Source organism: Falco biarmicus, chromosome 7 (genome assembly GCF_023638135.1).
Source record: "Falco biarmicus isolate bFalBia1 chromosome 7, bFalBia1.pri, whole genome shotgun sequence".
NCBI lineage: Eukaryota > Metazoa > Chordata > Aves > Falconiformes > Falconidae > Falco > Falco biarmicus.
The window spans coordinates 40,820,946-40,893,034 of NC_079294.1; the positions used below are offsets into that span (position 1 = coordinate 40,820,946).

At 45.4% G+C, this 72,089-nt stretch overlaps 1 long non-coding RNA gene across 2 annotated transcripts; it reads left to right on the top strand.

Annotated features, from left to right (window-relative positions):
• Positions 1 to 6,427: 6,427 nt before the first annotated feature.
• Positions 6,428 to 54,894, top strand: LOC130153251 (uncharacterized). 2 transcript variants are annotated; one of them, XR_008823289.1, is made up of 6 exons: positions 6,428 to 6,651; positions 21,417 to 21,659; positions 27,002 to 27,405; positions 28,676 to 28,790; positions 39,889 to 40,085; positions 54,127 to 54,894. It is a non-coding gene; the product is annotated as an uncharacterized LOC130153251 (long non-coding RNA). The 2 variants fall into 2 exon arrangements; XR_008823290.1 differs by lacking the exon at positions 21,417 to 21,659.
• The last annotated feature ends 17,195 nt before the right edge of the window (positions 54,895 to 72,089 follow it).

Consider the following 72,089-nt stretch of genomic DNA (forward strand, 5'->3'; position numbering starts at 1 on the left):
CGTTATTTTATAATCATAGAATCATTTAGGTTGGAAAAGACCTTTGAGATCGTCAAGCCCATCCGTTAACCCAGCACTGCCAAGTCCACCACTAAACCATGTCACTAAGCACCTCATCTACGTGCTTTTTAAATACCTTCAGGGATGGTGCCTCCACCACCTCCCTGGGCAGCCTGTTCCAATGCTTGACCACCCTTTCAGTGAAGAAATTTTTTCTAATATCCAATCTAAACCTCCCCTGGTGCAACTTGAGGCCTTTTCCTCTTGTCCTATCACTTGTTACGTGGGACAAAAGACCGACACGCACCTCGCCACAACCTCCTTTCAGGCAGCTGCAGAGAGCGCTAAGGTCTCCCCTCAGCCTCCTTTTCTCCAGGCTGAACACCCCCAGTTCCCTCAGCCGCTCCTCGTCAGACTTGTGCTCCAGAACCTTCACCAGCCCCATTGCCCTTCTCTGGACACGCTCGAGCACCTCTGCATCCCTCATGAAATCTCAAATGACAACCGAAGTCACCACAGATTTCCCTGACTCAATCAAAGCCCCAGATAGCACATATAGGTGCTCCTGGGGGTTAGGTCAGGACTGCCTTGTTTGGAGCAGCCTTGCTTGTTTACTTGCTTAATCCTAATGATTTTGTGGTAGAGTGAGTGTTAGCTCCATCTGAAGCCCTGTTCCAGTGTGCTGTCAAACACAGCTCTGACCATCTGACTTAAAAGGACCTGGAAGACAGACTGAAAATGCCCAGGAGGAAACAACTGCTCTCTGGCATTACAGATGCCAAAGTGTTAGCTCTACATGTGATAAAACCTGCTGCTTCCATGCCATAATGTGCTGCTAGTGGAAGTGGGGAGAAGATGCAAATTGGGTCCTCACTGAACATTTAGAAATAAAAATATAACAACTCTGAAACTGGAGGAGACTTTCCAGATTATTCATCCTGTAGTGTTTGGTTCCTAAATACGGAATGCCCGTGCTTTCTGGAGTACTAGGCAGTGGGCCATATTCCTAACTGGTATCAATCAGTAACAGCTCCATTCATTTGGATGGAGCAGATTTAGCCCATCTGGACATTAATTTGTCTTTCTGACAAGGTTTGAACGCTCGTTTTGACATGTTCAGGAGTTAAGACTGCCAGCAGTTGTTTCTTTCCTTGGCAAACCTCTTCAGTGCTAGCAGAAGCACTTTTTTCCCTTTACGGCATGCACAGGCACTGCTGAAGGGCTTACTTGCTGGTTGTAATGATCTCATATATTTTGGAAACTCACCCTTTTACGGGGGTGGTGCCTGGGGTGCAGACAGATGGGCTCTGCCCACCTCTCCTTTGGATGCTTCAGAGATCTCCCAGGTCCTTCCCTACAGTGTCATTTTGAGCCATGTCTCTTTTATTTGTCTTTTTCACTCCTCATTACCTGCTGTTCACCCTGGGGCTCCTCGGGGCTTTCTTGTTATAAATTTCATTTGGAAGTAGAAATTAGAAATAGAAGTCAGTGGTTCTGTGATTACAACAAGGAGGGAATGTGTCCCAAAGGCTAGGTGGATGTGGTTTGACTCAAGCTCTTGATACAGAGTTGGAAATTAAAACCATTCTCCATTGATGTGCCTTGGCAGGAGATGTCTACAAGGAAAAGACTACCTGGCCCTCTTCTCGGAGGTAAGGCTCGTCAGCAAAGCAGCACATGTGCTGATGGTCTGGAAAAAATGAGCAGCGTTTGCTAGCAAGGAGATAGTGTATTTTCATCAAGAAAATTTAAACAGATACAGTCCTGTTCAACAGTGGTATTTTAAAAGGAAGGGAGCAAAGTTTCCTGTGTAATGAGATTGAGGCTGATATTAAAGATAACCTTTAATGTGGCCTGAAAGCAAATCAAATCACTTGCCTCAGTTGTGAGTAAGGCAGCAAAGGGAACATTAAGGCAAAACCAGGTGGGAGAGTGATAATGAGGCTGTGGGTGCAGAAATTACCACATTCATGAGAGGAGCCAATTTCAGACTTGAGTGCACTCAGGCTGGTAGTGAGGGGATAGAAACATGGTAGGAAATCTCCAGACCAGAGCACGGAAAATGCTGCATTGCACACCCAGTAGCAATGGTGGCTCTTGAGTGTCTCAAACTGAGGGAAGTAGGTGATGACTGAAGGTAATAGGAAAGACAGGTCTGTATGCAAGAAGGGGAGCAGGAATGGTTGTAGCCCATCAGTCTGACCCCAATTATATGGATAAAAATGAATGTTCAGGGAGAAAAATAAAGCATGAAGGTAAATAAGAAATTGGAGAGAATGCAGCCTGGGTCTAGCAAAGGTGGATTGTAGTGTATGAATCTGGTATCTTTGATAAAATAATGGATTTTTCTAGATATAGATTAAATCTATGGCATTTCCTAGCTGGATTCGGTGAAGTAATTGATATACTGCCTTGTGAAAAATGACTAGGTGAGCTGACGGGGATAATAATACAAGATTTGGAGGTGAGCGGATATAAAAATGTCTAAAAGAGACAACTAGTGGATTTTGCTAAAATGTGAATTTTGGGGAGCGGAAAGAAATTTCTGGAGAAGTCGCTCAAGAGTTGGCCTTGAAATAAGCTCTAATTAGTTATTAGTGAGGTTGTGACACCTTGGACAGCATGAGCTGAGGAAATGTCCCTGACACAGAGTCCCAGAGTATTTTCTGGGAAGAACTGGGTGTCTTTGGAGAGGGATGGGAGAGTGCTGGGAAGGGACAGCATGGATGCAGAATCGCGGGAGTTCCCACTGTAAGGAACCAGCTCGCTAGTTAGGATAGACAAGGGAAAAGAGATGCCTGTAGGTATTGGTAGTCAACATAGTCATGAAATATTTAGGAAGTCTGGTGTGAAAAACAGGTGGCTGGAGCTCTAGGAATCATAAGGGCAGAGAACAATGAGAAGAGGTGGATTTGCTTGGCTTGGAGCAGAATTCAGACTGGGTGTGTGATGGGAAAAAACCCCAGGGATAGGAAAGGGGTGACAGTGTTAATAAAGGATAAGGGTGTCTACCTGGTCCACAGTAACTTGTCTCTTGCTAGTTCAGATGGGAGACTTGCACCTGGGACAACGCAGAAAGCAGTGCATCAAACCAGCCAGGGAACCTGTGGTCCAGAGAAGACTGAAATGTCCAGATGATACTCAAGTATCAAAAATTGCCGCAGAAAGGAAGGAAATAATTAAGCCTAACCTGCAGCAAGGGAGATCTAGGCTAAATGTTAGTCACAAATTTTAGTGTAAGGATTGCAAAATGGTGTGGTAGAACAGTGGGGAGGCTGTGAGGTGTCCATCACTTGGGGTGCTTGGGACCTGTTTGCACTATAACAGAGAAGGCCTTGAGGTAGTTTGGTGTTGCCAAAGAGGGGCTGGGGAGGCATGTACTCATTCCACAAGCATATCTAGGCTCGAACACCACACCAGCATGAGGGTGGGGATTTTTAAAGCTATTGGACATACGGAACAAGAAGACACAATTAGACCACCAGTAATTTAAGCTACCATTAGGAGGTGCTTTTTAACCTTTGAAGAACCAAAACCTTTGTCTGAGAGAACAGAATACGTGAGCTGGCTTTAGGTGGACCTTTTCCATGGAGTTATGTTGTGTGACTTGCTACAGCAATGGACAATGAATGCGGTGCCTTAACAGGAGATTGAGCCGTTGCCTCCAGCAGCTGTATTGTCAGGGCTGGTTGCAGATGCTAATAAGACTATTTGAATAGTCTTGGGGTTTGTGCCACCTCTTGAAAGGCTTGGGCAGTAAGAAGTCATCCTTGTCATTTGGTAACAGCCCCCTGAGGTCTTTCCCCATGATCCAAGCATGGAAGGCAATGAATTCAGTGGCCAGCCCCAGTTCTGTCGCAGAGACTTCCTTACACCAAGGTGTTTCTTCCAGTAGTTCTGACTTTCCTGAGATGAATAGAATAAACTAAAAGAGGATTTTTAAAGAGCCTTTAAAAAAACCGCAAAAACCTTTGTGGTTTTGGGGGGTTTTGTGTCTTTTGTGGTGTTGGTTTTTTTTTAATTTTTAACTCTTTGATGTAGCAGAAAAGTAATGTATGATCTTGGCATATTGGGGAAAACTGCTCCCATGGTTCTCATGGCCTGTCAGGAAATCTGGATTGATGATTCCTGCCACTGCGGAGAATGCTTCCAGGCTATGAGTGCATATTTTCCTCTCAGATTTAACAGTATTATTTTACACTTACATGACACTTTTCATCCTGAAGGATGCTCAAGCACTTAATCAGCTACATGGAGCACTGCTGAAGAGGCATAAAATAATAGTCACTCTTGAGAGAGCATCTTGTTTGTGTGTTGGTCCCAGAGATCCTGACTGAGATCCCTCTGGTGCAGTGCTCTCTCTGGATGGAGTTTCACCTACTAAGGACTGAACCAAGATGCAGCAAATGCTGTGTTACAATAAAAGGGAAGCTTTACAATATTGCAGGCAACGACTATTGATCATTAGCATTATCAAATAATATTTTCAAAATTATCATGATCGTTATAAATTATCAAAGAAGATTTATGGTGATGATGTTCCCCCTAGCCTGTGAGAGTCTCAGCTTAATGCCTGTGGGCTCTGAGTTCCTCAAAGTATCCTTTTTTCTTAATGCTCACGGGTAAATCCACAGCTAAGCTCACTCTGTAATTTATTGCAGTAGCCTCTTCTCTCCCCTTTGGGTATTGCTGTGCTCAGTTATACCTTTGCCACCAAAGACAGAATTTCTTTAATCTTGCTTCCTTCTTCATTAAATTCACAGCTATGGTAATTTGAAGATATTGTGGAATCTGGCCCTGTTTTCCACTCTGCAGACTGCAAGGCAGCAACATCATTTAAGTACCATATGGTTCTCAACAAAGTCAGGTTTCACATCCAACCTAAACAGTTTAATATTATCAAAAGCCCAAGCTCACTGCAGCAATAACAACCCCTGCTTCCTCTCCCTGCGCTGTATAACAAGAGGAAGAAAGCTCTCAAACTGAGCGAGCTTTTGTGATCTTGAACAGGGGCTGCAGGGCTGAGGAAAAGCCTTTGTAGCACCATCGTTATGTTCATAGGACAACGAGTGTCCACCTGGACCACAAAGGAAGTGCAAGCCCAGGTCTGGTTTCAATTAGGATGCCTTAAAAACACAGACCAGGTTTAGTTCCTATTGTTACCATATATAATTAATTTATTTGATGATTAAGTTTTAATGAGGTAATGCTACATGCCTCCAAGCTGCAGAACAGTCAGTTGTCTCTATTGTTTAATGTATATTTGTCTTTTTCTCTTTTAGGGGCTTGGATTCCAGTCACAACCAAATTTGATGCGTGCAAATATTTTCCGGTAGAGTTAATGTATTCAGCATGAGGAGGGAAGAACAGGCTGGGTGGGGACAGGGGAGCTGGGCTGAGTATTCATTCCTCCAGCCACACTGGTGGTACAGTGATTAGAAAAGACTAAGTCTTCAACTTCCTCACTTAATAGACTAAGAGGTCTCTGTAGATGATGAGTAATGCTGCATGGAGCAGATGCTAAAATGGAACAGGAGCCCTGAGACAGCTTTTGTTGCAGTACCTTGCAGCAATCAGAAATTATTATCCTCGTTGTGCTATGATGCTATCAGCTGGCTGAGGACCTTGCACTGAGTCACAGCAATCAGCATCCCAAATGGTTACAGACATCTGCATTGCATCAGGATAACAGCAATTACATTGCTATGTTTGCATCCCATAGGACCTCCATCGATGGAAATCGGTACCATGAGGGCTCTTGGATCCCCTCAGCTTTCCCTGCAGCCAACTTCAGGGCTTGCCTGGCCATGGGGTTGCTCAGTCCAGGAGCTGAGCATCCAGATCATGTGCCAGCACCTCGGTACAAAATACAGCTGAGTGAAGGGATGGGAGAGACACATGTCTGTCAGGTGCCATGCTCAGGAAGTCTTCTCCATTTACGTGTGGGGAGCATACCTTTCTCCTATACATAGGTGAATAAGAAGAAAGAATAAATGGTGGTTTGATGTTTAAAATAAGCCATCTCAGATTAATTAACATTTTAAAGAGCCACAGGGGCTTCTTAGGAGAAGGGTCAATGGAGCTACCAAATGAGGAAATTTAGACAGAAGTGATGATCTACAAGTGTTTTCTCAGTAACTCACTGGAGGGTGAATATGTTGTTAGAGATGTTAGCAATGGGGTGTCTGTTTGTTATCTGGGACTAAATAAATCATCTCTGCAAGCTGATGCTTCTTGTGAAGTGACAAAAGCACCCAGATGTAGCATTTCCTACCAAGCTGCAACATAGGATTTGCTGGAGAGAGGCTGTGCTTGGGTGAGATACAGGCCCCTAGCAAGAAAAGGATTATCCCTGCAGATTACAAGCAGGTCAATTAACTAAATAGCCCTTCCCTACAAGGGACTAACCCCAATGTAGCAGGACAGCTACTGAGAGAGGTAGGATGCAGGGGATGCTTTTCTTCTGTATTCTGTTTATTGAAGTACGTGTATCGAATACAGGGTTTGTGATCTCAGCATTTGCATGTTGATACAGGGAAATGCTCCCTTAGGAAATGGTAAAGAGTTTCTGCATGGAGAGCTTTCGGTGAAGATGGGAAGTCAAAAAGGATTGCTACAGTCTGTGAAAAGTCATCTCATTCATAAGAAAAGGTAAAACCCAGCCTCTGGGATAGAGAAGGCCATCAGGGAAAAAAATTCTCAATTCTGCTTGCTCAATGTGCATGTTTGTTTAGCTTCTGCCATGGAAAAAGGACTAATGAACGTTACTTTGAATGCAGCTAATTAGGTGTGGTCTTTTGAAAAAATCATATTGTGCCTTGCTGAAATCTTCGTTCTGCCAACAATAAATCTGGTTGGATTCTATCAGGAATGTGTTGCTAACACATGGTTTAGCAGCAATGTTTTTGTTAGTTGTAGCTATTTGGCTGGAAAGCAGAAGGGCCCTTGTATCCTGAAAACAACCACCTTCCTGTAACCCCAGCTGAACAGATCTGCTACTGACGTGTAACAGCACCACTGAAGCCTTAGGAAATGCAGTATCAGATGATTAAAAGGAGCTGCTGGCCACATTGGATCTTGCCTTCCCCTCTGATTTGGCAGCTAGAAAGAGGCAGGCATGGGGAATGATGTTTTTGTGCTTGGGTGTGTTTGTGGTGAAAATGGAAACCTGCGAAGTCCAGTTGAGCTGGAGGATGGTCCTGCTAAATGCTTTGATTCAAAATCAGCAGAGCACATAGCAGGCCATATATCACATCTTCTCAGCTGGGCAAAAAAGTCAATTAAAGTGAATGGGAGCAGCAACCATAATGGGGGGGCTGAAAACTAAATAGAAGTGCTTTACCCAATGTACTTCATGACCATGGGAGCAGCCTGCCAGAGGGCAGAGTGGATGATGTTTGTCACTAGGTGCCCTGTGTGTAGTCTCAGTGGGTGAGGAATGAACATTTTGTGCTTCCCAGCTGTTCCAAGGAGACCCTTGGCATGCTGGAGACTGTGTGCAGAAGTTTAGGAACAGCTGTGAAGGTCGCACTACCAGGGGTCCATGGATTCATGGGACCAGGACACCCTTCCCATGTTTCTGCTAATTTCAATAATGTTTGCACTTTGACATTGCTAATGTGGGTCTTTGTATGTTTGTCCTCCTGTAAAACAAAGGGATTCTTCTGGATTTTTAAGGACATTTTGTTTTTCAGCAGATGTGAGTTACCTGAGCCTGGCTTTGGGAATCTGGTTGGGAACTGGGGCTCCAGATAAACAACCAGCAATAACCGCTGCTGCTCTTCTATGAGTTGTCTGGGATCCTTTGTCTTCGGAGGATCTGGTCCTTTCTTCTTGAGGACATTAGGGCTGGGTAGTTACTAGATGTCTGAGCTGCTCTTGATGTCATACCTCCTCCATCCAAGTCCTGCACCTCTTGTATTTGTAATACTGAGCAAGACAGAGGTTGCAGTTTCTCCAAATGCTTGGAAGTTAGGAAATGACAGATGAGGTTGCCATTATAACCTGCCCACTCATCTGTGGAAATGTACAATTTTGCTAATTTCTGTCATGAGCTGAATAAAGTATTTTGGCCCCCAGCTTATTCACAGACTTGACTAAATCAGCTTCATTCAGATTTTCTCCCTAAAAATGCTGTTGCTAAAGCAAATTACCTTCAGTGGGAACTGCAGCTCCAAAAGTTAAAATACAGAAAATCTGCATGTCTGGAAAGACTTATTTATGGGGAACTGCAGCTTGTCTGCCCCAATAAAAGCTTTTCAACTGCCTGCCATAACCGTAATGAGATTAGAGCTCATGAACATGGTGTCGCCTTGCTAACCCTCTTGACATTCCGCCAGCTCTATCAGTGTTTGCAGTGCAGTGCACCTTTTTCAGTGCTCTGGTTGATGGCAGCAGTGGCAGATGGTATTTGTTTAATTCTGCTTGTTACCAGCATGTGTGTGGGTGGCTCTTTCCTGCCCAGGTGGAGTGAGGCACAGTGGGAGCCAGGACACCCTGCAAGGCTTCAACCATCGGGTATGGTGTGGTGGGAGGTCTGCAGACCCCTGTGTTTTAACTTCTCTTCTGCCTAGCCTTCTCCACTTTAAAATTGTAGTTCAAGCTTTGCTCCGATAAAACAATTAGGCTTAGAAATGCAAAGCTTTTTGGAGAGGCTTTTTGGAAGACAAAGGCTGGTCCAAGAGAGGAATGGGGTGAAGGGGGTGCAGCAGGGGCTCATAGAGGGCAGTGGGGAAGCTCAGGGAGGCAGTAGCTTGCAGAAGTAGATGCCAATGTGGAGGACCTGTTCTCACCTAGATTTTAACCTTCAAATCTGTTATAAAATGCTCAGCCCTGGATTATTTTTATAAGCCTTGACAATCTCAGGCCAATTGGACCACTTTGCTTCACTGTTGCCTGTATCTCACCATTGCGTTGCCATTGTTGTGGTGCAGTGGATCACCATTTGGTGAGCACATCGCACCTATAAATACACAGAGGAGCATGCCAGGAGGAGAGAGGTTGAGTGTTTGTGTACATGTGAGTGTGTGTGGCGCATGAGGGTGGGTGTGAGAGAGAGGGACAGTGCCAGAGGGGGAAATGTGATGCCTGTGCTTAGTCCTTCCTGATTGTATCTAAAATTTCCACTAATGGGAATGTAAGACATTGGTTACATAGTTTGTTTAATCTACACTTCACATTTAACCCCCCTGGAGACAGGGTGAGTTAGTGGTTTGTTTTCCTTGTTTCACCCCACCATGACACTGGAGACCCTCTCAGAGATAGCGGAGAGGCTGCTTTCCTGCCGGAGTGGCTTGCTGGCTTTTCCCAGAGGAGCGGGGCAAGATGTGGCTGGAGACAGCAGTCCTCTTCCATCATCTAACATCCTGTAGCACACGCTTCACCTCCTGCATCAGCCTTCATCCACTACCAGTGATGCCACATGTGCCCAGCTTGGCTGTCTCTGCCCTGGATGCAGGAGAAAGCCAGCAGAGCAGGGGGTCACGTTCCTAAATGATAAATAAGGAGGTGAAGGAACGATATGGGAGGGCATAAAATGCAGCCTAAAGTGCACTAAAAAGCACCCTATGGGAGCTAAAGCTGAACCGGGACTGGCCCTTCTCTGTGCTGGTAACAGAAAAACTGGTGGGGCTGTGGCTTTCCATGTTGCCCCAAAACTATGCAGAAAGCAATTCTGTCCCAGCAGAAAATCTGCTGGGGCTTGTAAAATGAAGAAAAATCCTTTGGGTAAGCACAGCTCAGTTTAAATCTCTGCTTCAGCCATGCCAGCATCTTTCTAAACATGGAGCCAAATGGCTTTTGTACTTTTAGATTTCTCTTTCCCAGTTTGGATTGAGATCACATGTTGCAGTACCCAAAATTAGAGCTAGAATGGGGATCCTTGCATATTCATTTCTTGCTGAAATCGGGTCCCATTGAGGGTCTTTAGCATTTTACTGATAATGCTTCTGTGCCAGCAGAACTAGGCATGGGGCCTAAACATGCCCTTATTAAACTCAGTGGAAGTTTTGATGTGGATTTCAATGGTATCAGCATTTTCTTCCCGATATTTTTTTTTTTCTCTACAACTCAATCCTACAACTGGTTTCTGCTGGCTTTTGCAGATTTCCTTCACAGGACTGGTAGTCCTAGCAGTGGGCAAATAAACAGAAATGGTCCCCAAACTTTGCTGCCAACAAGAGCAGTTAAAGCATCAGTTTAGTGCCTACATCTGGAATTTCTTTTACAGTAAATTGACTGGGATCAGGAAGCGTTAGATACCAGCAAATTCCAGTTTGATTGCTAGCAGGTGCAAATGCAAATGAGGAAAGCATGATACCTGGACTTCGGCTCTGGATTTTGCCTTCTCAAATCTTCCAACAAAAATTCCTCATTAGAGTTTTTTGTCCCATAGAAGAAAATTAAAAAATTGTTGACTTTCAAGTTGATTTCCTTGCTTGCTTTCAAAATGAAAGCATCAGTTGGAAACATGTGTGCATGCGACTCTACTTGGAAGCAGGGCTCTAACCCAGCTCTTTTTTTAATTCCTTGAAGGTGCCGAAAGACCCCCCAAGAGCTTTTGATCTTTGAAGCTGGTTTATTACAACAAAAAAATTATAACAGCGAGGAAAAAAAAAATATTTATTTAAAGAATGGGAAACACTGAACTGAGTGAGATGGATAAATTAAAAGCTGGGAAATTAATCTCCAGCCTAACCTGTGAGTTCTGGCAAGCTGAATGTCCTTGTCCTGCTGGTCACTGTGTGAATCCAAACAAACCCACCCTGGTACAAAGTGTCTTTTTTACCCAGCTTTCCCTAGGTTTGGACCTGGGTAAGCAAGGAGGTTCTGAATGCTTTTGATTGATTCAGTCTCACTGATTAAAAGTATAAGATCTGGTACAAACTACCACACAGTGAAAGCTTGGGAAAGGTATGTGATGGCGATCTGTGAAGTCATGCAGGGTGTGGAGTACAGCTCTCACCTATGCACCATTGCTCCTGAAGGATAGGTCAGCAGGTGTCCAGGAGGACGTCAGGGAGGTGCAAAACCACAAGGAAGTATTTCTTTACAGGATGCATCAGGAGGGGCACTTGCTGCACCCTGAAACTATAGAGGCCAAAGACTGTAAATGGGTTTAAACTGGATAGACACATTTATGGGAGACAGAACCATGTGGCCATCATGGGGTTCAGGTACAAACAGGGGTTTGGGAGATGGCCACCTACTCAGCAGCAGGTAGGTCTATAAGATTCACAGAGACCCTGGGAAAGGACCCTTTGTCCATCCCTCATTTCTTACACGCTTCCCCAACACATCTTCACGTCCCCTGGGATCCCTTATCCTCCCTCCACAGTGACAAACAAGCGTCTCTGTGCATTGGTCCTCCTTCCCTAATCGATATCACCCTTTGAAGTATCGCTGATGACAGAACTGGCTCCTCCTGAACCCTCTCTATGTCAGTGCACAAAAATATCCCTCTTTGGCAAGGGTGGCCCATGGTATTTCATCTTGTTTGGGGAAATAGATGAGAGAGTTTCCTTCTCCTTCATGGGCTGGCTCAGATGCAGAGCCCACAGTATTACCTGGCAGATTATTAAAGCATTAACCATGCTTATTTAATGGTATTAACATGCAGATAAGATGTAATGTATCATGTATTGTATTCCCCTCTCAGTGTGGCTGAGCATGTTTTTTAATGTCAAGGGCAGGTGTTTTTGTGTGATACCTGCTTAGTGGTATTTATTCCAAGGCTGCAGTTAATGTCGTTGTCCTCTGTTTCATCACACTCTGAGATTAAACCGCATGTCTGGTACATCATTTATTCAATTATTAAAACATCTTAATGAAGGTTAACAGCACAGTGCAGCACAGTTGTGCAGAACTGACACACATAAATCTGTCATTGTGTTGGGAAAGGCAACGGAACTGCATCTCCCAAAGTGCAGATGGGACAGATTAAAATTGTATGCAAAATAGTGCCAGAAACACAGCTCTGAACACAATCCTTCTGGGAATCAGAGCTGGAGAAATGGAAAAAGGGCTATAACAGGTCTCCCTGGTTTCAGCTGCCAGGAAGCACTGAGCAGTAACGTGGCATTTTGGGTTTCTCTCTTGCTGATCTTGGGTGAACGCTTCTGTGCTCTCTGAAAGACCAGCTGCAGAGCAGATATTTCTCTGAACACATCTTGTTAGGCTCTCCAGGGCTTTACGGGGACACTGGGGCTCTGCATAGCCACGGCGAACCTTTTGTGGCCAAGCAGACAGTCATCCTGCCTCTGCAGGGCCTCGGGGTTGGTGAGGATGGCATGGGCTGATCCCAGCATGGCCTTTGTGATGGCCCTGGGGCTATTGCTAACCACCAGTAGAGATATCCTGCAGTGCCCCTGGAGGAGCTCAGGGCTGCAGAAATGGTGTCCAAACCTCTTACTCATCTGAAAGAAAGGCTTCCAGCACTGCAGGAAAGACTGGGCAGCAGCCTCGCCCCAGCAGATACTGGCATAGTGTTCAATTTTTTAGCTGTTCTGTTGGCAAGTATGAATTGAAGCCTGGGAAAATGTTAGAGGACTTCATTGTCACTTCACACAGGAATGAGTTACATTTCCAAATGAGTCTGGAGTCAGGGAAATTCTGTAGCTGTCTCTCAGTTATCTACAGCTGACCTGCCACCTAATGCCTTGATCACAGGCTAAAGGGCTTGCTGCTTCAGTTCTGCTTCATCAAAACAAGGCTGATATTTGCATTTTGCAGCAAATATCCATGGCCATCATAAAATGTTTAAATGAAACTTTTTTCCCCTCAGCCTTGGATGAGAGCCATTGGATTCACATGTCGTGCAGGAAGTAAACAGGAGTGCTTCTTGCTCAGCAGTCTGTTGATGTGCTTGCCAATTGCAGCTACATTTATTGCTCAATGGTACAATACTTAATTGAATTGTTACCTTGTTAATTTTTTAATCAACTCATTATGATCTATTAATGACTTTGGAGCAGTAAAGGTTTTCCAGCCCAGGATATGCCAATATCCTGGGGAATTACGGCTGTATGAGCCAGTCTGGATGATCCTCAGTAAATCAAGTAATGCTACTGTACACTGTGGTTTGCATAGAGATGGTTATTTAAGATTATACAGATGTCTTGGACATGGAAGCCAAAGTCAGCAGCAGAGGTATTTCCTGTCTTTTTCCAGAGGTATCCCTGTGCCCTTTGCTCATTATGTTAGATTTAATTATTTCATTCATTTATCTTGAGATGAAATGGTTTGCCCCAAAGCTCAAGTGCTCATAATGTCCACATGCAGTTCAATAGCCATTCATTGATCAGCTTCATAGCCCTGCAAGCATTACCGCTACCTGCTAGTTCAGTGGTAGCCTTGCTGACATCACAGCTCCCCTCCCCAGAGGTAATTAATCACTCACTGGCTCATTCTCTCCAGTTCATTTATACACTGCAGTGGCAGAGCCCAAAAGAGGGTCATGTGAAGGGAAAACACTCCCAAGTATAATGTTGGTATGGTTGTGAGGCCACTGTTGCACTTATTTCTTTGTTGCACCTCTACAGATCACTGGTTTTCCAATGGTGCTGCCCCAGAACAGATTGATGGAGAGGATGACAGAGTCCTCTGCCAGAAATTCACTCATCTTTCACTGTGTTCAGTCAGATTTGGAAAATCATAAAATAGACCTTTCAAGCATATAAAGATTACTAGGGTACAGCATTTACCCACATTTAATGGGGAAGTAACATGAATGTCGAGGCAAAAGAAAGCTCCCCAGTTTAAGTCCCAAAGCCAATGCTCCGTGACACTTCAAAAATATAAACAGAGTAGTGAGAATAAATATAATATATGGGCTTTGCCAATGCAAATGAAAAGCAATTATCCCAAATCACAGTCTTAATTTATAAGCAGTCAGTATAATTTGAGAAACTGAAATCTGATGTTGCTAAATCAAATTCCTGTAATTCCACTGGGCATTAAGCACATAATAAGATTACACTGTGCACTGAGCATGTCCTTGTTAAATCTGCTGGCTACTGCATTTTTATTGCTCTCCTGGGGGTTTATTGAGTTTACATTTCCAGTAAAAGGTAATGTTTTCACAGTGTCTTTGGTACACTGGCCACACAAGTCTGTCTGCAGCAGGCAGAATTGTTAAGCCATATAATTTGCTTACATCCCTTGGTGGCTCAATTGGAAAAAAAAGGCAATTAAAAGACACCATGCAGTTGTATATAACCAAATTAAAAATAATAATAATGAATCTACTGTACTGTAATCAGTAAGGAAAGGAAGCCATGCATAATGCTGAAGTTTAGCCGTAAGACAGCTAAATTGATGAGCTCTCCTGTTTAGATTTGCTTTTGAATGCCTGAATAGTGGTGCTAATGTGATGATATCTGTGATTTATATACAAAAGTGACCTTGAGAGTAGCTGCTCTCCAAACAGTCAGGAAGAATAAGATTTCCTTGCAATAGGCTGTCTGTAGTCTTGGAAAATGGATGAGAAGGCAGGGGATAAAGGAAGAACAACAGGTAACTTGGATATTGGCCAGTGAAAGTCCCTGGGAGCAGTACAGTATTTTCTAGGAAAGACCAGAGATGAAATGTACCATTTTAGGAAGGGGCAGAAAGCCAAGAAGAAACAAACCCTGATTTACACACCTGTGAACACTTAGCATGGGCATCCTTGCAGGACCATTTCAGCATTCATCTACCAATATGCTTTCCTGGTGTTTAATTCCCTCCTGCTCTCTAACCAGGGTTGGTTGAAACTCTTATGTGTAAAATGTCTCCTTGAAAATGCTTATCGCTAATTAGGATAATGCCGGATAAGCTTGATAGACACATTAATTTACATTTTAAATCTTTGCCATTGTGGCTGGGACAATTCCTGTGGCTGTGAACACACAATATAAAACTGTGGGCTTGGATCTGTCCTAAGAAGTAACATGATTTTATTCACTGGAAGCTAATAGCATTGCATAATGATCCTTTAATATTTAAAGCTCAGTGATTTTGTAGGGTCATCCTTTTTTCCTCTGGTAAGTTCACTTTCCAGAACACTTTTACAGCCAAGGTTTCAAGAACATCTCCAAGTCTGCATCTGGACACCTTGCCTTTATAGCTGAATTTTGTTCAGAAAAAAATGGTCCAAGTGAGCATCCATCCTGGGAATCAAGATAATCCTGCTAAGCAGGACTCATGACAGCATCATGAGAACAGTGGACCCTGTGGCCACTTAAAGAACCCAAAAGACCGGGTCTGAATTAGGAAAAGAACCATTCTCTGGCACGTTCTTGCAGTTTCCAGCAGCTGACTTTTGGAAGATTTCTTGCCTTGCTTGCAAAAAAGAAATCTATAGATGTGTTTATATATGATTTCTGATGTGTATAGAAAGAATCCTGGATGGACTTTTTCCTGCATCACTTTTTGTTTTCTACACCCACAGATAAACTGTTACAAAGCCAAGTACATGTGAGGTCAGTCTTGCTTGTGGGGTGTCCTGCAGCTCATGCCAGCTTGTGTGGAAATAGTGTTGGGGTGTCACTTACCATGCACCAAATGCTGCAGCTGTCTATGGGGACTCACTTTGCTCTGGTTTGTAACCTGGAGGGGTTTTATGTGTCTAAATCCATGGGTCCCAGCTAGTCCTGATATCTGAGTGTCAAGGCCAAGGTTTGCTACAAACCTGCCTGGGCAATTCTGGAATTTTCTGTTTGGAATGGTTGCAGACAGCCTGGTTTCTCAGGGGTACATGTACCAAGATTTTGACTGAATTCTTCCATTATTTGAGATTTATTGCTGGCAATGGAGAAGTTCCTTTGGGAAGGACATAACATGAGCTGACAGTAATTCACCAGAAGCTTGGCATGGTTTTACCTGAGGGAACTCTAAACCAGCAAGCCTTCCTATGATGAAATACCATACAGGTCACAGAGCAAGAAGGATTAGAGTTACAAATGTGTTTATCAGTGTCAGGACAATTATGTCTTCTAACTCTGTTAGATGTGCATTGTAAGACGTCTGCTTTGGAAGACTTACTGGGAGAAGTAAGAGCTTGAACCATAAACCTCGTAAGTGTCATGTGTGCCATGCAGGCTGCCCCTGGGGGCAGGCCCATCTAGCATGGGTTTATGAAAGGCAGGTCCTGTTTGATGAACCTGATCTCTTTCTGTGACAAGATGACCCACCCAGTGGATGACAGAAAGGCTGTGGTTGTTGTCTACCTGAACATTAGTAAAGCCTTTGACTCTGTCTTCCACAGAACTCTCCTGGAGAAACTGGATGCTCATGGCTTGGATGGGTGTACTCTACACTGGGTTAAAAGCTGGCTGGGTGGCTGAGGCCAAAGAGTGGTGATGAATGGACTCACCTCCCGCTGGTGGCCAGCCACAAGCGGTGTTCCCCAGGGCTCAGTCCCGGGGCCAGTTCTGTTTAATCTCTTTCTCGACGATCTGGACGAGGGCCTTGAGTGCTCCCTCAGTAAGTTTGCAGGCGACACCAAGCTGGGCAGGAGCGTTCATCTGCTTGAAGATAGAAAGGCTCTGCAGGGGGGTGTGGACAGGCTGGGTTGATGTCCAAAGCCAATTCCATGAGGTTCAACAAGGCTCAGTGCCAGGCCCTGCACTCGGGCCACAGCAGCCCCACGCCACCCTACAGGCCTGGGGCAGAGTGGCTGGGAAGCTGCCTGGAGGAAAAGGACCTGGGGGTGTTGGTCAGCGGCCGGCTGCATATGAGCCAGCAGTGTGGCCAGGTGGCCAGGAAGGCCAAGAGCGCCCTGGCCTGTGTCAGAAATAGTGCGGCCAGCAGGGCTAGGGAATGATGGTCCCCCTGTGCTCGGCACTGCTGAGGCCGCACCTCGAGCAGCGCCATCAGTTTTGGGCCCCTCACTACAAGAAAAATACTGAGGTGCTGGAGCGCGTCCAAAGATGAGCAGCGAAGCTGGTGAAGGTTCTGGAGCACAAGTGTGACGAGGAGCGGCTGAGGGAACTGGGGTGTTGAGCCTGGAGAAAAGGAGGCTGAGGGGAGACCTTATTACTCTCTACAACTACCTGAAGGAGGCCGTAGGCAGGTAGGGGTAGGTCTCTTGTCCCACGTAACAAGCAATAGGTCAAAAGGAAACAGCCTCAAGTTACACCAGGGGAAATTTAAATTGGATATTAGGAAAAAAAAAATAATTGAAAGGGTGGCCAAGCGTTAGAACAGGCTGCCCGGAGAAGTGGTTGAGGCAGCATCCCTGGAGGTATTTAAAAAAAGACGTAGATGCGGTGATTAGTGACATATTTTAGTGATGTATTTGGCAGTGCTGGGTTAACGGATGGACTTGATGATCTCAAAGGTCTTTTGCAACCCAAATTATTCTGTGATTCTATGATTAAGTGTTTATAACATATTGGCATTGCCAGGATGGACTGGAACAGGCTTTTCACTGTCTTTTCCACTACAAAGACTAGGAGGTATCTGAGGAAGCGAGGAAAAACTCAGAGCAAACAAAACGAGGTGCACCTTCCCATGATAGACTGTTGCCTGTGGAACAACCACAGCCCCTTGACAAGCTGTGGATACAGATACTAAAAAATTGCCGTGAGCTCCAAGGAACACTAAACAAGTTCATGCAAGAGAGATCCACACAGGGTTGCTAACTGCGCAGGAACCACATCTGTCTTGGGAAATCCTTGTGCTGAAAACAGCTGGAAGCTGGAGAAATGGCAGTAATCGCTTCCCTGAGCTTAGGCTTTTTGCTAGCTATCCCCTCTTGGGGTAGGCTGATCTGCGTTCTGATGGTTACAGCCACTTTGATGGCTTGTTGTGCTACAACCTTCCTTCCACATTTGGTCTTTGAGGGCAGAAAACAGCCCCTTGTTGTGCCCTCCCTTTTGCCCCCTCCCCCACCCCCCACCCCCCACCCCTGACATGGCACATCTGATGTGTGGGATCAGAAACGTGCAACCCTGTTGCATGACCTTGTGCATGCCACATCTCTCATCAGTAAAGAAGGTAGGAAGTGTGTGCTCAGATAACTGCCAGAAAATTATCCCAGAGGAAAGGTAGTTTTTATTGATGATCCCAGTTTATCACATCACCCATAACTCTTTCTGCTCAGGGGCAGTGTTTTTCCTTTGAAAGAAAGAGCTGTAGCCTTTCATGAGGACAACACTTGTGTCCCTGTTCCATTGAAGAAAGATGAGGATCTTGCATGCCTTTCCATGCTGTAATCAATTTATAGCTTTATGGGATCCAGAGCTCCCTAGGAAAGTGTCATGGATTGTGTCATGGTGCACACTACTTGCATGGAAACCTTTGATTCAGCTGGCAGAGATGAAACCAAGACAAAATGGGTTTAGCCAAAATGCTCTCTAATGAATGCATGTGTGCAGCTGCAAGAAGAGCAATGGTAATTGAGCCAAGAGTGGAAATTATTGGCAGTGGGGTCTGCATTCATGTGTGCTTTGTATTTTACTCCCGATTCATAATGTATTTACCAGCTGTGTGATGTAGCTTGCTATGTCACTGTTACTTCCCACCTAACTGTTGTCCACCCTGCGGCCTTCCCAGGGCTCTCCTGAGACCATGGCTCATGACTTGCTCTTGAAATTGGCCTCCAGCTGCCCCAGAGTCAGGGAGGTGCTCTTGGCCATGCTCCAGGCATAAGTATTTGGGGTGATGTAGTAAAGTAAGAACTTCCCCTGCAAACCTTACCCCAGGTCTTGAGAAGCTAGAAACAGACTGGGAGGTCAGGAACAGCAGCTGAAGCCAGAAAACCAAAGCCATCAAGGGAAAGCTGTTTCAAGCTGCAGTCCAACTTGTACAACCCAGCCACTAACCCCCACCTCAAACTTGACAAAATTGTCCTGACTACATAGATGTTCTCCTCAGTCTATGTTTTCCTCCTCCTTTCATCATCGGTGGGACTGAGAGCTTATTGGCAGAGCTAATGTCCATCATATGCTGGTTTCTTACCTTCACCCTCTCCTGCTGAGGACTGGATGTGGAGTGCAGGCTGTGGTTTCCACTCAGGGCAGCTGGCATGGAAGTAGTTAAAGCTGCTGAGGACACAGCCACTTCTTTGCAGTGTAAGTAATGTTTACAGAAACAACAAGAGCTGACTGGCCTGCAGAGGGACAAGGAAACACTCATTTAAATATATCCCTAGATTAAGCGGTGCTGCTGTCTGCTCTCCGCTTGCTGCGAATAGCTTGACATGACTGCAGGAGCAGACTGAGCTGAAGAAGCAGATCCTTGCAGCTTCCTAGTTTTCATGTGGGTTTTTCCGTTTTTCCTGTATTTCTATGAGCAACTTAATGACTGAGCTAATGTTCAGCTCCTGCCAGACCAGACTGACCATGCTTGGTCCAAGATTTTGGGTCTCTGGCAGGTACACTGGTCAGAAATACCGGCACAAGACAGAGACAGACCAAGAGTCCCAGCAGTGCTGGTAGCTGCTGCTGTCAGCTTGCAGAGTCTCAGTTTGTAGGATGAAAGGGAGAAAGAAGGTTGTCTCTTCTGGCTTATGAAATCACTGGGTTTCTGCTGGGCAAAGGAGATGTCAAAACTCATAGCCTTACTAGCAGTGAGGAGGCCAATGGATTGCAGCAAACTGGAAATTTGAGACAAAGTGTAATGAACTGTTTTTCCAGAAATTTGCTTTGCAGATTGGCTGGAGTCTGCACCCAAAACTCTCCCATCCCAGCATGAGCCACAGATCTCTGCCTGGGCTGCTTTAGCTCAGAGTTCAGAAGTTAAACAGAATTATTTCCTCAGGGAGATGAAATCCCTGTCCTACTTGCCCTGAAGTCAAACTCCTTTTACTGTTACCAGCGAGCCTCTGCAGGAGCTCTGCGCATTCATCCCAGCATTTAGCAGCATCCCTCCCATCCCTGGCCAGGCTCTGCCCCAGCCTCCCAGGGATGGGGACAAGAGCTGGTGCCCAGAGCCAGGCTGGTGCAATCTGCCGCTGGGGACTGCTGAGGAGGTGGGACCCCCACTCCAGATGTGTGGTTTGGGGAGCTTGGGAGCACTCTGGCACTAGCCAAGCACTGCTAGTGGAAAGCATGGCTTTTCCCTTACAGGCAGGACCTCAGCCTATATGTAAGTGAGGCCCTGGAGTAATTCATGAGCTTTGTACCCAGAGGAGCAGGCGCTGCTGAGTGCAGCTCCCAGCACAGTCACAGCTGGACATGGGCTGCGCTTTGCTGGGGACTGGCAGAGAGGAAGGCACGCCGGGTTGTCAGTGTTTTCTGCTTATGACTCTGCTCCTGCAGACTGCGGAGCTGCTACACCTCACGCTGAGCTCTAGTGTTTAAGAAGCTGTGATTTCTGTGGAAATTGTGAGGTTTCGTTGTAAGTCTTCCCTCTCTCCCTCCCTTGTGATGGCAAAGGGATTCTTGCAAATATAGCACAGGTTTATTTTGAAGGTTGGAACAGCAAAGTGTGAAAGTACGTTGTACAAAGAATGAGAAACAGATCCCAGCTGTATTATTCATTTGCCTTATAAGACACGAGGCTTTTTACATTATTTTTAAAAATTCTTGAGGGATGTTTATGCCTTACAAGTTATAAAATCCTGAGCCTGTCATTGCTAGATGGGTCCTGAGTTAGAGACAGAGAGGGGATGTTGATTTTGCAGGCATCCCAGGAGACCCACGCACCCACCGTCAGCACCAGCACGTGGGGGTGAAATCCCCTGCCAATGGATGTGTCTCCTAAAAACTTCTACTGCTGTCTCACATTTCACACATGGGTCTTTCTGGAAGCTTCCAGATACTTTCCTTGCCCTTTTCAGGGATGTTGGTTTCTTTTCCTCCCATGCAGAATTTTCCCCCCAGCAGGTATACAGCCTGTCAGGCCTTTAAACTCTTGTGGATGGTTTTCAGGCCAATATATCCTGCTTGAATTTGAGGTTTTGTCTGGGTTTTCTTATGTTTCACTGTGAATGAGTGCGAGGAGGAAAAGGAGGATAACATCTGGTATACCAATTACTAGTGCTCTAAAAACTGCTAGGAGAAGGATGTGCCTTCAGCATCAGCTGTCTGTGGGCTACATCTCTCCTGCTTGAGCCCAGTTGACTGAGGGGAAGTTTTCCCTTTGGCTGCTTGCACAGCTCTTGAATTTGCACATAGAAACCCTCCTGGGTCCAACACTTGCAGCGTAAGTTCCTGCCCTGGGGGTTGGACCTGGCAGAGAGTCCCTGAGCTGCCCCATTTCCTTCCAGCCCTATAACTCGAAGTAAGGTATGTAAAGATTTCCTTATGCAGGGGACGGGATATATCCAGCCTCCTTCAGAGGGAAGGATGCAGTTTAGGAGCCTTGGGCTACCTTGGCTATCAATAATTCTTTCTGTTACAGAGGAGTTATTTGGGTTCAGATAACAATTTAATGCGATTTCAGGTCCTCTGTGTATTACATTCTCTGTTCTCCCCTGCATTTTTCCGTGCTAGGTTTGGGGCAGAGCCTGTACATGGTCCCCGAGGGCTCCCAGTGCCACTGGGCTGGTGTAAAGGCTCCTGCCTGCAGCTGACCATGGAGCACTTCCAGTTGCTGTCACTCTCCGCTCGTTCCAGCTCTACAGCTCTTTCACTGGGGCTTTCCAGGTTTGGTGCCCTTCAAGTCCGTATGCATCACCAAGTATCAACAAACGGCTGAGCTGCCATCTCCTGGGGGCAAGTCCTCAGAAGCTAGAGGTGAGGTGTGAAGATGGGGAAAACCTGACAGCCACCAGAAATCACACTATTTCCACTATGTTTTCAGAGCAACCCGACAGTGCTTAGCAATAAATAGAATTGACACAGGATGTGCCAGATTTCAGCAAGCTGCTCCCTGTCTGAGCTGATCTGTGCTTCTTCCTGCTGAATCCTAAAGCTGGTGCCACAGGGATGGAGGCAAACAGCACACAGGAAGATGAAACTGGTGGAAAAGGGGCAAAGCATAGCTGCAAAGAGGGGTTGGTTGTGGTTTGGGCCTCCTTAATGGTCCCACAGCCACCTCTGTGTTTTGTTGTGATTACTTTATCCTCATGCTTGGCATTGACTGTGGCTCCTGAGTCATTTGGGGGTCTCTTGAAACTGTTGTGAGTTCCGTGTCCCTTAGGTATACTCAGACTGTGGGTCTGACAGTGTCCTGTGTCCCTGGAAGGAGATGATAAATGAGTGGGTGATGTCCACGTGGCCAAGGTGGTAGAACCCAAAGCACCTGCGTTTGGCTTCTGCTGAGAGCTGTGTTTTCCCCTTCTAGACACCATCACATGGAAAGCATGTGGATGGTAGCAGGGAGATGCATCTTGAAGCCTGTGTAAGTCCCACAGGCCACTTCTGGGCATGCTGCAACTTGCTCAGCCTTTGGGAACAGACCCAAGCACCTCTGCCAGGAGCATGTACACATGCTTTGCTGTGCCCCGGAGAACAGCGTAGACACCTCAAAGCTGCCTCGCAGAGGCGTGCAGGGATGAACACTGCTGCATAACCCCACGCAAATACCTTAGCAGTGCAAATTATCTTAAACACTTTGGGCAGTCAATCTCCATGGACAGTCTGGAAAAACAGATCTCTTCTGGGAAGGGGTGAACCAGACATGCACTGGGATGAAGGGACAGTCAGTACCAGTCAACTATGATGCTCTTCACAGCCTCCCAGGTGTGTGACGAGCTCCCCATGTCCCTAAACATCAGTTGCTCCCCCCTCCCCACACATCCAGCCCCCCAAACCTCCTGGTCTGCAGAAGAGTAAGCTGGAGTTAACCACCAAGCATTCACAAAGTGGTCCTGCTTTCTCAGTGGGATTGTCCACCAGTTCCTGGCTGGGATCTAACACCAGCGCTGATGCCGTGCCGTTCGACTGGCGGGGAAGCTGCTATTGATTTTTATTTCATGTCCATCGATAGAGATGGTGCAGGTGGAAGACTCTGAAAGGGCACATAAATAATAAACTAAGAAAAGCTGTAGCAGAGTGAATGATGAGCAGTTTGGCATTTACTTGAAACCAGAGTTTGGAGGGTAATTTTTTAACACGAAGATGGTTTTGCTACAGAGAATGCTGGGCTTGCTTTTGCTGTTAGTTATGCAACTGGAATCTGGAAGCAGTGCTGGGCCAGTGGAGAAAGTGGAGTCAGAGTCAGCCTTGCTGCTTTTCTCATGCCTTTTCTCATCTCACAGCAACAGTGCATGTCGGGCAGGAGTGGTCTGCTGTCACTGCCAAATACCCAGGTTAATGATGGCTCTGCTGATCAATTAGCAACCCCAAGCAACTATTTAGCAGTGAGGGTTTTTTAAATTAAGATATTTTTTTATTGGAGGGGTGGGTGGGAATGAACTAAATGATCTTTCTTGCTCACTGTTCAGGTAGATTTACTGAATGCAGGATGGTTTGAAGGGGAGGGAGGTGCAAGCAAGGGTTTGTTTAACACAGTATGAGTTCATGTAATGCAAAAGGCTTGCCAGCTGTCCTGGACCAAAATTATATGTTCTTTCTCTCCTATCCAGCACCTTTTACTTGGGACATCCTGCACAATGCTGTGCAAGACCAAGGTCATGTGCCAGGGGATTGGCAGTAAAAAGGGACATGTTCATTTCTGAGACAGGTAAATCCAGCATGTCCCTCTGTTCATCGTCTGGGTTTGTTGCTGGTGCTCAGCAGAATTGCAGGTCCTGTCTTGGGCCCCACCAGAAAAGCCACAACCTGTAGGTGAGACCTTTGGTTTCCTCAAGAACATCCATTTGGGATCAACACAGAGTTCCCCACACGTGCTCACAGCTGCACCATACTGGGAACACCTCACCTGCAGTTCCCACAGTTATCTATTGATAACCTTCGCTTTGGTGATGGACAGAAAAAGAGCTGAGCAGTCTGTGGACAGAGTGAGGAAAAGACCTAAAAACCGCTTAGGGAAGAGCGGTAGAAAACCCAGCGTGAACAGGAGGGAGAACTGGAACCAGGAAACTGGGAGCCTCTCCCAGCTGGTGTGGTGGACTTTGGACCAGGTTGTGTTTCCACATCAGACAGAGTTCAGTTTCACCCAGCACCCTGTGCAGATCCAGTGGCTCTGGGAGACGCTGCACAGACGATGTGGCTCTGGGAGACGCTGCCCAGACCGCCTGCTCTTGAAAAGCCGCCTGCAGCATCAGGGATCTCCTGTCCGTCCTGGTTCACTTTCCCAGCAAGGAGAATTTATCAGTCAATTTGCCCATGGTGCAGATGTCTGTCTGGAACTGTAATGACATTTACCAAAGGGGACTAGAAATTGTCACTGGGGGACTGCAAATAATGAAGCCAATGTCTTCTATTGACACACGTGGAAGCTGTTTAATTTGGGATGTTGGCTGTCAGAAAATAGAGCTCTTTTGTGGCGGTTTTCTCGGTGAAGCAGCATTGTATTTAATTTCAAGGTTCGTGCTCACATTTAAAAGTGAGCTATTTTCAGCTTTTAGGTTTGGAGTTTCTTCATGGCAATAACCTACCAATTTAATGCACATCTAAGGGTCTGATCTGTCTCTGCTTGCTAACTACAATGATTTCTGCCAAGGATTTCTTGCTAAGAAAGAATGGGGTTTTTTTTTCCCTTTTTAATTGCAGCTATAAGCCAAGCTCTTGAGCCTGGACCCTTGCGTGCCTTTCAGCCCCCAATATCTGATTTAGGCATTCTGATCCCATTTAGGATATGGGTCTAGTCTTCCTGGGGAATTCTTGTGTGCTTAAAAGAAGGAATGTTTTTTGCCACCTTGTTGCGCAGTCACCCCAAAGGACCAAGATCCCTCAGCAAGGGTGATGCCTAAAAATGAGCATCATGGGTTTAAAGAACAGGAAAACAGGTTCTGTTAGGAGAGGATGCAGGTGCAGAACTTTTAACACTAAGCAATGCTGGCTGTGTTTAACTCACACAAGAGCCTAGGGAGTCCTCAGCACCTCAAAAACTGGGTGATGAAACTAGATGGAGCAGCAGGAGAGGTTTGCACAGGTCAGCTTTCCTCCCAACCCTGGCTCCTACCAGCAGTGAGAGGTGCCACTTTGCATCCACACCTTCCCATTGGGAACTGGACAAAAAAAATCATTGTTTTTGCAAGTGTAATATAGGGGGAGAGAGAGAACAGGGGAATAGTGATTTTTTTGGAAGGGAGATCTTGTCAAAACATGTCTGCTGCCTGGCAAAGCATCCTGCCTGGGCTGGCCTGGCAGCAGCTCTGTACAACAGGGCTGCTCATGGCCCCTGCAGAGCCACCCTTGGGATTAAAGCCCTTACAAGAGGCTTTAATAGGAATCTCCTCTCCCAAAGATATATATGCATTAGGCTTTATCTCACTGTTTCATTAAGGAATAGGAGCAGGGACAATCACAGGGGTCACCAAATCCTGTCTCCTGCCATTGCAGGTAGATGTGCTGTGCAATCCCTTTATTATTGTATAAGGGCAGAGGTGAACATCAGCAGGGACCTGAGCTTGTGCAGCCTGTCAGCCCCAAAAATGTCACTGGGAGAGACCCACAGTCCTTTTACTCGAGATCTGATGGGCTTACATCCATCTCAGGGCATGTCTGCCAGGATGCTGCAGTTCAGGAGGAGGCAGCCTGGCTTATTAATTGTAAGTGCACTTGAGATGCTATAGTATGAGAAGCTATCATCATGAAAGTGCTCAGCAGCATGTAATCAATGCTTGGCCTTACAAAGTGTCCTCTGTTGTGCTCAGGCTTCTCAAAAGTCCAGCTACAATCTATATTATTTATGTGGAAAAGTGTTATTAGCTGAGTTTCCTTTATTTTCTTCATTTTCATGGAAGGATTTTAAGGGAGTTCTTTGTAAGGAGTGCTCAGAGGCTCTGGGATTTTCCTTCTGTTTCCTGGTGAGACCAGATTTTTTATTTATTTACATCTTTCTTTTTTTTTTTTTTAACTGAATATTTCAAATACCAGGAAGTGATATAATGTTAAAGCCAAGCCAGTCAATGTGTAATTATGGCACCAGTCTAGCCAGTGTGAAGAATGATATTTTCTGTGTTATTACGAGAGCCTGGGAACTTTAAGAGTTTGCCTTTTAACAGCCTCCATAAGAACATGGGCACATATTAATACTTGGAATAGGCAATTAAAAGCAAAAATGGCTGACACCCTCAATGGCACAGGACAGGGTTTGTAATGAGTTAGTCCTAGAAACAGATATTGCCAAAAAGGAGCTCCGTAATGATTAAAAAAAATGATTATAAGCTTGCGGCTAAAACGTGTATTGCAAAAATGAGTGTGGCTTTTTCCTAATCACTGTGGTAGCTGTGCCTGTGCCTTGGGTTTGTGGAGCAGAGGGATTTCAGTGAGTTTCCCTTTGCTTGCGCCAGGCTGGGCATGAGTCCTCCTGCCTGGCAACTAATTGTCCTGGAAGCAAGTTGTTGCAGACAAAAGATGGAGAATGGGCCAACCTGCCAGTTTTGGGGTAATCCAGAGCAAGTCCAGGGCTGATCTGCTCGGACTGAGCAACCCTTTAGAGCATGTTCTTGCACTGACACTGAATTACTTGCAAACAGTGTTTTATGGAAGTGGGGCCTCGGGGAGCCATAAGTGCTCCCACAGAATCCATGGCAGAAAGAAAATTCCTGTTTAGAGTCTGCTCTGGACAGCACTGGACTCAACAAATAAGTGCATTAGTGCCTTGATTCATCAGGCATTTGGAATAAACAATGGTAAGAAGCGGGCATTGAATTTACTGGGGGGACTAATGCAGCTCTGTCACCACAGGATGGTGGTACTTGGCATCTCAAGGTGCAGCCCAGTGTCCAGCTGAACTGGACCATGCACCAGATCCAGGCTGGCTCTGGCCTGGTACATCTCTGGGCTGTTCTCTCCAGTCTTGGTATACAGCAGGATTTTTTTCTGCTGTGATTTTTACATCTCATTTTCTGCAAATATTTACAGCATTAATTCCAAATTAGCCTTTCTGCCTTTTGTAATGCATAGAATGAGCTGCTTATTGAATATTCAGAATTTTAAGCAAAAAGCTGTGTCCAGTATTTGCTGTAAATATGTATAAATGCTTATTGGATCTTTCCCAGTAGCACCTGTTTCTTCTGATGAGGCCTATGATATGGAAGAAAAATGCAAACAGGAGCCTTCTAAATGAAATGGCAAATTTAGCCCATGTAATGCACAGAATACTAATGAGCAATCTGACGGAGCCGCTGCGCATTCATGCATTACCGGCACTGAAGAATGACCTTGGTCAAATGAGCGAGAGAAGGGAGTCCTTGCACTCGAGAACAAATAGATGACTCTGATTAAACTACAGCCACCTCACCTCTCCAGGGACCTTCACAGCCAAGCACAGCAAGATTAAAGAGCTTACGCTTCCATCAAGCACCTGAATCCAGCTCACACTCGGCAGTAATTTTGCACCAAGCCCTCTCTTCCCCTGCAACAGCCTTCGAAACTCACCGTTGCCTTCATTGTCACAGCGTGCTGGGTGAGCTCTCGTATTAATAAAAATACCAGATTGGCACCCTGTTCTCTCCTGCAGCCTCAAGCTGGTCAATTATTCTGCTTTAATTACGCCCTTATACATACTTTTTACAGGCACGGGCCTTTTCTGTGTTTATGGCTAATAAAGTAATGAAGTGATGCGGTGATAAATTACTCTTTGGTTTAAGGTGGGGATGTGACACAACAAGTGAAGGGCTATGCAGGTGGTGATTTGAAGATGTTTAGTGCATTGCTGCACTTTGGAGAAACATTCACACCCCTCACCCCAGCCCGCACACCACTCCCCCCCGCCCCTGCCCCCCGGAATGCCTTTGTCTCTTCTTTGGTTTTGCAGCAATTTTGATGTTTTAGCATAAGTTTGTCTTTTATTATGTGACTGAATAGAAAAATGCTGAAAGTGTCTTTGTTCAGCAGGTTAATTTTCTCACTGATGATTAAAAGGAGACAATCATTTAAGACAGCAGAATAAAAATTGCACTTGGGAATTTCACTAGACCAAGAAATAGAGTGGAGGGTTTTTAATAAGGGGCTGTCTAATTTGGATTTCTTTCTTTTTAACCAGAACATGGAAACTGATTTCCATTATGCAAGATCAATAATAGCATTTTGAAAATCCCATTTTCATATTTAATCATTTGCTTAATATTGGTGCTGGATCTTTCTGCAATTCTAGCATGACCCCCAAGTCTAATGCAGTGATATTTTCTGCAGAGGCTTCTTATGAAAAAACAGCAATTACATCTTCCAGCAATGATCACTGTTGCTTTGTACTGGCGAGAACAAGACGCTGAAAAGCAAAGGAGATGCTGGCATGACGTGGGGTGGGGTATGCAATGGGGTCTGAGTCATTTGTGGACTTTGAACATCTGCAAAATGACAGGTACCTCTGGGCCAGGGAGGGGTTTTCTCTCCACATGCCATCAGCAAACCCCTCTGTGCAATGTCCGCACCCTGGGGGTCACTGCTGGAGCTGGGACAGCTCGAGGGACTCCTGCTCTTACCCTGGAGTCCCTCCACCTTGTTGCTTCTCACCTTTTAATTCAAGCCAACATTCAGGCTAGCAATCTTGCTGCATATGAAAAGTAACTCCCCAAACTTGGTTTGCGGGGGTCAAATGGTCAAAAGCTTAGTGTAATATATTACAGAAGGTTTTTTTTATTTATTTATAGCCTCCTTCTCTACACTTCGGGTGCAGCCAGACTCTGTTTCTACAGGTTTAGTTTCTAGCGCCTTCGTACTTTTTTTTCCTCCAGAGTGCAGAGGGCCAGAAACATTTCCCCCCCTGGAAAAACGTGACATTGACTGTGCTCCAGTGGTTGAGACTCCTGCCCATGCTCATGAACATCCATAAAACCTGAAATAAAATAGGTAAGGAGCCTCTTGGGTGTTCTTATGGCGTAGACTGAGGAAATTTAGGGGCAGGACACCGAAGAGGCCGTTCCCCTCCAGGTATCCAGGTGCTATCATAGTCCGGCATCCCGTACTTTTCTGGGTCATTTCCTCAGCTCCTCATGGCAGCCTGGAGCCCTCCAGCCCAAATCAGTTCCCAGTGTCCCCTGGCTGGGTCTTGTTATGCTTTACTGCGTTTGTTGATGGATGGATGGATGGATGGATGGATGGGTGGATGTCTTCAGTGCAGGCAGCATGTGCCAGCCATTGGAGGCATTAACCCCTCGTAGCCATGCTCCGCAGCTCCCTCCGTGCACAGCTGGAAACCCTCTTAGAAAAGTTGTTAAAAGTAAGTGAAAGCCAGGCTACCCTGGAGCAAAGACAGCTTCCTCAGAAACAACATTTGATTTGCAACCCCTCCCTTCCCTGAGCGCTGCTCAAAGCAGCCCTGTGTTATAGGTAAGGATGTGGCTGAGCAGCTATTGAAAATATGTAAAGCTGTAGAAAATAAATGGGCTAGATCTGCAATAACTCTCAGTGCTGCTGCTGGCCTCTTGAAACAGCCATTTCATCACTGCACACTGCCGTGTGTCTCCTTACATTTACATACACGGTACACACTTTTCATGGAGCACAGGGAGCGGCTGGGGTGAAAAAGAAGCCCTGGGCAGCCAGGATGTGAAACAGACAGCTTGCAGTGAAGGTAGAATACATGAAATGGGAGGAAAAATCATTTCTCAAATAAAACTTGCCTTGCAGGCATGGGCAGGGTGTTTACGCAGGTTGTGGCACTAGGGAGAGCTAGTCTGTGCCCACCACAGCCCTGTCCCCACTCACGTGAGGCTCTGTGGCATCCATCTGTGCACGGCTGCGTGCCCTGCATAAGTGCAGCCCTGTACTCGTGCAATGTGTAAATGTATCCCAATACTTCGATCAGTCTGTTCTTGCTCAGCTTGCTGGCCTTGCCAGACAGATGGATGAAGAACTGGACAATAAGAAGGAAAGGGGAAAGACTCGTTTTCACCACGCTTGGACAAGTGCCTCTGTACAGCCCTGTGCTATATCTCTGCAGTCCTATCCTAACTGGCTGAATTTAATCTGTCTCAGCACTGTCGCCCTGGTGCTGCCCACTACTGCTCCAGAAGAGCAGCTTTGAGGCTGAGCATCTTCTCTGTGTGCCCAGGAGCTCACAGCTGCCTCCTGAGAGAGCCACAAGAAGGAACCTTTGAGAAAGGGGAAATGTCTTTACTTAACACACTTTCTCTCTTCCAGGCTTTTCGTACTGTGTGGTGGGTTTGGGATAGGTTTTTCTCCTCTTGCTGGTAGCCCACTTCAAAGAATCATAGAATATCTGAAGTTGGAAGGGACTCATAAGGATCACCAAGTCTAACACCCTGCTCCTCACAGGATTACCTGAAACTAAATGATGTGACTAAGAGCACGGTCCGGATGCTCCTGGAACTTTGACAGGGTTGGTACTGTGACCACTTCCCTGAGAAGCCTGTTCCAGTGATTGATGATCCTCTCAGTGAAGAATCTTTTCCTAATATCCAGTCTGTCCACTTGTCCCCTGCTCTCTGCACTGATTTGGGAAGGTGGTGTCTTCTCCCCTTCCAGCTCTGTGCAGCTTGAGCTTTAGCAACTTTTCTCTACTTGGCCCCACAATAGCACCTCAGACTTTTTGCTTTCCCCATTAGGAGGTAGGAAATGCAGTTTTTTCCTGCCTGCTTCCCTCCTCACTTTCATTTCATGCTCTGCAGGGTTTCCATATGTTCACCGCCAATGTCTCAGCTCAGCTTGGCCCATAGGCACAAAAGCTTCCCACCATGCAAGCTGCAGATATGCATGATGACCTTCAAAGATGTGGTGAATCCTCCAGTCTGTGTCCTCCCTGCTTGGGAGGCTTTGAAGAGGGCAGACACTGAAGAGGCACTGGGCTGCTGGCCAGACTGCACTTCACCATCTGAAGCATTGCAAGGCAAACTTTCTGGTGGATCACAATTCTGGCTGTGTGAAGGTGCCATTTTCCCCATAATAATGATGTTTCCTGCTGGATAATGCAAAATAATTTTGTATGACAGTATGTGTTGTCCTGGGTCCTTCCCATGAGATTGGCCTGTGGTGGTTATTGATCCTACAGAGCAAGGGCAATCAGGAGAGAGCCAACAGAGCTGGAGAGTCATTGCCTGGAAAAGTGGAGAGGGACAAGTGGCGGAGCATGAGTAGGGACCAGGGCAATAGACATTTCCCTCCACTCTTCCCCAGATTCCCAAGCAATGTCCTAAACTCTTGGAGGATGGGCAGAAGCAGGAGTATGAGGTGGGCATATTGGCCTTTCTGGACCTGTTTGGTTCGAGACACAAGGTCCAGGTCTGGAGGCACCTGATGTCTTTTCCTTGGAGGAGGAACTCTCTTATCCAAGGCCACACATAACTCCTCATGGCTTCATTAGGATTTTGGACAACTCCTGAAATGGCAATACAAAGCCTAACGCCTGTTGCTGTACCCTGTCACACACATCACTGTATCTGTTCAGTCCTCCAGCGTGCCCTAGGAGACCCTCTCCTCTCGCTGACATACCACTAGCCTTGTCTGCACATGCCTGCATCAATTCAAACTCTCATGTCATGTCAGTCATGCCTAAATCCTTTGAGATCTCTCCCTGCCTTTCTCAAAGGCATACAAAATTATTTTGCAAGTGGCAAAACCACCTCCAGCTTCCCATGGCACTTCGCTGCAGAAACTCCCTGCTCAGGCAAGAAGGCAAACCTGTGTGGTAAAGTTATTTCCAGCTCATTGACGATCTTCTGCAGGACAGGAAATTCTTCTTTATCAGCAGAAGAAGTAAAAGTTATCGAGCACAGCAAGTGCAGAAACAATCTGTTATCTGGGGAGGTATGGACCCTCACTGAAGGCAGGTGTAGCAACGGTACTGGGTAGGGTGAAAAGCACACAGAACTGTAAACAAGTACACCTTGATTTACCTCCAACCATAGCCAGGAGAAAATGCCTGGGGAAAAGTAGCAGGACAAAACTTGCATATAGTGATAACCCTCCAGTAACTCTTCCACTGCTCTGCAATGCAGAGTTCACAGGTCAAAGTTAGTATCTGTTTTTAATAGACTTTGAGGGGCTTTTGTCCTATGAATATGGCTCAAATGTTGCTTAAGCAAAGGAAACTTGCAGCCATTGCTGTGCCCCAGGGTGAGGAGCACCACGGTTAACTCATAATGCGTGATGAGGCAACACTTTCTTGCTGGCCATTTTTGGCTGCTGTTTTTGTCTGCCACTGATAATTTCATGGGCTGAATCTCAGTTTTTGCAATATGTGGAGAAATGAGTAAAACCTACCCGTTCACTTTTCTTGGGTCATTCATGAGCTTCGGTTTCTCCCTTTTCTCCTTTTCTGGGGTTAACAGGGCTGTGTCTCTGTCTCCTGGTACTGAGCAGCTTCTGTACCCCCAAACCTGTTGGTCACCCTCCTCTGTGCCACATCCGGTTCACTGTCACCTTGCTCAGATGATGAAAGGCAAGCAAATTTGATAGTCAAGGTGGAGGCCTGTCATGGTCTTACATAGCTGTCTAGTGAGGATTTCTGGCTTATTCTCTATTCCTGATCAAACATTTCTCTGTTCTCCTCACTAGGGATTTTCTGACAACTACCAACCTCGGTGCTGATGTTTCCATCATGCAGTCTGCTGTAGTTGGCTGTTTCCCCTTGTGGTGTCTCTTACACATGGGTTTAATGCTTTATCTTTGCAGCAGAGCCTTCCCCAAGTCAGTTCCCTGAAATCAACTGCTGAGTGGTCGTTCTTAGCTGGAGTAGGCAACTGGGTCGGATTAGCTGACGTGCCCATCTTCAAATATCATTGGCAAAGGGTCTAGGAGATGGATGGCCAAAATCTTGGTAGTGTCAATGTGAAGTCCCTAGAGCACTGGGTTAACTGCCTGAAAAATCAACTGCATTCGCCGTCCAAAGGTTTTGCAGAAATTGAGTCAAAGATGTAGACAAATGGACAATACCAGAACTAATAGGAGGTTATGTTGGCTCCTGTAGAACTAAGAGAAAATGCTGCCAGCTGGATACAAGAAAGGAAAAGTAATACTGAATAATTTATTTTTTTTAATAAAACACACATATGTTACAAAGTGACTGGATTAAAGCTTTTGGGACTTGGGGAATTTTGTGGAATGCGTGTGAAATTCAAAATGTGTAGTGTGCTGAGTTGAAGATTAGGCTGTTTCCAGCTTTGATATTTCCTAGCTCTCCCTCACCTGCCTTCCAATGGCCTTGGGCACTTTAAGCTGTGTTATCAGATGCGCGCTGGACATGTCTGATGAATGCCAAGATCTCACAGTTTGAGCAGACAGCTACTGCTCTGATCTGAATCACTGCAGCCTTTGAACAGGCTGTGTTTAAGCTGAAAGTGGGTGGTCTGAGTTGTCTGCAGACAGTCTAACTTGAGAGGGATCTTATTCCTGGAGCATATCTAACGCCATATATCAAAAGTTACTTTGATTCTTATCAATATTCTGGAGGCAAAACTTCAAAATATGCCATTAAAACAAAGAGGCATGACTGATCTTCGTAAGAACTCTTGGGAATTTATTGTTCTCCTAAAGTCAAACAACCTAGGAACAGAAAATATATTTTCTGAGTAGATATCTAGGTTAAAGCAACTTCCTCTGGAAAAAAACTTTCAGAAAATCTATTTCTTCAGACCTTCCTGATGTTGCTATCATTGCACTAAGCAGCCTCCTTAAAGCAGTTGAAAATGACCTCCAGCAAGAGACAATTTCTTCAGTAAACAGCCAGCAAACACCCTATTAAAGAAAGTATCCTCATTCCTTAAATGACACGCAAGCTAAAATAATGGGCTTGTGCTGTCTTTGTTTCTTCATGATGTACATTCTGGACCCAAGGGGATTTTCCAGAAACAGGGGAGGGCACGGATGGTCAGAGGGTAGATATGCAGCTATGTAAATCCACAAAGATTGCTGTTATTTTATGCTCGTTTGTACTAGCTGAAGATAATATAACTTCCTGCTCCACCTATATCAGAGATTCATGCTGTGTTTGTAGTACTCTGTGGTCTAAAAATCTCTGTGGAAAAAGGTTTTTTTTATTATATAGAAAGTGCAAGGAAAGGGAAAACTTTGCTGGGAGTTCTGTGCTCTCCTTAACTCTTACATTTTTTGCTCAGGTCAAATTAATACATTATTTAACGTTGGAAATCTTTTAAGGAAAATTCAAGGGCCAGTAGGTTAAAGGCACTATTGTCTAAACTTTTTGTTTGTTTCATTGGAAGGAGAGGTGTAGTCAATGGTGGTACAGAAAATCCCTACAACCGCTTGTTTCAAAAACCCAGGGCTCAGACTGGACATCTACATACCTTTCTGGGTCAGTCGTAAAATATCAGTAGGCCAAAGTCTCCACAACTGCTTCAGAAAGAAACCAACAACTCCCTGATTTCAGCTATATCATTTGGTATTTACATGCGCATGGCAGAGGGCAAAATGTGATTTAGTTGCTCTTCAACTCTGCATATGCTTTTAAGATTTAGTGCTTGAATGATTTTAAGCAGTCATGTGTTGGAGACATGCTTCTTAAAAAAATTATTTTCATTGCGTAATTAATCATAACAAAGTATAACGTAATTTTGCAAGCAGCAAGCACTTTGGTTTTTTCCAGTTTCACATTAATTTTACTGGCCCCAAATCCAGGGCTGTGTTTTTGTATTTGGGCTTTTACTAGGAGCAGAATATCTCCTCCAAAAATGTCGTTAACTTGCTGGCATTATAAGAGTTTTCTCCTCCATAGTTTTGCTGCAAAAGATCTGGTAGATTTATTTAAGCCGAACATACTTTCCTAGTAATATGGTTTTTCTGGTGATGGTATTTCCTAGAGACTGCAGGTTTGTCTCTTTAGTTTACACTGCTTTCTGCCAGTGGGGAAAAGTATATACATCTGTGTCGGTCAACTTGTACAAAGAACAGCTGGTTTAGCCCCTGTAGAGATATTTTCCCCTTGAAGAGGATTGTTTGGTCTTGTCTTTACTGATAAATTTTTTAAAACTTTTTTTCAACCCCAGGGGATCCAGTGCTCATCCAATATCCTGAGGTAAAGACACAAGTGAGGCAGTAAAACTAAAGCACCCTGTGAGATAAATTTGCAGAGGTCAACTTCAAGAGGGAACACAACATTGACCTTGGTGAATTTACTCACAGTAAAACTTAAGTCCTCCATCCTGGCTGTGTTGTTTACCTCAGGAGAGCTGCTGGCCATTAGTTACCTTCCAGTACAAAGAAATATAACTGTTTTTCAGTTGTGAAGACAAGTCTTTGGAGTTCTAACAAAAACTCAGCGTTTGGGTGTATTGTCAGAATTTAAAGTGGAGATTCTGCTGTGTTTAACTCCTGAGAACAGCTTCAGCAGAGATATATTTGGGAGAGCATGTGCTGGATGAGCAAGCCCTCCCTGGCCAAATCTGCTGCTTGCCTGCCCCGCTTCACCATGCTGCCCTGGGCAAGTTCACAGGTGGACCTGGACCTTTAAATCCACTGCCAAACTATTGAATCTTGGCGCATCCAGAAAGACATACCTGATAATCACACCAAAACGACTCTTCTGGAGGGTGTTATTTTGGTACTAGGGTGAATGTTATAGAGGATCTAGGGCATAACATTTAGAGACACAAAGGTGATGGGTGGTACTTGGGGCTTGGGAAAAAAGCCAGGCTTCACCTGGGTCAAACTTAGACTGGTTCTTCTCCAGAGTGGAGGACAGCCACATTCACTTTTTTCTCCTAGCCTTGGAGTTGGTAAAAAGTGGCGCTGCCAACGGTTTTGTATTATCCTGAGTGGTTTCATTTTAAAGCAAGCGTGCATGGCATTTTGCTGCTTTCCTTTGAATTCAGTGGGACGGGACAGGGTCAGTGGGACTGGCACTGAGCTGCTGACGGGGCTGTTAGCACGTCTGTGAGTGCTGGCTGCGGTGCTCAGAGGGAGGACGGAAAGCAAGTGCCGATGGAGATCACTTTAAACAAAAAAAGCAGAGTGGAGACAGGCCAGAAACCACACTGCAAAGGTCCTTGGGGAATGGTAATAATTCCTTTTACTGGCCAAAGGCTACTTCCTGCTGCTCTGTGCAATAACCCCGCTGCACTAACAGGGTCCTCAGGCATCTGAGGAGAAGTGGGTTTGGCACTGGTCATGCTGTGCTCATGAGCAGGTCTAGAAAGGAGACCTGACCTCTGCAAACAGGGGTTTACACAAGCCCCGGCTGCTTTTTTTGCAAATCCTCAGTGGGGCTGCAGCTCTTGGCACCACACCCAGGAATCAGAAACTGGGCTGAACCCCAGGGTATTTGACTCTGACATTAGGCATGATAGGAAGACAGGCTGTTAGCCACAGAAGACCTCTACCCTTCCCGGCCAGTTACCCTGCCAGTGTGAAAATCAAGAAGTGCTCAGCTGTTGTGGTTTGCAAGGCTAATATTTCAAGCCTGAGGAAGCGTTTGTTCCTGAAAAAAATGAACTTTTTAAAAATGAACTTTTGAAAGAATGAGCTTTTCCAAATTATATCAGTTGCTTCCTATAAACCTGGCCTAGAAAGAGTAACTGTTCCCCATGGGAGCCGAGTATCTGAGACGGTTCTGACATTTCCCCACATGCAATGTGCATGTAAGAAGGGCTTTCACCAGGTGGTGTTTGTTCAGATAGATTTCTGGTGACGGCACGGTTATGTATGACCTTTGGGGATGGGGTTGATAAGGAAGGAGCAATTAAAACAAAACTCTGAAAGCAGATATGGAGACCCATCAGAAAGCCAGGGAAACAGATGAAAGAGCATTGACTTCACAGCTCTGAAAAAAAAACACAGAGGGGGGAGGCCTGTGGGCTGCAAGACAGCTGGGAGAGGCTGGTACTCTGGGCAAAGAGATGTGTGTCAGTCCTGGCGTTGCAGCTGCACGTCTGGTAAAAGTACGATTGCATCACTATACATACCTGCATCGCCAGTTTTGTTGCCTTAACAGAAGCAACCCAAAGACATCAAATATGATCAGATCAGAAAGGGCTGTAGTGATTCATTGATGATTTTGAGATGGGGAGGCTTAACAGATGGGAAGTTGGCAGAGGGCAGGCAACGTCCACAAGGCCACCTAGGTAATCTGTGGCAGAGGGGCTTCTCAGGGATGTCTTCAACTCCAATTGAATGTCCTAATTGGTAGAACATCCTTTCACTCTGACAAGGTCTCGAGTTCCTGTTCCTTCTGTACTAGGGCTGCTGCAGGAGCCAAAATGTTCAACTTCATCAATTCCTTATTACATTTTATTTATTTATTTTACATGGTTTGCTATCTCATTATGGGGTGAACCATCTTTGAGTTCTCTCTAAGTGCTGTCCCCTGGGATTTCAGTTCAGACCTTTCCCCTCCCAGGCACCATTCCTCACCTAGTCACTAGCCCAGGGTAATAACCCCCTTGTGTTACCTCTGCTGTGAATTCGGTGGGGTTTGAGTTGGTGAAAAGGTTTTGTGTTGAAGCCTAGGGCATCAACTAATGAGAAGTTACTCAGAAACCACCATGGCTCATAATTCTGCTACCCTCAGTGTCCTGGCTGGGTAGGAGATAAGGGCAAGCTGATCTGCAAGCCAGCCAGAGGCTAATGGGAACAGATAGAGACATTCCTCCTTACCTTCACTCTTCAGAGGTGCTTGGTTGGGTTTCCCTCCTTTTTGTGCAGGTGATGAATTTTTCTTTGTCTGTTCAGTGAGAAACAAAACAGTAGGGTGTTATCTTGGAGGCATCTACCCCTCTTTTGAATGTGGTTAGAACTGGCAAGCTGGTTCAAAAGTTTGAGGGTGGAGAGGAAGCAACAGGCTGTATCCTCATGTAAACCTTGCTTCCTGAGGTAAAAATGGGTCCTATGCCTTCTGCACAAACTCAGCCTGACCTTACTGTGCATCAGGCAGCTAATTGCTTGCAGCGAGTAATGAACTCATCTGTTCATGGCCTGCCCTGACTATGTTGAAGGGAATCCTCCTTTGCTCTCCACCTCTTTTTGCCACCACCACCCACCCAAACCTGCTCTGCCTTCCAGTCTTGGAAGTCTGAGGTCTCCTTTGATCCAAGGCTTAGCTCCGTGAAGAATAACCCACTCCACCTGGGATGTGTCCAGCCATTGTTACATTCTTGACTTTGAAGCTGCCTATTTACAGTGCACTTCTCTGTACCCTTGGTTTTACTCCTCCAAGTCCTTTTAACAGCCCCTTCACAACTGTCTTTACCTCCACTCCAAGCCTTTGACAGCTGAAAACCAAACAGGGAAGGGGAGTCACCTATAATGTTAATAAGATATTCCCCCTCCATCCCATGGGCTGGAGACACTGGCTCTGGGAGAAGGACTTGCTGGCTGTGATGAGGGCTGCTTTCATTTGCCCAGCATCACATCACCTCTTCCCCATGAGGCAAACTGCAGCAAAGAGCTGTGACCCGAGGGCTTACTGCAGCATGGTGGTGCAAAACCAGTACAGCTATCATGCTGATTGGAAATGAGCCCAGGAAAAAAAACCCTGCTTCAAATAGCTCTAAGCTTTAACTCCAGACCAAAAACTGATTAATAAGAGGTTTGGTTTGTTTTTTGGTTTTTTTTTTTTCCTGAATGCATTTATCATCAGCTCATTGCCAGGGCACCTGGGCCTCTAGCAGTGGTAAAACAAGCAATACGTGCCAGATGTTGAGGTATGCAAAAGCTGATCAGGATGATGTGAATGTTGAACTTGAGTATTTCATTATCTACCCAACAACAGTACCGGGACGGTCTTTGCAGAAAGATAACCAATATAGAGGATAACAGTTCATTTGGAGGGCTAGGTGAAACCTCAAAGTGCATGGTGTTTAGCTGTGAATAACTAAATGAATTCTTCATTCCGTTTGGCCTTTGCTCGGGACAAGTGGTTGAGTCTCCCTTCCCCGACCTCACTTAGTGAAAATGTATCTTTAAATAAAGTTATAGGGAGTTCATTAGAGTTGTCTGTCTCTGGACAACTAAAGATTAAGGTGTGCATACATTAGCCGAAGCAAAATACATCAGGCCAAGGAGAGAAAATAAAGCGGGCTGTATTCACTACAGCTGAGTACAATTGTGAGCTGCCACACACCAGTGAATATGGCCCTGGATCTGATTCTGCACAGAAATAATTCAGGAATGAATATGGGATCTATTTGTATGTCAGCCTGTAGGACTATAAGCGTGACTCCCAGCGGAGGTTACTTGGAATGGTGCCCATGAAGCCCCACTGAGATTCCCATTGAGATACATATAGACCATTGTGTATTGCACATTAATGCAGAGTAATTATGTCGTACTGGAAACCTTTCAAGTCAGCATTCATCATTCAGAAATCGTCTTAAACCAGTTTGTGCTGCTCTTGTCGTTGAAAGTGAATTGTGCAAAATTGGCAGCCATAACCACCACTGCAGCGGAGCGTATAAAAGCCCTTTCATTGTAGAGTTAGTGGTTTTACTGTAACTTCCCTGTCTCATCAATGAGCACCATAACTCACTGCAAAAATCTATAAATCCTGGAACATCCTGAGTCTTTGACTTGCTGAGCATGAGCGACTCTAGCCTGAGCTGTGGTGGGATCATTGCTTCATGTCCCAAGTGTACCATCATCAGGCAGACAGCAAGCCAGGATTGAGAGTCCCATGGAAGTTGGTCCAGATTGCATTTTCTGGGTGATACAGCTGTGCTTGCTGGAAGGGAGTAGGGCAGTAGGAGGAACGTCATCCTCAGCAGCAGTTCTCTAGTTTAGGTAATACAGAGGCAAGCAGGCATTTGCAAATATCATGCTGGGCAAATTCTCCAGGGCCTCTGTCACAGCTGCAACATGAAAGAGATGATAATGAATATCTCGTCTGTTCCGTGGCCTTTCAGGCTGTTCCTGAGTTTGCGGCAGGATTACAGTATGCAAAGAGCAAGCCTCCAGCCTCGTGCACCAAATTAGGTGGTAAAAATAATTGTGAAGCAATTTGTGGCTTAGTTTCATTATGTTGTTTTTTTTCTTTCTTTAGGAGCTGCAGACACATGAGAATAGCCTCCAGACTCCTTTGGAAAAAGGTTATAAATAACGAACTTTGAAGATTCTGGTTGGTGAAAATCTTCCAGCTTAATCAGGTTTGAAATCCAGTTACGTATCATTTCAACATTCAGCACACCAATGAAGAAATATCCATCCAGATCGCTAGTGGTGCGAAGGAGCAAAACAAAGGTAAAACCCTCGGAAATTTACAGATAAAACACTGTGCCCACTAAATTCAGTGCTAAAACCTTTATGGATCTCATTACAACCAGATTTTCTCCAGGGTCTGATTTTAGCAGAGCTGCTCACATGCTTACAGCAAGAGTCTTAATAGGCTTTTTCAAACTTGGAGCCTTAACTCATGGTCCCAGCTGCTGGGGGTGGGAAAGATATATTAGTCCAGCTTTTTGCCATGTGGAAGACTGCTCTCTACATGACATTAATTGCTCTCTGCCTAGCTTAATAAGAGTCTGCTTTCAGCAGCCGAATATAACCATGTAATCGGAAGAATTTCTGGTTATTGTTAAAATGTTTTCATGCCTAGAAAATGAGGACTTCTGGAATGTGTCTGATGGCAACACGACATGGGTGTTAGGAGTGAGTGCAAATGTCTGGAGCGCTTAGCTGTGATTTGCTCTGCAGCCACCCATGCCCTGCTCTATGATCAGCTGCAGCCAATGTAGAATTTAATTTCAGATTAAGGAGGCTAAGGCAGCAAGGACTTTTCGTTACAAGTGAGGAAATAGCGTGTCAGTTATGCTGCCTGCTTTCATGTGCTTTGTGTGTGTGAGCACACAAGCATAACTGGCAATCCACCACGACCGGAAAGGAGCAGCTGGGACGTGTCCTGAGCACATGCATGACTCCTGGAGTGAGGGTGAGCTGTCAGACATGTTGCTGCTTTCCCACCGCAGACATGGCACAGAAACAGCATTGGTAATGCCCTTCTTCCCAGGATAATCCCTTGCCAGATGTTCACACCACTGCCTACAGCTACTGCCACAGCATGCCATGCAGGGAAGGACAGTCCAGCCTTTGGGATGCCAGCTTGCACTTTAGGCTGCTGTTACTTTTGGCCATGTCTCTAGCAATCAGCATGCTCTCTGGTCCTGTCCACCCCAGGAGTTTGTCCCATGTGTTTTGCATGGGGAGAGGGCTTCAGGGAAGGTGGATGTCCTTCCAGAGAGGGATTTTCTCCAGGAACCATCTCCCAGATGCCCTCACCTCTTGCAGGATCTGTGCTGGAGAAGGCTGGGCCCAACAAGACACCCTCTCTCCAAAAAAAATTCTCAAACTACTGCTGATAGTTTTAAATTGGGCACTACCTTCTCAGCTAAATTAACTGGTGCTCTGCTGGTTCATCCTGCCTGAACACTCCCTGGCCCCAAAACCCAGACTAGGGTCCACCAGGTCTCACCCGGATCTAATTAGTGACAGAAGAAAATGAAGAAAATACATTTGAGAAGCTGTGTCAGCAAAAGGCATTTTTCAAAGGCTCTTCTGCCTATGGGTGTTCAATGAAGAAGCAGCCTGTGTGTCAGGGGACCTATCTGCAGCCTGTCCCCACTCTAAGCATCACAGTGGGTGGTTCCTATAGCACTCAGCAGCTGAGCTGAGGCAGCAGCAGGGACATGCGTGCTGCAGGCACCCTGTGTGCCAACCAGCCTTGGCTTTACCCATTTATTCTTCAGTAAGTACATCTGAGCCAGGAAAGTTACCATTTTGGCTGCTTCTCCCTTCACCCGTGAGTGTTTTTTTCATCTGGGGCAGCCACCTGTGTGCGGGGCACAAGGGACTCAGTAAGGAGCAAAAAGCACTGGTTTTATTTTTTTTTTTCCATTGCATCCTGCACGTTTCCAAGGGGAGCCCTCTTCCCCTCTGCCAAGGTTCAATGCAGCTCTTATGCACTGGATCCACAAAAAAGCAGTAAATACAACACAGAAGCATGCTTTGTGTGCTCTCCTGCCCGGGAAAAGTGTTGCAGAGCAACTAGAGTTTCAAAGCTTGCTCCGATAGGACATTTCATTCCCCACGGGATTTTGGGCACCGTGAAGCCTAGCTAACTTAGCAAATGTGTTTACTTTTGTGAACCAGAAAGCCATAAGGCAGGAATTCACAGCAACCCAAACTTCTTAGCACAGAACCAATAACATTATGAGCACCTCAGGGCAGCTGTGAACAAGGACTTCTTTTATAGGTGGGAAAGCATAATACAAAGCGATTCTCGGCCACAGGAAAAGGAAGAATCACAGGTAAATGTGCAGTGGGAACTGCAGACTGGATTCTTTCTGAAAAGTTTAATAATTCTGTGTTATTCCGTGAAAGCTTTCCGGTATTATGAGTAATAACCCCCTCCCCCATCCCTACATGTTAAAGTAATTACATTTCAAAATGCAATGGCTGTAGAATGAATCTATGGCTTTTGTTATTTAGCAGGGGGGTTTTGTTTGTTTGTTTCTCTACTCCCATGATGAGTCTAATTGAAATCCAAATGAAATCAGAGGATAAAATAAATGGTAACAAGCTGGGTGCTTCCTCTGGGTCTGCAGCCCCACCAACACACACATTTTGTTCAAAAACTTCTAGGAAACGTAAAGCCAAATTAAAAGTCCTAATACACCAAGATGCTGCAAGAGATGTTTGGCTGTTCCTCAGGAACTAATTCTCCAGATCAGTTCTTTAAGTACAGGGATTTTCCCTCCCAGCCAGCCTAGCACAGTGGCATTGCTAAATGAAATTACACAGGGATCACCAGTGCAAGGAAAAGAAAAATCTACCATTCCCCAAATAAAGGGCTCTAGTGTTTCAGCTTGTCAGACTGGGAGGAAATTCCAGCTTATCAGGGAAATAGCAATGTTAGGCTGTTTTCTGAAGGTTAAGCAACACCAGTGCTACCTTGAATGTAATTAAAGATACATGTAATTGCCTTTTTTTTTTTTTTTTCCCTAGCTGTTTGACCAGAGAGCAGTTTGGATGTAAAGTTGGGTGCTTCCTAGAGAGCAGAAAGACACTGGCAAAAGCCCTGGCACTGCTTCCATTCCCACAGAGAGGGTGAAAGTGGAGGTCAGGTCCGGCAGGACTGATGCTGAGCTCTCAGGAGGGGGAAGCTCTGACCACACAGCCCAGCTGCAAGCCTCGCCTGCTCCCACATTTCTATCTTCTGTTCCCCCCCCGAAGGGTCTGTATTGCCTTGTGCATTAGCATCCATCCCCATCTCATGCTGCTCTACATACCTGCAGCAAAGATCACTGCATTGTGACCAGCCGGTCAGGGGTTCCCCCATGGCACTTTCGGCATTCCCCAGGAGGTTTGGTGCCTGGCAGGTAGCTCCTTTCCCTGTCACAGCACAACCCACCAGTCCCTGTAGCCCTCTCTGTGTTTATGGTGTACTGGGGGAGCTTTTCGTAAACAGTAGCTCCTGATGGATCTGTAATGCTGAACAAGGTGTGTCTCACAGAATGCTTTTGACTAAATAAATGAAATCCAGTTATTTAAATTAATGCAAAAAGACTGCAATGCATACAAGCATATTTTTAAAATGCATGTCATAAAAGGATGCTACAGGAAAAGTAGATACTGAGGGCTAGCTATCAGTTGCTGGGATCCAGCTGATCAATCAATAGATACCAATCCTCATGACAGATCAGAACAGGGCAGAAAATGATGAATAGGTATTTTCACCATCATAGTAATTCCTGTAGTACCTGATGGCTTCCCAGCCTCCCAATTAATTTAGCTTCATGATGTCCTGAGGTGCCAGGTGCTCTGAAGGGGACCAAAGGCACAGCCCTGTCACAGCACTCTCCAAACTAGCCAGCTGCAACAAGGTCTTTTACCACCTCATACCAGCACACTCTTCATGCTAGCCCCTCTGCTGCCTTCTCCTCAGCTCACCTCATCCAGAGCATGTGTTCTCTCTTCTCTTGCTTCTTCCTCTCTCTTCTCTTGCTTCTTCCTCTCTCCTCTTCTTCCTCGGCTGCTCTCTCTTCATTGGCTCTCAACCACTTAACAGAACCAGCCACAGCTGCACCTTATCTACATCAGCCAACCCACCAGCCCACAGTTGTATATTATCAATGCTAATTAACCCAGCTTCATTTCACTACACAGCCCAACATGCCACTTTGGTCTCAGGCTTGAAGCTTCTTCCTTGGCTTAGATCCCTTTAAATCTGACTCCCAGTGTTTGAGGAGGACACCGTAGCCCTGAGACAATGTTTATCTCTGTCTGCATCTGTGTTAGAGGAAAATGAGGCACTTTGGGGATTTTACTGACATTCATTTGCAACAGGAGATTTAAGAAACTTCAGCAGCCCAACATTTGTAGGCAACTGTGTTTCATTTCTTCTACCAGTGCTTCTTGAGCTCAGGGCCTTGCTGGTTTGGCACTATGTTGATGGAAAAACCATACCAAAATTTGCCCCAACCTGAAATAGTGACACCTTCCCAAAGCAGGCTCTTCTAGAACCTGTCCCTGCTGCTGGACAAATATCGGCCTTAACAGGGAACTGTGCCAGAATTAGTTTGAGACCATCCTCCCTTCTTAAGGAGGATATATGTTATATGTACATTTATAAATCAGAGTGTTTATTGTAAAGAGAAAACATCAAAAGGTGCAAACCTTTGAGGGCTGGGTTGCAGGGAAGATGCCAAGGGAGGATGGATCCAGCCCTGTCCCAGACTATCCTGGTCCCTTCTGAGATGCGCTTCACTCCTGGAAGCTGAATGTGCAAGTTAAACAGAACGGCATGAGATGGATTCATCTCATAAAACTACTGGGCACTGAAATGAAGCCCAGCAGGTGAGGTGATTGTGAAAAGGAGTTTAAAATACATTGCCTGTCCCTGCTTTAAAATATACTTTTAGTTGCAAAGTGTTTAGTTTCCTCAACCACTTTCTAGGCCACAATCTGGCTCGTGTTTCCCTGCACCAGGATTTTCCTTTCCAAGTGATTTGGTCATTTTTTCCACTCCAGAAGTTTCTCTGATGGGGAGAGCTTTCCCTTTCTGAAGCTTTTTCCTCTCTGCAGATTAAGCGCGCTTCCAGCCCCTTGTAAATTTGAGGTCTGTGTGTAGAACAATGAACACTCCTAACCAAGATTTAATAAAAGCTAGAAGAGGTCACAGTGGAAGCAAAAGCAGCTGGAACCAGAAAGCTTCCTTGCAACTCTAAATGCTCTCTTAATGCAAAAGATGGTGCTTTTTTTTGGAAATCAACACTGTCATTTCTCTCCTCCTGGTTGCTGTCAAGAATATCCCTGTAAGCACCAGAGTGAGGTGGGTCCCAGCCCTCAGTTGCTGCTGAGAGCGCTGGGCCCAGTATAAGAGCCTGTGATCGATGCTGGGGCTCACCTGAACATCCAGTAGCAGCGATGGCTCTTCACAGGGTTGCAACTTCCCCCAGAAGCATTTAAAAATCCAATATAAAATATCATTAAAATACAAAGAAAAGAGGCTTATTTGGCATGGAGCATCAGTTTCTCTCCCCACAGCTGGCTTCGCGTGGTAGTCTGAAATACTTCTTGTAACATTATGAGATCCAAAGTGATCTTCAAATTGATGACGTCCATTTAAAATTACTTTCAAAAATCCTTTTACAGTAGATGGTAGAATTCTAATACCACCCGCAGACTTCAGCATGTGTCAATGTCCCACACAGCTGTAAAAAAACCTCTCCATCTGGACTTTAAAAGATTTTACTTTAAAAAGATAAAACAGCAAACTCCTGACCGTTAACCAGGAACTGTTTGCAATAGAGATCTATGACAATAAAGAGAGCTCATATTAAATTGCTTCCATCCAATATGTACAACACATTAGATTTGTTAAACTTTGGGAGATTGTGATGTTACTTCTGCTATTAATAGGCAGAAATATAAAAATTCCTAATAAAAGACTACATACACATCAAAAATCAGCTTTTTGTGGCATTTCTCTTTGAAGTTGCTCTGGCTCCATGCCAACGAGTGGTCACAGACCGATCTGCAGCCGCCGTACACGCTTGCCACATTGCTGGACTCTGTCTGCTAACAGAGACAGCTGGACTTGATGCCAAAATTTGAACCAATGTCCTCCTGTCTCACATGCTGTTGTGATTGGAATGGCATTTTGCAGGCCCAAAAGGATTTTTGTTTTGTTTTGTTTCAATTCTATTTCTTGCTTTTCAGAAAATGCGAATTGTTGTGGTCTTAAGTGCAACAGGTGACTGCATTGAGAGCGCTGCAGTTCAGCACCAAGGGATATTGTGTGTCTATGAGGGGAAGGTCACCTTCTAGCACCTTCTTCAGCAGCAGTTCTGCTTATCATCTTCAGAGCCTGCTCTATCTAGGTAGTACTTTGTCCAGGTTTTGATAGCCATCTGCCTCTTGTTTTGTGCAGGTTATCCAAGGATACAAAGCAGGAGAACTTATCCTAAATGTTGGTAGCATCAAAGACGTGGGTTATCTGAGGCATGAGTTGTGAGCATGAGAAATGGTTGATTTAAATCAGGTGTGCAAAACTGTTGAGCAACATGGTAAGCCTCTGTGAAGCTCTGCCTCCTCCTCATCCTCCCACGTCCCAGTGCGTGCAGGCCCTGCCTCTGTTGGAAACTCATATAAATAGCCCAGAACTCAGCCTGTGTGAGGGAGGGGAGAGGGTGAGTCTGCAAGAACATGAAGAAGAAAATGAGGCGTTGATTTTTCTTGGTGTCTTCCACAGGCTGATCTTTGTCTTCATCTTCTATGGAATTATACTCTTATTTATCACCTCCTTGCAAATTTATTGCAAGGTGTATGCAGAGGATGCCCAATATTTTGAGGGATGGATGGACAGACGGATGGACACAAGTAGACACACAACATATCCTCTCCTCTTTATTGTCCCACTTCTTCAATTTTTCTGTACAAACGTGAATGTTCCATCATTTATCACTTCCTTCAATCCTGACAGCTGATGAGAAAGTATTGTTTAGGACTCAAGGTCTTTATTTAGTTTTCTAATCAAATAATTTAAATGTATGAGTTGACACAATAGATGAAGAGCCGTAAGTCCCATTGCTTTCTATTATGTGTGATTCTCCTTTGAGCAAATATATAATCACAGCCCTAAGTTATAATAATTATGTAATATTTCTTGATAGGAGCAATTGGAATCTATTGTGTAGGGAAGTAATTACAGCCTACTGTAGTTCCTTTGTTTCTGAGTGGGTGGCATTTATGGGCAAAAAATTATGCATGCTCAAAAATCTTAATAAAATGTTGGGTTCTCAGAAAGTCTTGGACCTCCTCAGATGCATGGGATTTTTAAGGGATAATAACTTCTCTTTATTTTCTATAATGCAGAAATGTTTATTCAATTAACCAAGAAACATTTAGTTCCAAGGATGATAGAACATCAAGGCAAATGTTTTCCTTACAAAAAAAGGAGAGTTTATAAATTTACAGATTCAAATGAGCCTGATGGGTGTGTGCATGTGTTCCCCTGCATACACACACAAGATATGAGCTGCTTTTAAGCTGACATCTTAAATACTGATTTTTATCCTGCAGCAATTTGATGTTGGATGGTTCTTTTTTGTAATTAAATTGCTGAGAAAACCTTCACAGCAGTGACAGTGCAAAAATTGGCTTACAGGAATAAATTAACAGTAATAGCACAAAAGAAGGAATGTTAAGCAGACTGCTACAACACTGTCTAATTTGCTTTTCCGATCACATCAACAAAGGTCTGGAAATAACCAGATGCATTAATGCTTATCTAGAAACGATAGAAGTTACCATTCTGTAAGATATTCAGTTGGTTTATTAATTACCAGCAGAAACTTGAGATGGGATGTGTGTTGGTTCAACTACTTAACTGCTCACTGGAGAATGTTTTTAAAGGGATTTCCTGTAGAGGAATAGGAGATGTTTGGGAAATATTTTTGAAGCTTGAAGACAAAAATGTTAAGTTTCAGTTCCTGCCATGATCTTTGTAAGTCTTTCATCAGATGTTTAGGGGACTGGTAAAAGATGCAGGAAGTGGGCTGAAGAGAAGAAAAAATCATAAAAGCACAAATATTTATCCCGGAGGCATGGGGTTGCTTTTTATACATAGCAAGCTAAGGGGGTCCCCTTATAGCACGGTGTATTCAATCAATCCTGCACCCATTATGGTCATGTTGGGTGACAAAATTAGTGTTGAGGAAGCTGGAACTGGTGTTTTCCATGTCAGAGGCAGCACTTCCCTCATCTTCAGCCCTGGCAGTGTCTTTTCTCCCTAAAACTTAGTGTTGACTCTGGGGATTAGATGAGACATCTCCCAGCTCGGGGCACGTCTGGTGACAGAGATTTCTTTGTGGGTGTGCTTTCTGCTTGGATTTCATTTGGTCAAATAAAACAGTCCATCTTTAGTGTTTTCCTAAATGTTACCTTGCTTCTTTTTCTGTAATATTACCCTTCTAAAGGATGATTTTCCCCAGATCTGCCCCAGTATAACTTTCTGAAGCAAATTGCATTTCTTGGGGTTCAGGGCATGCAAGAAGACATATTTGGGGTAGCACTGTGGCAGGTCCTCCATCTCCACCCCCATTGTTGACGTCAGAGTGAGAAGGGGCTCATGGGACACCAGTGGCCAGTGTCTGGTATCCCTCTTTCTGTCATCACGTGGTCTGAACCAAGGGCAGTCTTGCCGCAACCATTTTCCAGGGATTTGTGGGGGCATCGCCTCAGAAAAGGGATTATTTGGTGCTAATCTTCAATTCCTACCCTCAATTTCAGTTACAGTAAAGCACAAGAACCCAGCTGGGAGTCTCTTTTATCACTAATATTTAGGCACCAGCACCAGCTGAGAAACTGGCCCATGGCTTCATTTTCTCCTGACACAGAGGCTTAAAAACATCAGCTGCAAAGACACCTTCAGAGCCATCACACGGCTGGTAGCACCAAATATTTCCTGTGCTTAGATCTGCATATGTCGTCTGTCCTCTTCCTATGGAAAGCTTTAAAAGTGGCTTCCTAAGATGAAAAAAAATGTTATTTTCCTCCCGTTGCGTGTAGACCCAGATACTTTTGTTCCTTTTTACCTGTTTTCCTGCTTTCTGACCAATAGGCCAACATTTTAGCTAGTGACCCTTTCCAAAATGTTCTCCCGGCCACTAGAGATTCTCTGATTTACTCTGTCAATTGGCCCAGTAAGAGCAGAAATAGGCGGTGGGTGCCAGCCCTGTGCAGTGCAGATGCACAGGCTAGAGCTCCATGCTCACTTCTGAGTAAATCTTTGCTGGGTACAGACCCATGTGCAGCCCCCCAAAGCGGAAACCTTTTCTCTGTGGCTGAGTTGCACTTCAGACTTCTTCATGTGTAAATTTTATTCTGGATGCCTGCTGCTTAAAAAAACCCCCGATGGCTTGATAGCAACACCCACCCTCTTCCACATATTTTGACTAATTGCCTCAAAACATCCTGTGTTAGATTCAAGCTATGTTTTACACCCACATCATCACCATTTTCTTGTACATTTTATTTGACTGGCTTTCTGAAGCAAGGTTGTGAGCTGCCAAACTCCTCGGAGGTAAGTTAGAGGTCAGAGTCTGCTCCCAAGTGGCAATGGACAAGGAGAAAGTCCCAACTGTCCCCCATCCTACAGGATAGCTTCCGTGTAGTTGTAAAAAAAACTTCATTTGACAAGAGGATAAAGAAACTTCATAGTGAATTTGATGGGAAACATAACTGATTGGTGTGGGAGGTGGTTGAAAATCCCCCCTGAAGCTGTTTGGACAGGCGCATCGCTGTTGGATGCTGTCCCACACATCCCTGGCTACGAAGCCTGTGTTTTCCCTAGAGCCAAGTCTTACCTGAAGGGAGACCTTCAGGAACAGACACTTCAGGGATGTGCCAACTACATAGCTGCTGCTTACCTTATTGATGCTTCATATTGAGATTCAAATTCTTTTTGAAAGATTGCAATTTAAGCATCAGTTTTATTGTAGCTGTGGAGATTTCTTAATAGCTTCCTGTCAAGTACAAAATGCAAGTTAATTTCTGATCCTAAAGCAGTGCTGTGACAAAGGCACTTTTAATGACAGTGTTTGGTAAAGCCAAGTCCCAAACCAGTCTCCTCCTGCAGGTCAGTATGTACAGCTCATGCCCCCATAACTGCTGCCCTGATGTCTTTCACCCCCTAAAAGCAGCCCTGTAATTCCCATTTGACTGGAAAAAGTGAAGCCGAGTTAAGAAATAATTCGTTTTCACCTGAACCTTGGAGTGATAGATTTGGCCTATTTGTTTCAGAGAGTGAAAATGTGATCCCGCCTCAGGTGACAGCGTTTAGGAATATGCCTGATAGCTCCACAGCATGACTTGCTTCAGCAACCCACGTTTCTCCACGTGCACACTTGTCTCTGCCTGCTGTGGTATTAATAAATAACACCTTCATTCTCATGGCACATACTCCAATATGGCAAGACATTGTCCCAGCAGCCAAACATCTCTTATGATTCATAAAAGAGTTAACAGGCAATCCTGCACCTCACAGGGAGACCTTTGCTACACATTTTTTATGGCCTGGGATCTTGGTAGGTGAAAGGAAAGTTCCAAGCAATAATTCAGGTTTAAAATACTGTCTCGGTGCCAAGTAATCAAACTAGTTTTAAGTGAAGCAATTAGCAAGCATTAGAAAGGCAGCTATTTCCTGCTTGAAGGTGGTATACTGTGTCTCTTATTATGATTTCTCTGGGGATGTGAGTAATGGGCTATGGGTTTTTTGCGGGGGGTAGAGTTTTTTTGCATGTGTGAAAATACTGGCAACGTCCTAACTCCTTGCCAGCTTACTAGATACGACTGATGATGAGGGTGGAACAAAGCCCTTACTCTTTATTGGTGGCTTCAACAACGTGTGAGCCAAAGTCAAAGAGGTGGTTTTCTCATCAGTTGCTTGAATATAGGTTTTTCTTTGCCGGTTCAACCTCACAGCCTCACCAGATCACCATCTTTGGGACCAGGCTAGTGCTGGTGGCTGGAATGAGCACATTGGGCAAAACCTGGTCCTTCTGCTGCATTTGCTAGATTTTGTTGGGGGTGGCGGTGGTGATGAAATGCAGGTGGGATCACATGTCCCTGAAGGAGAGGTTTCTCTTTGAAACCAGCTTGATTTTCTGCCTAGGGGAGCTCTCAGAGCCTGCGTTTTGAAGGTCTGCAGCAGTGGGGATGGCTCCTAGTGGGTGTAGCTGCATCAACAGTCTGCTTTAACCTAAGCGGGTGCTTTTGGAGCCAATCTGCCGCTCGTCCCAATTTCCTGCACTTTACTTTGTATCGGAGAGCTGCCCTGGAGAGCCAGACCAGGTCTCTCCCCCACATCCCTTAGTGCCTCTCCCCTCCACCACAGCTTTATAAACTGGCATCCACACCTAAGGCTCCTTGGATTAATACGAAATTCCCCTGTTGGCTCTGCTGGGCTTTGAAGAAGGCCTCAGGGGCTCCAACCAAACGATTGTGCAGCCAAATAGAGGTGAGATGCAAGGCTGACACCTTGCAAAAATGTCTGAGGTGCAGAAACGTGTCCCCGAAGGCCCAGCATCGCACAGGGACAAACCACTGCCCCAAAGGGAAACCACTGAGGGAGGCATGAGGGCCAGAGACAGGCACTCTGTGACTGTTTCATTGCAATTTATTATTGTTTTGACTGTGGGGAACCCCCCCACCTTTTCTAAGTGAAAACTGTGAATCTTAGGAAATACTCAAACTTGTTTGCTTTCTGTGTTTTATGTTCCTTTCCCACCAAATTCAGGCAGGACGATAACAGGCTGGAAAGCCTGAAAACTAAATTTTTCTACAGCATTTCAGATTTGTGCAGGCACATGCCCTTATCTAGTACCGAGCCTGATGAGACTAGTTTTATTTTAACAAACCTGGATCACAATTTTGATCAGATGGTGGTTTGTGCTAGCACCAGCTGAAACCTGTACAAGTAGAGTTGTTGCTGAGTATAAACAAAAAAGGAAAGCACACCAAAAAAGCTGGAACCTTACCTCGGCTTAAAGAAACAATGGGAAGTTTGGCAGGAAATGTAGAATTATGTCCTTTTTTAAAAGTCTTGGATTTTCAGGACCACAGGAAGCAGAGGGGGAAGAAGGTCCCTCTCCCATCTCCTGGATTTTCAATCAGTTTGTTTATAATTCTTTCTCCGAACATACAGGACAACTTAGGCTTTTCTGACAGGGTGTCTAGATACTGAAGATAACCACAACTGTGCTTAAACTAATGGATTTCCTGGCTGAGTGCTGGGATAAAGAGCAGAGAAGAGGAAGAAACGGTGTCCCCAGCATGTAGGACCTCAACCCAGACAGATATTGGCCAAAAAAACTATTTTGGAAAAAAGGGAAGGTAACTATCTCTTTTCCAGCTGACAACTCAGCTGATGAGACTATCAGCTCATCAAAAAGCCTCTGGGGTGCTCTTTATTTATTGTCATCATGACATCTGTGCAAAATTTGGGTTTTTTTCACAGCTTTGATTTTCACACTCAATTTTTTTCTAGTATAAGCATGAATGCCTTTACAGCAATCTAAGCACCTTCCTAATAGGCTTGAATCCTTAGAGAAACAGGCCACAGGTTTAGAACTATTAGACTGCAGCTGATAGCTAGATGTGATATTTTTCATCATATGACCCAGCATTCATTTTTTTAGAGCTTTTCCAGCCCAGCCTGTTTCAGATGGGAATTTTGCTGTGTATCTCTGGTCAGGTCAGACTCCTCAGAGTTGGGCACTAATTATATGCTGCTAATTGCTTCAGGCCCCAGTTTGTGACCCCCTTCTGCCAGACACAAGGGTGAAACTCTCATGATTGCAGATGCGGTCAAAGGGGACCTGTACTGTGATCAAGCAAAATGCTGTGGAAATATGTACTCTGAAAAATCAAGCCTTATGCTTTCTCAAATTAGTAGATGCTTTTAACAGTGTTGACCTTCCTATCACCACAATTCCATTCCCTGTCCCCCAAAATGGGGATAATAGTATTATTTTGTGGCACAGGGCTCTCTGAAGATACCTCCATTATTGCTAGTGAGGTTGTCAGTCTCAAAGAGAGAGCACTTCATAGGAAAGCTCAGGCCAGGATATGAAAGATATGCAAGTGAACGAGGATGAGAGACTGTGTGATGAATGGGGAGAGAAACACACAACCACCGCCACCTTTGGAGATGGGGATCGTCATGTACAGAGCAAAGCAGGGTCTGATGGAGGGCAGAGGAATAGGAATATGATCATGCCTTTCTAGATCACATTACAACATATGCAGAGAGGACTGAAACAAAATGGATGGCATTATGTGTGTGCACGCGCATACAGGATCTAATCTTAAATTAACAGCTAGGGTGAAGCAGTCATTTTTAATGGTGCGATTCACAGGAAGGAGTGTGAAACTGAAGGTGACTATAAAATTTATCAAAAATAAATAAGTAAAATAAGATAAAGGAATTTTCTAATCCTGTGATAGAAAGATCCTCTGCTGCCATGCAAGCCATCAGAGCAGGAAAAAAATAACCCATGGTACCAATGAAATCTTAGGGCATCACATTGCGGTGCAGGGCAGACCTCCAGGCACCTCAGTATGACAATAACCAGGGCTGCTAAGGCAGTCCTCAAAGGCTTAGGACCTTACCAGGCACCAAGGTCCTTCCAGAGTGTCCACCCATTTGGCTGGACCAGGAGACCCTCCTGTGCTGGCTCTGCACTGCTGTGTGCCCGTGGCTGGGGTCTCCACTGCTTCCTGCTTGCATCTGCCCCTGCCTGGTCCAGGGCTGCCCTTTAGCTGGGACCTGCTCGATGCTGAGGTGGTATTTGTTTCTGCAGCCAGATCTCCTCAGGACTGGGATTTGAAAGGCAGAGGAATGGCTGTGCTGCACAGCTGGTAGGATGGTAACCTCTGGCCAGCTGAATGGGGCAGCTGGGGCCGAGAGAGGGCTCTACACCTCTGACCAGAGGGAACGGTCACTACAGGAGCTGGGAAATGTAATGTGGTGACTCCTGCAATATTTAATTGCTCCTGCATCGGGCTTCGGAGGCAGTTAGGACAGCAGGATTTGCTTCTCACAGCTTACATCTTGCTAGCAACACTCTCCAAACTCTTCTCACTCCCCCCGCAAACACAAATGTCTTTTTATGTCTATTTTGCTTCCAATCTGAGCATCTAAACTTCTTTGACTATTCTGCTAAATTTTCTTCATTTGAAGGTTGCATCCTCTATATCTTCTGTTTACTCCGTTTTCTTTCAGGCAGGCCTGATCACTGCTTGAAATATTCCCATTACATCAAATTGATCAAGATTTTTCACAGTGGAGCACAGTGCGTTCGCCTGGAGTGTATCCACCTGACTTCAGCAATGCTGCATTAATAGATTAGTAGGCTGTGACCTTGAAGGCTTTATATTTAATTTATTTCAACATTCCAGCCATAGAGATGTTTGCTCTGATTAGATCCAGTAAATTACACTCCACCGATGAATTATCAGGGGATTTTCTTTTATATTTTTCTGCTCATTCTCAAACTACTCAGCACGAGCCCTGGTAGGTAGCTCTGTATATCTAGACAGCTTAAATGTCTCCTTTTCCATAGCACAGGTCTCTAAACAGTTTATAGTGAGCTTTCCTGAACAACTAACTGCTCATCATGTATGTGCCATTTATGGTGTCACCCAGTGGCTAATTTGATTATCAAAACTTGTCAATAATCAAATAAATCATGAATTATTTGCAGTTTTGGCCAGTGATTAGCAAATAGGTAGCAGATCCATGGGGACATCCATATCTGCACCCCAATAAGGCATAGGCAGCCACTGTCTTGGCATTCTGGGAAGGAGAGGATCTTTCTTACCAATTTAGGAAAGGAGACATACAAATAATGAAAGAACAACAGAAGGCCTGAATGAATGTCCACAAACGATAACTTTCTAGACTTAAGTATCTTGATGTATGTAGTCTGCTATTGCAGTGACCACGGCTTCTCTAGATGAATAACATTGCTTGCAGAAATGTTTGGTATTCTGGTAAGATTGGTCTTGGTGTGTGAACTTCAGACACACTGACCAGCCACGAGGAGAGCTGAACCAAATCTTCAATGTTTTCTGGTTCCACAGGAGCAAGAACTGTGCTTTTTCTGCAACATTTTTCCACCAGAGATATATCAGGTACTTGCAACCAATTGGGTTACATGAGCTTAATTCTTTATTACTTTTGCCCCAGCAAGACGCCTTGTGTAACTCTGAGCCAAATGCAAATGTAAAGTGTATTAGCTCCAGTCACCCTGCAGGGACATTTCTTTTTGGCATTTGCAGGAGGCTAAAGGTCTGCACATGGGTAGTAACCTTAGCTTACTTTGTTAGTAGTAACTTTTGCTGAGCTTCACTCATTTGGTCACCTGCAGCTACATGAATATACCCTTAGGAAAGAGGTGGTTATATCAGCATTTTAAAAAGGGCTTTTTCCAGAATGACTCATCTTAAAGACTAAATATAAGGATAGGTGCCATACTTCTGAAGGTGTTTTGGTTTTTTCTTCTTGGGAGACATCTATAGCATGTGCAGAGGCCAGGTTTATGCTAGTGTGCTCATGATTCCCAGAAGAGCAGTCAAAATGACTATTAGGACAGGCATTTATCCTGCAAGATCCAGGGCCATGCTACCTTACCTGTAACCCAGTGAGCTTCCTGCAGGCTCCTCAGCTTCACCTCACATCTGGAACAGTTATGAATATTGCCTGCTGCCCTGCAACTCTGTCCTGGCGTGCTGCTAGCACTCAGCTTGGGGACTCTGTCAGGAGCTTATTACATTTGCCAAACAAGCTATCAGTACAAAAAGCATTATCTGCTAATATCTCTGCAGCTCCATGAGAAGGTTTTCTCCCACAAACTTGTTTTCTAGTTTGGATGAGGCTGGAAATGATGGGAGCTGGTGACTTTTGTTTCCTTGCAGTGGTTTCGATAATGCTACCCAACCCTGAGGGAAGAAGGGCTGGATTTTTTTGTTTTTATACTGAGGACTGGAAATTGTGATTTAATCCTTAAACTGTGTAAATAAAATCCTAAATGCAGAATTACTGGAAAAGGCACAGGGGCTACTTCAGCCAGGAAATAGCTTCATCAAATGTTTTTTGGACCAAAACTCTGTATTTTACACTTTCCATATCCAAAGAAAAAGTGCTGCAATAAATGAGGATACATAGTTATTTGAACTCTATCATAAAATACTAGCATAACATTCTCTTTCACCATTACCTCTGTTTCGCTGGGGTATGTATAGCTACAGGCAATTCAGAGCTTTGGCAGGTCAGGGTAACATTTGCTTAAAACATGTTTAAGCCTGGGCTCCAGTGACCTCACTAACCAAATAGATGAAGCTAAAAATATATGTGAGATGTTGTAGACACACAGGAGCCCCTGTTCCCCCAACTGTTTGCAAAAGGAAGAGACTGATTCTCCTGAATTCAGTTTGTCGTAGGAGATAAGAGCTCACATCAGACAGCTTGGGTGGGGGTTCCTTTGGTCTCTTTTTCTCAGACACAAATTACTGCATAGAGATCCTCCAGAAATCTCTCCTGCTCTCTGCATTCCTACTCCCCAAATACTTCAAGTCCTTACATTTTTATGGCTAGATAATGAGGCCAGACCAAATCTGTCATCTGATCTCTCTGCTAATGTGGCAGACACAGTTTTCCAATCCCAGCTTAAGCTGATTTTACTTAACTGTGTCCTTTGTAGCTGATGAGAGCTGAAACAAAACTTCTTCAGTTCAGGTTCCAGGGTTTGGCCAATGTGTAACTGCTATTCTCTACAAGTCTGTTTGAAAATCCATATAACTAGCAAGTCAAGATGCTGAGTTCAGAGTAACAATAAACTATCCTAAGCAAATTAATTAGCCTCAGTCGCAAAAGTGGAATTTCATATTCGCAAACAATTTGAGAATCAAATGGAACTGGTACAGAAAGATGACAACAGACAACTGAGAGTTATCAATTTTCCCATGTAGCATGGACACAAGATGGTTTCAATAAAGGTTTGGATGTGCTATGGGACATGAAGATGGTCCTCCATGGGTTTGGATGAATCTGATTCTTTTGAAACTGCATGAATCAAAAGCTGGTAATGGTAGCTGGTCATGAAGGTGTGAAACCTTTGTGTTGACATGGGTCTGATTGCCAGAGTTGACTCCTTTTGTCTTACCCCAAGATGAGACTGTGACGCACATTTCTGTAAGCTAGTGGAGCACTGGGAGACTTCCACAGTGGCTGGTGCAGGCAAGACCCACAGCACCAAAGGTGTAACTGGGACAACTAAACAGACTGAATTTCCATTGAGAAAGTCTCATATGCAACCAGCCAGATTGTGATATGGGTCTCCACAGACACAGTGATCTCTGCAACGTGCCATGCTGCAGGACTAGAATGTACCTATTGTTCCTTTCCCCCTTGAGTAGATGTGGCCTTTTAATAATGAGGTTGTGGGATGGAAAGGGATCTGGGTCCCATGGGCTGGGCAGGGAGATTGGCCATCCCCACTGCAGGCTGTTCCCCCGATTGAGTTGATTTCCTCCTTTTTGTTTTTGGAAGGGGGGGATGGGGGCAGACAGAGTTCTTTAGGGGATATTTTAAATTATTTTTCCTGCTGGCAGAAGGAGAGGAAAGGCTTCTAGAATGAGACCTGACCTTTCGCGTGCTGCAGCACTGGTTCCCAGAGAGGCCCATCGAATTCCTCCCTAATGAGGAAGAACTTTTTTTTTTTGCGCCGCAGCTCAGTTCACCGCGAATAGCCCCATTTTCCTGCCTATCAGCTGGAAAACTTCCTCTCTTGGGGTTGTGTGGGGTCCTCTGGCCGGCAGCTCATCCCGTTCCACTGTGTGTGCAGGGAGCCCACCACAGACCAGCCTATTGGACTTTCTGCCCAGGAGTGGCTTGGTCTCTTCAGCACTTCTTCCCCGGATGACCCCAAGGTCCTCCACAGCTGCCAGTCAGTTTGGGGAGGTCCAGGAGCTCTGACTAAACCCCAAAGCCCTTGGATAAATATGATCTGCCTCTAATATTTCTTAAAAATGCCTCACAGCCTCAGCTAGTCCCAGTGGAGGGAGAGTTTGGGATGTGTGGACAGGTCTTTTCCTCCAGGAAAGTCAGAGATGTCTCCTCTACAGCTTGGTCCCTGCCCTGTGCCCTAATCCTCCCTTTATACAGCCAATTCCCCTTGGTTTCCATTGTACCCAACCTCCACTCGTCTCTTTTCTTGCCCTGAAGCTGGTGGCTGTTGAGGAAGATGAGGGAAAACTGCATGTTGCAACAGAAGGCATAAATATGGTTTCCCTTCCTTGCTCCATGCTGAAATGCTCACGTCCACCCTCTGCTCTATGATCACCTCCCTTGAACCTTACAGGTTAACCCCAGTGTCAACTCAGCTCTGTGTAAACTTGTAACAGGTATGTAATGAAAACTCTAAAAAATGCCTCATTTTGTTAAAAAAAAAAAAAAAAAAAGACTAGTAGGAATGTGTCAGCTGCAACAGCTGCAGCAAGGGGAAGAGAAAGCAGTTGGAGCTGGGGTGTGAAGGATAAAATGAGTTTCCACCAGCAATACCCTGGGATGCAGGGAAGGTGAAGAGGGAGAGAAAAGGGCTGAGGACACTTGACAAAAGCAAGATGGGAGAGGGGGCTCAGTCTCCCATTTGCTCCCTGTTGGTGGGGCTCAGCAATGAAGGGCTGGAGTTTGAGATCTGCGCTTGAAACTTTGCTTCCTTGGCCTCGAGTTCCATTTCTGCTGTTGGCCAAATCACTGCACTTGGCTGCATCCCATCTGCAAGAGAGCATGCATGGGTTGTACACAAATAAAACTGCATTCACAGCCCTGGAGGGCTTGAGCACAGCAGCACCAGGGACTGGGTGCACAGCCGAGAGCCACCACACACCCTCTTTTTTTGCCCTGTTTGCGAATAACAAGGGTGAACTGTGTTTGCTGTATCGCAGCACCTCTGAGGGGGCTGACACGTTTCAGCAAGCAGGTACAAATAATTGCTTTATGCTGCACAAAGACAGCCAAGGGCCAGAGTCTGGCTGTTAAAATGTTTGCGGTGACACAGTGCCAGGCTCTGTGATGAGATTCACCTTCATGTAATTAATTCCGAGGCTCTGTCACTGAATCTAGTTCTCCTCAGATAAAGCTGGTGTTAAATAGGCTCAAAAACTTGCCGTGTCAGTCTGCTTTGTACTTGAGAGGAGACACGTACCTCGAGGTAGGGGGAAGGGAGAGAAGGCAAATATGCTGATGACTGAGAGACACTAAGATATGCTGGTAATGGGGCCAGCCAAGAGCCAGAGAGAGAATAAATAAACATAATTTGGTAGTGACAGTCTGTCTGGCATTGTACTGCGGTCTGCTAAGATTTCTTTTTTTAAAGGATGCAGTAATTTAGTGAAAGCAATATGGTGAAAGGGCTCTGGTATTATTGATTAGCTTTGAACCATAAATTGCTGCTGAGCTCCTTGAAAATGCATGAGATAAAGACAGCCATTCAGGATAGACTGGGGCCAGATCCAGACTGATGCACAGGTCTTGATGGTGCTAGCACCACAAAATGTGACCTTAAAGCCAACCTGAGTGGGAATGAAGGGGCTTATTCTAACCTGTGGTGAGTCTTGGCTGGGTATAAAGCTAATGAAACCAGCCCTACTCAGGCCCTTCAGGTCCTCCTACAGTTTAAGGAGACTGTGTTGGGCTGCAGTAACAGGAAGCCTGTCTGAAGGTCTCTCAGGATGTGTGCAGGAAGCCTTGTGGAGATGGCTTGCCAAGCTGGTAGATGGAGGGGAAGCAGAGACAATGCAGACCAACAGCAGAGCATGATGCAACATGTCCCATCATGAACCACCAGGAGTGCTGGAATCCTCACTCCTCCAGTCTCCTAATGCATCGTTTCTACCACACATTTGCTCTTCGTTTTAGTTGAGTTACCACACCCATAAGTGGGTTGCAATCCCTTGGGCTATGGGAAATATGAGAGTTGAAACCTTATCCCTTGTGGCGGTCCATCCATGGGAGGTTTCTTTGCAAGCTTAAGTTGGGAAGTGTTATCAGAAATGCTTATTCCCATGGACAAATTTGAGCATCTGAGCCCTGTTTGGAGGAAATTGGCCAGATCTCTTTCTGAGCAGTGAAACAGCTACATTTCACAGGACCCTAGCCCTTAGGTGGTGTAAAGTATTAATCTCTGTGCAATGCCTGCTGACCTGAACATTGTTATGTCCCAGCATTGCAAGGATTATTGCATGGCTCTGAATGCACAGCTTAGATCCCTCAGACACAAATTTCCTCTGGCTGTTACGTCACTGGTAGCATGAGCAGGGCTGGTAGCAAAGAGTGGATTCAGGCAAGGATCTTTTTGTGCAGGGTCAGGCTTCCACGGAGACTTGAACTGGCAAAAGAATTGCAAGTTACCACCAAGTCTTCACTGCCTTTCCCTGATGATCCTCCAGGCAAGTGCATTCTTAGCCTCTGGTGTTTCAAGGTCAACTTTTTATTGCATCAGGGATCAGCTATGGTCAGATTTGACAAAAACAATGATGTCTTGCCAGCTGTCAGATGCATACTCCAAGGCTGGAGCTTCTTCAGAGATGTGTAAGGAACAGATTATCCCCTTCTCACGGTTCGATTGTAGAAGGGCAACAGCTTACTTTAAATATCTGGTCTTGCAGTGATCTCCAGAGTGCTCCAAGGCTGACCAGGGAAGTCATGGGCTTTTCTTTGGACCACCACTGCTTCCTTGTGGGTCTTTATGGATAGCACACTTCACAGAATCGCGGAATCACGGAATTACAGAATGGTTGGGGTTGGAAGGGATGTCTAGAGATCATCTAGTCCAACGTCCCTGCTAAAGCAGGTTCTCCTATATCAGGTTGCAAAGGATCATATCCAATCAGGTTTTGAATGTCTCCAGAGGAGACCCCACAGCCTCTCTGGGCAGCCTGTGCCAGTGCTCGGTCACCCTCAAGGTAAAGAAGTTCTTCCTCATATTCAGATGGAACTTCTTGTGTTGCAGTTTGTGCCCATTGCCCCTTGTCCTGTCGCTGGGCACCGCTGGAAAGAGTCTGGCCCCATCCTCTTGACATGAATCCTTAAAATATTTGCATACATTGCTAAGGTCCCCTGTCAGTCATCTCTTCTCCAGGCCAAACAGCCCCAGCTCTCTCAGCCTTTCCTCAGAAGGCAGATGCTCCAGTGCCCTCATCATCTTCATAGCCCTCAGCTGGAACCTCTCCAGTAGTTCTCTGTCTCTCTTGAACTGGGGAGCCCAGAACTGAACACAGCACTCCAGATGTGGCTTCACCAGGTCAGAGCGGAGGGGGAGGACAACCTCCCTCGACCTGCTGGCCACGGTCTTCCTAATGCACCCCACGATCCCATTGGCTTCCTTGTCCCCAAGGGCTCATGGGCAACCTACTCTCCACCAGGACTCCCAAGTCCTTCTCCACAGAGCTGCCTCCTAGCACGTCAGCCCCAGCCTGCACTGGTGCATGGAATTATTCCTCCCTAGGTGCAGGACTCTACACTGGCTTTTGTTAAACTTCATTAGATTCCTCTCCACCCTGTCCAGGTCTTGCTGAATGGCAGCGCAGCCCGCTGGGGTATCAGCTGCTCCCAGTTTCATATCATCAGCAGACTTGCTGAGGGTACACTCTGTCCTTTCATCCAGGTTGTTCGTGATGTTGAACAGGACTGGACCCAGTACTGACCATGAGCTGCAGGCCTCCAGCTGGGCTCTGCACCACTGATAACAGCTCTATGGGGATGTTATGGGAGACAGTGTCAAGAGTCTTGCTGAAGTCAAGGTAGACAACATCCACTGCTTTCCCCTCGTCTAGCCAGCCAATCATTCCATCATAGAAGGCATGACTTCCCCTTGGCGAATCCGTGTTGACTACCCCTGATAACCTTCTTTTCCTCCACATGCTTAGAGATGACATCCAGGATGAGCTGTTCCATCACCTGTCCAGGGATGGTGGTGGCTCTGACCAGCATGTAGTTTCCTGGTTCCTCCTACCTGCCTTTTTTGAAGACTGAGTGACATTGGCTTTCCTCCAGTCCCCAGGCACCTCTCCTGCCCTCCATGACCTTTCAGAGATGATAAAGGGGCTTAGCAATAACATCTGTCAGCTCCCTCAGCACTCAGGGTTGCATCCCATTGGGGCCCATAGATTTGTGGGTGTCAGTTTTGCCTAAATGATCTCTAACCTGATCCTCCTAGACCAAGGGAAGGTCTGCCTTTCTACAGACTTCCTCTTTTGCCTGGGGCCTTGGATTCCTGAGGGCTGGTCTTAGCAGTAAAGACTGAAGCAAAGAAGGCATTCAGTAATTCAGCCTTTTGTGTATCCTTCAGCAGCAGGGCATTCACATTTTCCCTAGCCAGGAAAAACAGCTACGGATGCACTTAAAAAAGCCCTTCTTGTTGTACGTCACATCCCTTGCCAGATTTAATTCCAAACGGACCTTAGCCTTCCTCATCACATCCCTGCATACTCTGACAACATTCCTATATTTCTCCCAAGTGGCCTGTCCCTTTTTCCACATTCTGTAAACTTCCTTCTTCCGTTTGAGTTTTGCCAGAAGCCCCTTGCCCATCCATGCAGGCCTCCTGCCCCCTTTGCTTCATCTATTACTCATAAGGATGCATCGGTCTCAAGCTTGGAGGAAGTGATGCTTGAATATTAACCAGCTCTCTTGGATGCCACCGCCTTCTAGAGCCCTAACCACAGCATTCCTCCAAGTAGGTCCTTGAAGAGGCCAAAGTTAGCTCTCCTGAAGTCCAGGGTTGCAGTCCTACTTATCACCCTGCTTCCTCCATGAGGGATCCTGAACTTCACCATCTCATGGTCACTGCAGCCAAGGCTGCCCCAAACATTCACATCCCCTCCTCCATGCAGGATCCTGAACTTCACCATCTCATGGTCACTGCAGCCAAGTCTGCCCCCAACATTTACATCCCCAACCGGTCCTTCTTTGTTAGTACAAGGTCCAGCAGCACACCTCACCTCATTGGCACTTGCTAAGTTCTTCCTCACAGTGCCAGGTCCTTTTACAGATGGTGCTGGAGGTCTTTTGACTCATCTTCCCACTAAAGTCTGTACCCAGCTGACTCCAAGTCAGTGACATGTTGCCCATCCAAACTGCCACTGTTTCTTCAGGATCAGGCCATGTGTGCTGGTCTTCAGGGGCTTGGGTCCAAACTCTAGAAGTGCCCATGGAGAAATTCCTGTTTGTTTCAGCTTTGGACCTGGTGCCAAGTTCTCAGCACTGTGCTGAGTATGAGCCAGGATCCTGCTGGAGGCAATATCTGATGCAGCACTATGTCACCACTTTGGATTCCCTGTCTTCAGCTTTATAACCCAGAATAAGTATTTCACTCATTTTCCTATGGTTATTCAAGAATGCAAGATGGAAAGACACTTCCTTGAATCATCATGGCCAACTCACTGCTCCCTCTGGCATCCATGCCACTTAAATCCTTGCATAAATCTCAGTTTTGGCAGTAATTAAACTGTTTGGCCCTTTAAACCGTGGCTAGCCTCTGATGCATGTTGCATCCTTTTTCTGCCCAATATTGCAAGTGTGTTGTAGAGTCTTTTCTAGCAGTGCTTGGCTGCTGTCATTATCAGCTCACACCTTCTACTCCCACCCCATCTGTGCCTGGTGCTATTTTCATGCATAATACATCGATCATCTGCAGCCTGGTGGGGGAGAAATCATCACTTCAAGTCACTTGTCTGAATTCAAGCCACATCTGAGCTGTATCCTTTGCTGAATCCTATATCTACAGTCTGATATAGTGGGGGGAGGGAAACCAGCCAGAAGATCTCAAGCTCCTCCTGTCTGCAAGAACTCCAAAGCAAATATTGCTTGCTTTTATAAGCCTTTGAGAGTCTTATGGGCCACAGTCAAAGCCAGTGGAAATCCATGCAAGTCTGATGCACCCTTGCAGCAATGCCAGCTGACATTAGGCAAAGGATATGGGCTGCATGTGTTTGAATATCTTGGCTTTCTGCAATGCAAAGAATCAAGCTCTCCTCTTTTGCAGATTGTCTGTGGCCCCACGAATGTTTATAAATTTTCAAGCATGCTAGTCTTGATAGCTTTAATATAGGTACAATGATAGCTACAATGCTTCCCAGCATTTCTGGGAAGAACACTGGAGTTTCATTCTGGAAGACAGATTTTCAAAGAGCAATGTACACTTTACAAACTTGATTTTGAAGTCTCTCAGGAAGGCTTTGAAAACAAAGGCTCAAATTCCAGACTAAGTAGAAAGTCCTTGGTTCCTAGTGGTGAAAGCTTCCTACCAGAATTATTCCCAGAGGCAGTATAGACTTTGCATTTTGCCTCATCTAAATGCATTAGGAGTAGTATTAAATTTCACATGTGCTGCATGTTGATGTAATTCTCCTGACATGTCTGTTTGCACCATTATGAAATAAGGGATTTCCTTTCCCTTTCTTTCCACATTTGCCCTGCTCTCTAGGGATCTCAAGGATATGATCCATTGGCATACAAGGATTATGCCTTTTACACAGAGGAGTACAAAAAAGCTTCGTCATTGTGCTAACAGAGGTCTTGGGACAACATCCCGCATTAACAGTGCTTGACTTAACTGACAACCTATGGCTGGAAGACATCCATTAATCTTCTGTGTCACAATCCCTCCATGTACCCCCGGCCCTGATCAAAATTTGTTATGTGCAGCTCTGCTCTGAGGATGAACACTTTGGTGCAGGAGGACCTTGAGGGTCTTTTCATGTAAAGCCAACACTCTTTGCCCCACAAGAGGAATCTGGCACCTCCTTCATCAATTTTTTTTTTTGACCTGGTGTTAAGAGGGAGTATGTGTTTAAATAAACAATCTCTGAATCTCCCCCCCTATTATCTGCAGGTGCGAGGCTGGGCTGGAGGATGCTTTCTGCCACTCTGTGCACCCCTCTGAAGCCTGTGGAAGGGTGATCAGCAGTCTCCATTGCATCTCACACCTCTGCTGCCACAATGCTTGGCATCAGGGGCCATACTGCTGTACTTGTGACTTTATTCTGCATCACAGCTCCACACTGTGACAGGGACAATGTAAATGTCTGCTTTGAGAAGAACTTGGGGCCTTTTTCTTCCCAATAAATTTTTGAGGCTGTAAAGAGAGGTCAGAGTTAAGGGGAAGAGGAAGAGATGAGATTTTTGTAAACCTTTTTTTTTTCTTTTTTTTTGTAATAGGCAAATTCACATCGCTAACAGAGAGGCATAAAACAAAGTTAACAGGCCAAAGGGAACAGAGGACACAACCAATTTCTTAATCAGTTAACATCAACCTTACCACACAGACCTGAAAGCACGCTGCCTTACACCACCGGGGGATCCGACCCATGCTTATACTCTTAGATCCTTTCTCCAGGGTTGATTGCCGTGTTTCTCAGCTCATCAGTTCCACGGCACACAGGAACGTGTACCAGAAGAGATGAATATGCGTATGGTTAGGAGAGCTACTGGAGGACATGCCTTTTACCTTCATGTAAAGTTATCTGCAAAGAGCCTGTTATTCTTAAAACCAAAAGTTATATATACATGTGTGTATGTGTGTGCATATATATAGGTTTTATATGTATATGTAGGTCATGAGCACAAACATACACAGAAGCACATGTGGTCTACATCAGTATAATGGGCACGTCAAACACTTGCATGCATGACTACAAACCACATCCTTGGTTTTGTCTGCAAACTGAGCGCTTTTTCCAGGTGAACTGGAAACCCTCCTGTCTGTCTCAGGCAGGAGAGCAGGGACTGCAGGAGGGTGTTCCTGGAAGTTAAAGCCTGCAAGTGCTTTTTTTCTGCACCGCTAGTGCTGTGTCTCTCTCTTGCTTGGGTTGATGCTGACATCTGGAGGCTATGCCGTGGCAGTGTATGTGCACAGTTAATTCTGCATTACTTTTCACTATCTTCATGAGTGTATTTTGTAAACAGCACCTTTTGGCTATCCTGCTGTGTTAGGGTGATTTGACCCTGGGGCATGCCTAACTGGATATATCTGCTGAAATCCTGTTGCTGATCTGGGTAGCATTTAGCACGTTTGCTCTCATTCCCTCTGTTAATGACATCTGCTCGTGACGTGGGCAGTAGACAAGGGCCCAAACTTGGATAAGGTAGGTCTCAATACAAGACAAACTTTCATCTGACCAATTTTAAAAGTCATGGAGAACTCAATTAGGCTTTCAGATGATGGAAAATGGACTTACTGTCTCAGCTGATGGACAGCTGGAGCATCACTGATGTTCATAAGGGGGATTCACCTACAATGCAGACTGTCTTACACTGCTGACCCCCAAACTGAGCTGCTATCCATAATTCCATAGGGAAGAGTGCTCTGCCTGTCCTTCTCTGTGCCATCTCTCCTTGCCATGCTGTCACCATGTATAATGGATGGCCCTACAAGTGGAGTGACATTTCTGTAACTCTCCTGCTTTTTGGCATCTGTGAGAGCTTTGGGGTTTTTAGCATGATGTTGTCATTCATTTCTTTTGCCCATGAACCATATTAACTGAAAAAAACTGTGTGCCAAAGCAAGACTCCATAGAGAAATTTCTAATCATGCTTTTAATTTCCCAGAAGCGTAGCTGAAATGCACCCTGGCTGCTAAACAAAAGCCCTACCCACTTTGGTATGGTTTATTACTGTTTATTACTATCAATACCGGCATACAAATTGTCATGCACCAGAAACAGTGCTTCTCCTTTAACATTTGCATCCTAAGAGGATGTTTTCTGTAGAGGGATGAAGCTGGGTTAATTAGCATTGATAATATACAACTGTGGGCTGGCTTCAGGGGGGGTGGGTTGGCTGTTGTAGATAAGGTGCAGCTGTGGCTGGTGCTGTTAAGTGGTTGAGAGCCAATGAAGAGAGAGCAGCCGAGGAAGAAGAGGAGAGAGGAAGAAGCAAGAGAAGAGAGAGGAAGAAGCAAGAGAAGAGAGAGGAAGAAGCAAGAGAAGAGAGAGGAAGAAGCAAGAGAAGAGAGAGGAAGAAGCAAGAGAAGAGAGAGGAAGAAGCAAGAGAAGAGAGAACACATGCTCTGGATGAGGTGAACTGAGGAGAAGGCAGCAGAGGGACTGCTGTGAAGAGTGTGCTGGTATGAGATGGTAAAAGACCTTGCTGCATCTGGCTAGTTTGGAGAGTGCTGTGACAGTTTTCCACCTTTACTGGCTGGTTTGCTAAGGGAGGCTGAGTCCCCACAGAGGGCTGCGGGGTGATGACTGGAAGTGTTACCAAACCACCCAGCCCTACAAATGAGCCATGTTTCAGCAAAGGGCCTGGGCAGCTTGCATTCAAGCTTTTCCTCAGAGACCTGCAGCAAGCAAGGAATGGACTTTTCCAGCCACAGTTGGGAATTCCTCTTTTTTGTTTTCTCTTGGCAACTTTTGGCTATTTGGCATCAACCAATTGTGCTACTTCTGCTGCTATTGCACTCAACTTCTAAGCATTTTGTAGACCTTACTGCTGGGCTGTGTTTCTCTAGGAGTTGCCCAAGCTTTTCTGGGGCTATAGTGAGCTCTGCTGCATCCATTCTTCATCCCATTACCAACTTGAGGGCTGTAAGGAAGAAAGAAACAAGGAAGGAAAGGAAGAAAGGGGAAAAAAAATTCCCATTACAAACTTCTATCTATTGGAATTTTATGCTGACAATTGGGAAACTGGCCAAGGTTCCGCAAAGATGCTTAATCTCTAATTGATTTCTATCTAACTTTGGGCAATATACATGCCCCGAGCCCAGCATTTCTGTTCCAACAGACTCGCACAACAGAGATGCTGAATAGCTTATGCATGTTTTAGGAAGAGGCAGACTACTTTAATAGGGAGAACTGGTGTCTAACAATTGAAAGGTACCTATACTGACCTTCTTGAATCTTTCTTATTCTGAGCAAGGGTGTGTTATATTTTAAGATAAATGGCTGGACTCTTGAAGTTGAGAATAGACAGATCTCTGCTTGGGTTTCACCCTTGGTTTCTAGTAAATGTCTAAAGCCATTTTAAATTTAAGAACTTCAGCTTGTTTTTGAAGCACTTAGTCATCTGTGACTTCCGGGGAATTTGCAGCAAAAAATCTAACTTATGCTCTTTTCTGGTCTTGATGCATGATTTTTTCTATGCTTTGCTATGATCCTTTACTTTGAGAAGCTGGATTCGCCTCAAGCCACGTTTGTTCTTTGAGAATATCAGCATCGTTCTGGCTCATCAAGGAAGCCATTAACTTAAATTGTAACTTGTACCTGCCTTAATTTTTCAATGATACATGCTTATTATTGTTCTGCTTATCAGTATATCTGTCTTTATGGGGATGTATTATTTCATGCTTCGGCATCTCACCACAAAAGTACAGCTATGGTTTCCAACCACATGTGTGAGAATAATTGAAAGAAATTTGGAAAGTCTTTATTCAGGAGACATTTCTCCTCAATCATGTTGAACCAGTAATTAAATGGATTCAGTAAATATCCTAACTTTAACTCAGCAGAATAAGCCTTTCCAAACTTCTGGTAGAGAATTAACGTAATCAAGCCCAGAACTCCTCATGACAGAAAATGCTGAAATTTCTAAGCAGATTTGGAGCTGTTTGCATCCGTGTTCTGATGTGGAGGTGAGGCCAGCTGCAAGGATGGAAGAGCATGGACATGGTTCTCTAGAGGGCAGCATTTTTGCTTTCCCCTAACTTTTTAGCCTAAATATTGACTTTGTTAGCATGAAACCAGCAATGCTGCCCCAGGCCAATCCTCAGCCGCACGTGCCGGGGATCCCAGGGATCCCTTTCCCTTGCAGTGTGAAAGCTGGTATAAAACCTCACAGGAAATCATCAAGGCCCCTTTGAATCCTGCTGGAATGGTACAAAGCAACTTGGCTGACACCTACATCTGATTTTTTTATTTCTTCGGGTGCCATAATGAGGGATGGAGAATAGGCCTTTGGAAAGTGATTAGTTAGGTTTGTTAAACCAGTTCTGAGCTGGATCCAGCACCTTTTGGTCATGAGTCAGGTGAGAAAGCACATGTCCAAGTGTGACAGAGTGGAAAATAGCATGTGTGTGGCCCCTGTTTAGTAATTTCTGTAAAAAAGATACCCCACTGGGTACATGATGTTACATTAGCCAAGCTGTTCCACTGCTTTGAGTAGTGTCTCTGCTTCCAGAAAAAAAACTAATCTCTCCAAATGAACTGGCTACTAATTGAAGGAGACCTCAAAAGATCCCTAAACAATCCCATATACTAATCAAAGACAGGTCAAAGTGCAGCTTCTCCTATTGTCTCTGAAAGGAATTGAATTTCTGAAAAGCTTCTTTCTGAGGGAAAGATAATTCCTCATGGCATTCCCTTGGTTTCAAGTGCAGAAATGCATGCTGTTTGCTAGCTGGCAGCAAAGATGTGGGTGATGTATGGGGAGCAGCTCAGACTGAATGTGGGAACATGCTGCTGCCATTTAATCCAAGATAATATATTTCATGATCGTATTCCTGGAGTTTTTCAGATACTGTTTTAATGTATGGGAAAGTATTTGGCTTGCCTTGGAAATGTTTCCCATTTGAAAACAAGCTGCAGTGGGAGAGCTGGCAGTTGCACAGGAGGCTGTTCCGTGAAAATTGGATTTCCCTGAGCAGTGCAGTGGGGCTGGGTCACAGCAAGAGCTTTTGAACAGCTCCCACAAAAGTCCTCAGACTGCGCAGATCTGCTGACTGAGAAACCCTCTCTCTGGTCTCCAGAGGACTGCTGCTGCCTCGCTGCTTGGCAGAACAGGGATTTCAAAATGCATTATGTTCCTGGTTTCTGTCCCTTGGGCAAGGTGAACATGCAGAAGAAGAGCTGGATCCTGGCTTACACTCATGAATTAAAAGTTCTGGGACCATTTTAAATCTCCATCTATGGAGAAGAAGCTCTGTTCTAACTTCGCTCTCAATTCAAGAATATCTTTCTTAACCTCAGCAACTACAGAACCACTAGCTGGGTCTAGTTCCTTGGCAAGCAATACCAGGACACCTGGTCCTGTTTGAGAGAGCACCAGACCAGGTGTTTGCCAAAGGTCTCATGCATGAGCTCAGGTGATACACTTATTTTCCCTGGGGCCCCTACTATCTGCACAGAAAGCAGCAGCTCCACCTTTCAGGGGTGATGCAAGGACAAGATCTGCTGTGGTTCTGTGGTGCTCAGAAGGTGATAATGCTGGAAAAGGCTGCTTCCTCCAGCCCTGGAGACACTTGTTGCTGTGCCTAAGCCCTTCTGGAGACAGTTTTATTGTTCGGCATAAGCATGAGGAAAAATATTGCAGCCAAAACGAAAGCTCCTTTTGCACCCTGGCTTGCAGCTCTCCTGGGCTTTCCCCTTGCCTTTCCCAGTGGAGAGGACCACACACCCTTTGGTGCTGGTTCGTTCTTCTGTGTACCTGCAGCTTCTATCTCCACCCCTTCTGCTGCATGAGGCGTTGTCTGCTCTTGAGGCTGCTGCAGAGTGGCCCAGCTCATCTGACCCCAAAGCATGCACGCAAACCTGCCATTTTGCAGATTTTCTCTGTACCGAGCCCTTTCCCTGTGGGACAAAGGGTGTGCATGTGTGCCTCCATCTTACAGCAGATGTTATGCTGGGAAAGCTGGTGCATGGGGCACGTGATAGGCGCATACCCAGTCATCAGTGTGAGCTGACAGCGAGGGTCCTTAGCATGATGATTTGCTGACAGACAGCTGTTGTAACCCCAGCTGACCTGCACAAAGGTGTTCCAGCATGGGTACAAGACAGGATCCCTGGCTGGACCAGTTTGGGATCCATCCCCATCTCTTTCTTGAGAATGTGGCATGTTTTAGCCCTTAGCGAGCTCATATGAACTGCATAAAATTACAGGATGTCTTCCTGTGACAAAGGTTTGCACTGACAAAGCTGCTGCCCTGGAACTTGCGGTGGCCAGGGCTGTACCAGCTGCATCAGCTGAACTGCAGAGTAGGAGGCAGAGTAAAACTGCCTGAACTCTGCAGAAATGCAAGGGGAGGGTGTCTGTTGTACACAGCCACGAGAGGGCATGAGCAGCAAAGCTGAGACCTTCTGCAAAAGGCCTCCTTGTGGGTATGAGGCTTTATGAATAACTAGTCTTCTTTCTTAGAGCATTTATCTTAATTTCTCCTAAGAGCTTTCATGGGTTTTATGCTTGTAGATCTGTTCCTAGGCTAGCTTCTACAGCTGAAGGGACACCTCAGTTCTTGGTGCCTGAAGGAGGACAGCCTCATGGTGGCAGTTTCTGGCTCATATTTCCAATGTGCCCTGGCCCTGGGAGTTTAGTCCCTCTTGCCTGGAGGGGCACATCCTCACCTGGGAAACATGACAAGAGGGGATGAGTTAAAAGGTGAATTGCCTGCACCCTATGACAGTAGTTGTACAGGGCAGACTAACTTGGAAACGGGAAGCATTTGGTTTTCATGGCTCACTAGTGTGAAGGGCAGAAAACTTGTCCTATTCTGCTCAAAGAGCTATGACCCGGCTCTGTGCTTGCTGTTTACAGTCAGTGTCCCTGAACCATCTCTCTTGCCCTATCTGAAATGTCTAAACAAGCATCCTTGATTGGTCTTCGTTGCAATGGGATGTTACCAGCTTGTTTCAGGGCTGGGTTGTGTTATTTGTCGCAGCAGGGACCAAGTGGAACAGTAGGAACAAGTTGAAGAAAACTCTTCAGAGGTGTGTTGACTTCAGGGTGTTTCTTGGAGGCTCATTTCTCCCCAGACAGCAAACAAACACGTGTTGTGCTGGCCAGGAGGTCCTGCCTGCCACCTTTGGGCTGTGTGGATCAAACACCAGGAACTAGCCTGGAAGGGATTACAAAAGGATGTGCAAAATGGCCAATGCACCCCAAGGCAGGACCACCTCTCCCTAAACCAGCCCTGACGGTACCTCCATTGGATTGGGGATGGGATTAATAGTCCTTGTCAGAAGGGCTGGGAAAGACAGAAGAGGTAAAATGGTGCCTGGAAAATAATAATGTGAGTCAATGTTTGGTGAGAGGGAAAAACAGGCACGTGAAGAGATCCCAGCCCAGGAGCACCCAGCTGCTTTATCTGCCTGGCTATGAAGTCGCCTTGTGATAGAGACAGGGTCATGGCTTGCACAAAGACCACTGTGTCCTATGATATCCCTGCCACCTTACCCCTGTTTTGGTCTATTTTT